Source organism: Salvelinus namaycush, chromosome 10 (assembly GCF_016432855.1).
Source record: "Salvelinus namaycush isolate Seneca chromosome 10, SaNama_1.0, whole genome shotgun sequence".
In the NCBI taxonomy this organism is placed as follows: domain Eukaryota; kingdom Metazoa; phylum Chordata; class Actinopteri; order Salmoniformes; family Salmonidae; genus Salvelinus; species Salvelinus namaycush.
Genome location: NC_052316.1, coordinates 17,370,831 through 17,442,919, shown reverse-complemented (window position 1 = coordinate 17,442,919; position 72,089 = coordinate 17,370,831). Strand labels below are relative to the sequence as shown.

Genomic DNA, 72,089 nt, shown 5'->3' with positions numbered 1-72,089 from the left:
GGCCCTGAACGAGGTCGTCATTGTGGTGAGTGATAGGCCCTGAACGAGGTCATCATTGTGGTGAGTGATAGAGACCTGAACGAGGTCATCATTGTGGTGAGTGATAGAGACCTGATCGAGGTCGTCATTGTGTTGAGTGATAGGCCCTGAACGAGGTCGTCTTTGTGGTGAGTGATAGAGACCTGAACGAGGTCGTGATTGTGGTGAGTGATAGAGACCTGAACGAGGTAGTCATTGTGTTGAGTGATAGAGACCTGAACGAGGTAGTCATTGTGTTGAGTGATAGAGACCTGAACGAGGTCGTCATTGTGGTGTGTGATAGGCTCTGAACGAGGTCGTCATTGTGGTGAGTGATAGGCCCTTAACGAGGTCGTAATTGTGGTGAGTGATAGAGACATTAACGAGGTCATCATTGTGGTGCGTGATAGGCCCTGAACAAAGTCGTCATTGTGGTGAATGATAGGCCCTGAACGAGGTCGTCATTGTGGTGAGTGATAAGCCCTGAACGAGGTCGTCATTGTGGTGAGTGATAGAGACCTGAACGAGGTCATCATTGTGGTGAGTGATAGAGACCTGATCGAGGTCGTCATTGTGGTGAGTGATAGGACCTGAACGAGGTCATCATTGTGGTGAGTGATAGGACCTGAACGAGGTCGTCATTGTGGTGAGTGATAGGCCCTGAATGAGGTCGTCATTGTGGTGAGTGATAGAGACCTGAACGAGGTCGTCATTGTGGTGAGTGATAGGACCTGAACGAGGTCATCATTGTGTTGAGTGATAGGACCTGAACGAGGTCGTCATTGTGGTGAGTGATAGGCCCTGAATGAGGTCGTCATTGTGGTGAGTGATAGAGACCTGAACGAGGTCGTCATTGTGGTGAGTGATAGGACCTGAACGAGGTCATCATTGTGGTGAGTGATAGGACCTGAACGAGGTCATCATTGTGGTGAGTGATAGAGACCTGAACGAGGTCGTCATTGTGGTGAGTGATAGGCTCTGAACGAGGTTGTCATTGTGGTGAGTGATAGAGACGTGAACGAGGTCATCATAGTGGTGAGTGATAGAGACCTGAACGAGGTCATCATTGTGGTGAGTGATAGAGACCTGAACGAGGTCATCATTGTGGTGAGTGATAGAGACCTGAACGAGGTCATCATAGTGGTGAGTGATAGAGACCTGAACGAGGTCATCATTGTGGTGAGTGATAGGACCTGAACGAGGGCATCATTGTGGTGAGTGATAGAGACCTGAACGAGGTCATCATTGTGGTGAGTGATAGAGACCTGAACGAGGTCATCATTGTGGTGTGTGATAGAGACCTGAACGAGGTCATCATTGTGGTGAGTGAAAGAGACGTGAACGAGGTCATCATAGTGGTGAGTGATAGAGACCTGAACGAGGTCATCATTGTGGTGAGTGATAGAGACCTGAACGAGGTCATCATTGTGGTGAGTGATAGAGACCTGAACGAGGTCATCATAGTGGTGAGTGATAGAGACCTGAACGAGGTCATCATTGTGGTGAGTGATAGGACCTGAACGAGGTCATCATTGTGGTGAGTGATAGAGACCTGAACGAGGTCATCATTGTGGTGAGTGATAGAGACCTGAACGAGGTCATCATTGTGGTGAGTGATAGAGACCTGAACGAGGTCATCATTGTGGTGAGTGAAAGAGACCTGAACGAGGTCATCATTGTGGTGAGTGATAGGACCTGAACGAGGTCATCATTGAGGTGAGTGATAGAGACCTGAACGAGGTCATCATTGTGGTGAGTGATAGAGACCTGAACGAGGTCGTCATTGTGGTGAGTGATAGAGACCTGAACGAGGTCGTCATTGAGGTGAGTGATAGGCCCTGAGCGAGGTCGTCATTGTGGTGAGTGATAGGCCCTGAACGAGGTCGTCATTGTGGTGAGTGATAGAGACCTGAACGAGGTCATCATTGTGGTGAGTGATATGCCCTGAGCGAGGTCGTCATTGAGGTGAGTGATAGGACCTGAACGAGGTCGTCATTGTGGTGTGTGATAGGCCCTGAGCGAGGTCGTCATTGTGGTGAGTGATAGGCCCTGAACGAGGTCGTCATTGTGGTAAGTGATAGGCCCTGAACGAGGTCGTGATTGTGGTGAGTGATAGAGACCTGAACGAGGTCATTATAGTGGTGAGTGATAGAGACCTGAACGAGGTCATCATTGTGGTGAGTGATAGGACCTGAATGAGGTCATCATTGTGTTGAGTGATAGAGACGTGAACGAGGTCATCATAGTGGTGAGTGATAGAGACCTGAACGAGGTCATCATTGTGGTGAGTGATAGAGACCTGGAGAGGATGATGAAGTAAAGCAGTGTGAGAGTAATGGAGATAGATGGTTTTATCTGTTGAGTTATATGCGCCTCTTGTCTTGTCTCACTAAACACACTAACATGTGTTTTATTCGTGTATTAAAAGTGTTTTTGTGTATTAGTGTGTGTTTAACTTCATGTACTATGTCTGTGATCTCAGATAGTGCTGCTCCTGCTGCTGGTGGCTCTACTGCTGGCTGTGTGGGGGGGGGGGGGGGGGGGGGGGGGGGGGGGGAATTGACTCCTCCAATCCTATATCACTGTATACACATACTTCATCTGAAATGTCTCTGTCTGTCACACATCTAGTACTATCTAGTACGGATGGCCTATGACCTGGAAGCAGCCTTCCTCTGTGTTAGATTTGGTTTCACCACTACTAGGGTCTGAAGTACCTTGTGTTATTGTGCAGAGGGTTCTCAGTTTGGTCCCTGGTTTGGAAAGACAGTGACTGAACTCACTTTTGTTTGCATCTGACCAATGACCCAGACCTACATATGTGAGTGTCAGACTCAGAGTTTGGGTTACAGGCTGACTGGAAGTTCTGGGCACTGTATGACAAATCAGGGCACCCTCGTAAATGTTTAAATATTCAAATAGACACGCCTGTAAGTGCTAAATATTTAATGATGGTCCAGCCCTCTAGAGTCAAGGTGTGATCTGAAATGTGGCTGGAATCACACTCCCCATCTGCCCACTGTCTACTACTACTCTTTGTCTGGTATTAGAATAGACAGCCCCCTATCCCACTCTATCTGCAAATGTCTTCATTTCTCTTTCTTCTATTTTTTCAGGAGATGCGTCAATCAGTGCAGAGGAATCACAGGTAATGATCCAGGTTTAGATGTTCCATATTATCGTTGAGAAAAACATACTATATACGTTATGAGGTTCAGTCCAGTATTATTTGCACATAGTCAGATCCGTCAGGAAGGAAGGGCTCCCGGGTGGCGCAGCAGTGTAAGGCACTGCATCTCAGTGCTGGAAGTGTCAGTACAGTACCTGGTTCCATTCCAGGCTGTATCACAACCGGCCATGATTGGGAGTCCCATAGGGCGGCGCACAATTGGCCCAGCGTCATCCGGGTTAGGGTTTGACCAGGGCAGGCCTTCATTGTAAATAAGATTTTGTTCTTAACTTACTTGCCTAGTTAAATAATGGTTAAATAAAGTAAAGTAAAGTAAACAAACAAACAAACCTTTGTCCCCTCTGCCCCACCTCTGGCTCCCCCAGACATTAGACCTGAGCTGGAACCTATTCTCCTGAGGGGGTCTGTATCTGTCTGACCAGCGGGGGAGGACAGGTTGAGGGGGCAGCAGTGCACACAGAGCAGAAAGTTCCTCACTGCACTGGCACTCTGCCAGAATGGAAGAAATGTGAAGGCAAACAAGTAATTGTTGTGTAGTTAGTTTAACTAGGTAAATCATTTCCCATACAGTAAAACAAAATTGTACTAAACTCTCTCAAGAAGTAGGAAACTGCATGTCATCCTGATACAGAAATACAGTTCTGTTTTATGGTGTTTGTTCCAGGCGCCCTGGTGTACCAGGCTGCATCCCCAGACGAAGAGGCCCTGGTGTGGGCAGGCAGGGAGCTGGGCTGGGTCTTCCTCTCCAGGACCAGGGACTCTCTGACAGTCAGTGAGCTGGGCCTCAAACGCCACTACCATCTCCCTCACCCTGCTCGACTTCACCAGACATGTCTGTACTGGGTGAGACTGACGTTACCATTTGACCATGCTAGAAGGATGAATATATAACCCTGAGCTTACCCCTAACAAATATACCCTAATTATGTACTTTCTCAAAAGATCTGACAGAATTGCCTCTTTTGTCCTTTCTAGCATGGCTATCTAGTGACTACCTGAGTGAGACTGAATGCATCTGCCCCACAGCTCCCATATCCTGGCACCTTTCCCTTTCTCTCCCTTCATCTCTCTATCCCCCAGTCTCTGGTCTTGATGTATTCTCCTGACATGTGTAGCTCTGTTCTATCCTCTGATGTATGTTGTTGTGTGTGCAGTGCGGGAGCCAGAGGGAGGGCTGAAGTTATACTGTAAAGGTGCTGACATAGTGATCTTGGAGAGACTACAAAAAGACTGTCCACATCTGGAGAGCACTGAGAAAGCCTTAGATGTAAAACACAAACGTACACGTGCACACACACGCACACGCACACGCACACGCACACGCACACGCACACACACACACACACACACACACACACACACACACACACACACACACACACACACACACACACTACATAGAGTTAGCAGAACAAACAGATCTCATGCAACATCTCGTCAGGTATATTCCTGCCCTCTTCTAGCTGTTCCCCTGTCCTGTCTGAGAGCCATGAACATACTGAACATACTGAACATACTGAACATACTGAACACACTGAACACACTGAACACACTGAACACACTGAACACACTGAACATACTGAACATACTGAACACACTGAACACACTGAACACACTGAACATACTGAACATACTGAACATACTGAACATACTGAACATACTGAACATACTGAACACACTGAACATACTAAACATACTGAACATACTGAACATACTGAACATACTGAACACACTGAACACACTGAACATACTGAACATACTAAACATACTGAACACACTGAACATACTGAACATACTGAACACACTGAACACACTGAACACACTGAACACACTGAACATACTGAACATACTAAACATACTGAACACACTGAACATACTGAACATACTGAACACACTGAACATACTGAACATACTGAACACACTGAACATACTGAACATACTGAACATACTGAACATACTGAACATACTGAACATACTGAACACACTGAACATACTGAACATACTAAACATACTGAACACACTGAACATACTGAACATACTGAACACACTGAACATACTGAACATACTAAACATACTGAACACACTGAACATACTGAACATACTGAACATACTGAACATACTGAACACACTGAACACACTGAACACACTGAACATACTGAACATACTGAACATACTGAACACACTGAACACACTGAACACACTGAACATACTGAACATACTGAACATACTGAACACACTGAACATACTGAACATACTAAACATACTGAACACACTGAACATACTGAACATACTGAACACACTGAACACACTGAACATACTAAACATACTGAACATACTGAACATACTGAACATACTAAACATACTGAACACACTGAACATACTGAACATACTGAACACACTGAACACACTGAACATACTAAACATACTGAACATACTGAACATACTGAACATACTGAACACACTGAACACACTGAACATACTGAACATACTAAACATACTGAACACACTGAACATACTGAACATACTGAACACACTGAACACACTGAACACACTGAACATACTGAACATACTGAACACACTGAACATACTGAACATACTGAACACACTGAACACACTGAACACACTGAACATACTGAACATACTGAACACACTGAACACACTGAACACACTGAACACACTGAACATACTGAACATACTGAACACACTGAACATACTGAACATACTGAACATACTGAACATACTGAACATACTGAACACACTGAACACACTGAACACACTGAACACACTGAACATACTGAACACACTAAACAAACTGAACATACTGAACATACTGAACATACTAAACACACTGAACACACTGAACACACTGAACACACTGAACATACTGAACACACTGAACACACTGAACATACTGAACATACTAAACACACTGAACACACTGAACACACTGAACACACTGAACACACTGAACACACTGAACATACTAAACATACTAAACATACTGAACACACTGAACACACTGAACACACTGAACACACTGAACATACTGAACATACTAAACATACTAAACACACTGAAAACACTGAACACACTGAACATACTGAACATACTAAACATACTGAACATACTGAACATACTGTACCTAGGCCTAATGGGAGGAGTGGAACTGCCTTGACAACCCGTAACCATGAGGACATGCTGGATCAGCTGTCTGACGACATGGAGAGAGATGTAAAGGAATCCTCATAATCAGGGCACTGCGTTACAGTATGTTCATACGATGGGATTTGATGAAAACCACTATGCTCCAACGGATGATGCCAATCAAGGAAACTCATGAAAGCTTTACATAATTGTAATGTGATCCACTATCATAGTGATAAACTCTCTGTATATCCTGGTTCCTGTTGTGCAGGTGCTAGGGGTGACGGCTACAGAGGACTGGCTGCAGGACGGGGTCCTTGAGACCATCTCCTTGCTCAGACAGGCTGGACTCCAAGTCTGGGTGCTGACCGGGGACAAGAAAGGTATGGAACCACACCATACTGAGTGGAGAAAACTCTCAATGTTCTGTTCTTCTCAGTCATCAATCCCTCTGTCTGTCTCTCTCTTTCTCTCTGAAGAGACAGCGGTGAACATATGATACTCCTGCAGACTTCTGGATCCTGATACCAGACTATTAGAAGGGGAGGAACTGAGGTCAGACATATGTACACACACACACACACACACACACACACACACACACACACACACACACACACACACACACACACACACACACACACACACACACACACACACACACACACACACACACACACACACACACACACACACAGCTACACTACACACACACAGCTACATGACACACACAGACACACACACGGCTACACAACATGCACGGACACACACACACATTGACTATACTTTTCCAATATGCTGTATCTATTAGTGTGTTTCCTCCCGCAGGCAGTCTTCTCCTGATCCAGAGAGGACTTTCTCCAAGGGCAAAGAGACATAACTATGGCGTGTGGACAGAAAGATGGCTGGAGAGAAATCAGCATTGGTCCTCACCGGCCCTGAACTGGTAAACATATGGATAAGGACTATTAGAGCTCGTCTTAAGACTACAAGATTGAATATCTTATAGCTTAGTGATGATCCGTATCATTTCTTTGCTCTGAGTCTAGTAAACACTCTCTTTATCTGAAGGCTGCCTTCTCTTGTTGCTTCTTCTCAAGAAAAGCATCACACAAAAGGCAGTGTCATGTTGATAGTGTTCAGGCAGAGTTTGACGCCAGGCCAGAGGGTGGGTGCCAGGTTCATGTCCCTGGCAGGGCTGTGCCAGTCAGTGCTGTGTTGTCGTGTCACTCCGGGCCAGAAGGCTGATGTGGTCATGCTCATTGGGAAACACACCACCTCCATCACCATGGCGATAGGCGATGATGCCAACAATGTGAACCTGATCAACGGTGAGTGTGATGGACAGAGAGGTTGGCAGTGAAATTATGTCTGTTCGAAGGCAGGTTGTATTTAACATGTTTTCTCTCTCTCTCTCTCGCTCCCTCTCCCCCTTCTCCTTCCTCTACCGGCTCATATAGGGGTAGGTTTGGCTGGTGTAGAGGGGGGTCAGGCAGTGCAGAATGCTGACTATGCCCTGCCCCAGTTCAGCTTCCTATAGAGACTCCTATTGGTCCACAGAAGCTGGTCGTACCGCAGCATCGCTGTCTTCCTGCGCTACTTCCTGTACAAATCAAATCAAACTTTATTTGTCACCTGCGCCGAATACAACCGTGAAATGCGTACTTACAAGCCCTTAACCAACAGTGCAGTTCAAGAAAGAGTTAAGAAAATATTGACCAAATAAAATAAAAAATAAAAAATGTAAATATCAATAACGAGGCTATATACAGAGGGTACCGGTACCGAGTCAATGCACTGGGGTACAGGTTAGTAGAGGTAATGTAGGTAGCGGCTTTGCTCTGGTACACATCTGGTTCAGCTTCTTCAATGACTTCAGTGCCCAGGTTAGATGGTCCAACTGGTCACATTGGTTTTGCATCATAAATGGAACTACAACCTTTTTTAACAGACCCCAATGTTTTTGCCTTTTTCTGGGCTGTTTTCTTCCAGTCTCTGTATGAGAATTGGTTCATCATCCTGTGCAACGTCTTCTACACCGACATGCCAGTAGAATGCCTGGGCTTTTTGAGAAGGTAAGAGATAAGAGAAAGGCCTCCCCCTAGGGTAGGGCCCTAGGGGCCCAGAGTTTATTTTACTCCATGTGGTCATGGAAACACTCCTGACCCTTACCATACTGTTGTTGATCTTCTCCCTGCTACAGGAGATGAGTGCAGAGGGCAGTCTGAGCTCCATAAGGTTGGCCAGTGACAGGAGCTGTTCAACCCCTGGCTGCTGACTGCCACCCTGTTCTATGCCCTCTACACCTCCCTGGTCCTCTTCTTCATGCCCCTGGGGTTTTTCTATAACTCTGCTCTGGACTACCAGACCATGGCCGTTACCGTCACCTTAGCATCAGTGTTCTCTGCCACCATTGTGGTTAGAATTCATGGAATGGACGTCAACAGAGGCCTGTGGAGTTTAGCAATCACTGTTGATTGTTGTCTAAGGCTGCAGATTGAATGTGATGATTATGATATGAATGTATGATATGATATTTAATATATATTGTATTTTGGTTTGTGTTCCTTAGATTATTCTCCTGACCAGACACAGGACTGTGGAGTGTGGCTGCGTAGAGCTAGCTATCTCTCTCTCTCTCTCTCTCTCTCGCTCTCTCTCTCGCTCTCTCTCTCGCTCTCTCTCTCGCTCTCTCTCTTGCTTCTCCTTAATTTTGGAAGAAATGAATTTGTTCAAAACTGTTCAACTATTGTCTTTCTCTCTCATTGAGTCAACTACTCACCACATTTTATGCACTGCAGTGCCAGCTAGCTGTAGCTTATGCTTTCAGTATTAGATTAATTCTCTGATCCTTTGATTGGGTGGACAACATGTCAGTTCATGCTGCAAGAGCTCTGATTTGTTGGAGGACGTACTCCGGAAGTTGTAAAAATTACTGTCTATGGAAGGGGGTGAGAACCATGAGCCTAGGTTTTTTTTTTTTTTTTAACTAGGCAAGTCAGTTAAGAACAAATTCTTATTTTCAGTGACAGCCTAAGAACAGTGGGTTAACTGCCAGGTCAGGGGCAGAATGACAGATTTGTATCTTGTCAGCTCAGGGATTAGAACTTGCAACCTTTCGGTTACTAGTCCAACACTCTAACCACTAGGCTACCCTGCCGCCCCAATTGAAGACAATGTACCAAGAGGACGGAAGCTAGCTCTCTTTCGGCTACACCATGGTGCTATCATACAGAGTGCTGCTGAGGCTACTGTAGACCTTCATTACAAAACAGTGTGTTTTAATCAATTATTTGGTGACGTGAATATATACTACATGACCAAAAGTATGTGGACGCCTCCTCATCGAACATCTCATTCCAAAATCATGGTCAATAATATGGAGTTGGTCCCCCTTTGCTGCTATAACAGCTTCCACTCTTCTGGGAAGGATTTGCACTAGATGTTGGAACATTGCTGCAGGGACTTGCTTCCATTCAGCAACAAGAGCATTAGTGAGGTCGGGCACTGATGTTCGGCAATTAGGCCTGGCTTGCAGTCGGCGCTCCAATTCATCCCAAAGATGTTTGATGGGGTTGAGATCAGGGCTCTGTTCAGGCCGGTCAAGTTCTTCCACACCAATCTGGACAAACCATTTCTATATGGACCTCGCTTTGTGCACGGGGGCATTGTCATGCTGAAACAGGAAAGGGCCTTCCCCAAACTGTTGCCACGAAGTTGGAAGCACAGAATGTCATTGTATGCTGTAGCGTTAAGATTTCCCTTCACTGGAACTAAGGGGCCTAGCCCGAAGCATGAAAAACAGCCCCAGATTCCTCCTCCACCAAACCTTACAGTTGGCACTATGCATTGGGGCCGGTAGAGTTCTCCTGGCATCCGCCAAACCAAGATTCATCTGTCGGACTGCCAGATTGTGAAGCGTGATTCATCACTCTAGAGAACGCGTTTCCACTGCTCCAGAGTTCAATAGCGGTGAGCTTTACACCACTCCAGTCGACGCTTGGTATTGCGCATAGTGATCTTAGGCTTGTGTGCGGCTGCTCGTCCATGGAAACACATTTCATGAAGCTCCCAACGAACAGTTCTTGTGCTGACGTTGCTTCCAGAGGCAGTTTGGAACTTGGTAGTGAGTGTTGCAAATGAGAACAGACGATTTTTACGCACTTCAGCACTCGCCGGTCCCGTTCTGTGAGCTTGTGTGGCCTACCACTTCTCGGCTGAGCCGTTGTTGTTCCTAGATGTTTCCACTTCACAATAACAGCACTTACAGTTGACCGGGGCAGCTCTAGCCTGGCAGAAATTTGATAAACTGATTTGTTGGAAAGGTGGCATCCTACGACAGTGCCATGTTGAAAGTCACTGAGCTCTTCAGTAAGGCCATTCTACTGCCAATGTTTGTCTATGGAGATTGCATTGCTGTGTGCATGATTTTATACACCTGTCAGCATGAAATAGCCAAATACACTAATTTGAAGGGGTATCCACATACTTTTGTATATATAGTGTATTTTATATAGTTTTTTTGAAAAGGATAACTTTTTTAATGTTTCACTATTATTCTTTTTATGAAATTAACTTTGATTTGAGGATGGTCCTCCCCTTCTTCCTCTGAGGGGCCTCCACTGATAGGATGTGTGCACCATGCTTTGGGATATATTTTTGTGTTTGCCCATAGAAGATTCCATCCTTTCAAAAGCAACAAACCAAACTGAGACAGCAAAGATGTTTATCCTTGTTTTATTTGTTAATTTATTTCAAAACACGCAATTTACCCATATTATCCTTTTAAGTTTTTATTTTCTGTAACAGTTAGCTATTACTCAGATTTTTTTCCCATCTCAAAAGTCTCCACTTGAGCTAAACAAAAAGTTATCCACAGGCTCTCCGGCTTCTGCAGTGGGAGGAGGGAAAAGAGGCTCTCAGACCAGAGGCTGGACGCACAGGTGTGTGTGTGTGTGTGTGTGTGTGTGTGAGAGAGAGTGTGAGAGAGAGTGAGTGAGTGAATGTTTACATGGCCAGTGTTAGAATCATTCACAGAATCAATAGAGCAGCTTTGAGAGCTGGCCATTGTCTTGGTTCAGTCGTCAGATTTTCATACCTCTGATTTCGTCTTTGGTTTTTAGCATACGCTCTCAAATGGCAGACTTTAATTCCATGTATGTGAGTGTGTGTGTCTGTATGAGTTTGTATGTGTTTACTGAAAGTCACCCTTGCCTTTTGATACTTTTGTAAATTATGGTCCATTTGGATGTCTGCATTGATTGACTGGGTCCTTCCTTGTCCCTAAACAGAGACTATCCAACATTGTAACATGTGACCATGTAGCAAAATGATTTAGGCTACCCGTGTATGGGCATGGACTCCATGTCATGTCAATGGCAGTTTGGGGCCGTTCTAAAATCTAGTAAAAACACAGTCTGGTACCCACTAGAGAGTCAGTGCTGTAGTGCCTCTCCTCTCCAGGCACTCTACAGTACCCTGAGTGTCTGGAGCTGCTAGACCCACTCTGGGGGAAACCGGGAGGGGGCAGGGGTCATGAAATGGAAAGGGTAGGTGGGGGATAGAAGGTTGTACACTCTGACCCAGCAGCAATGACTAGGATTGGGGGGTCAGGTGTTTGCATAGATTTCTGTGCAAAAGCCACCAGCCAGATCCTCTTATCTCTCACGGCTGGTTTTGTCAACATTAGATCAGAAGGAGAGGGGTTAGATGGGAAATGTAGTGATAGCTGTTTTGCACTGAATTGTGTAGTTTTTCTCCCACACAATGCAGTGCCAGTGAGTGAAGGCACGTGAGACCGACAGGTGAGAGGGAATGTTGTTGTGTCCTTCTTGAACAGAAATTGGTTATTATTATAGACAAGGGATGTCAGAGTAAGAGTTTCTCAAGGTAAGGGCTAAATGTTTGGGATGATTTTACATTTTAGTAATTTAGCAGACAGAGCAACATACAGGAGCAATTATGGTTAAGAGCCTTGTTGAAGGGCGCATTGACAGATTTTTCACCTAGTCAGCTCAGGATTTAACAGTCTAAACCACTAGGCTACTTGCCACCCTACTACATGTGTGGCTTGTGATGAGATTTATGATAGGGATCGTATTGGAGTGTGGGGTAGTGGGTTGTGGGCTTATTTTGGCAGTTGGGGCACTACAGCAGTAAACGACCCGGAGAGCATCTTTTCCCGATTTCTCCTCCCAATCCCCCCTACCGGCCTGTCCTCTCTCTACCTTTTCCTTGTTTTGAAACTGATTGTCTTCTACCATCACAAAGACACTTGGTTCTGATTGATTAACAGGTACCAGAAGAGGGAGAGCACAGTGTGACTGGGGGTGGTAACGGGGTCTGACTGCAGGCCGACTGGCAACTTTACATCCCAAGGGGAAATGATGCACATATGCTGTTTGACAGAAGATGAGAACATCTCTGGTTGGAGGGGTCAGTTGCCAACGTACTGGTTGGTTGGTAAATGTTTACATTTTGCATGAAAAAGATTAGAACCCACATAAATTCAAATGCACACGCACATACACACACAGATGAAAGAAAAGGATGAGACATACAGTACATATAGGCAGCTACACCCAGGCCTGTGGCTTAGTCCCTCTGATTAACTCCAAGGAAACAACCCGGCCTTGGAAAAGCAGGACAGCCACCAACAGGACCTTGTTAGTAGACAGGCTGAGGAATGAGATTGAATGAGATTGATTGGAGAGGAGGAGTGGAATCTCCCCAGCACACTGCCCCCTACTGTCAGGATGTATATACATTGGGGAGGGGGAAAGGGCTGAAACAACACATGCACACAACCAGTGAATCCAACAGTGACAAAAAGTCTAAAAACAAAGACCCCTCCAACGCCAAACCCCAACCCCACCCTTTTACCAAATACCCCCCCCCCCCCCCCCCCCCCCCCCACCCCCAGTCTTTCCTTCCTCCTCTCCCACAAAATCACAGGTAATTCCTGTAGGTTTCTATACAGTTATACAATATCCATGCAGAAAAAAAAGGTTGCACCCCCCTTTCAGTGAGAGGTGCTGTTTTTTATATTTTAATAACATCAGGAGTACTTGAACACACTCAGGAACCTTCAAAAGTAACTGTGAAATTGTTTTGGAGAAAAGAGAACAAAATGGCAGAAGAAAGCTTAGGATGAGTAAAAAAGGTCTGCCTTTGGTTGATATTCAAATGATACTTTTTTGAATTCGATCCAAATCTGGGGTTTTTTGTCTTTGAAAAAACACACCTCTCAAAGAGTTGAGCTAACTATGTGTTAAAGTAGCTCTTGTAGCACTCTTTCTCTCTTTCCTTCCTCTTATAGCCTTCTCTCCTGTCCCTTGTTCTTTTCCCATTTTAACTTCCACAGAAACATTCACAATGTCTTTCCTTTATGAAAACATTAAGTACATGCCGTAGCAAAACAAGCAGGAAACAGACAAGAAAATGAGCAAACAAATTCAAAAATGTAACAGTATAAAGCTTCAAGTTACAAGTTCCAAAACTAACTATCATAGTATCGTAGTATCATAATCATTGTTATCATTAGCATTACTATTTTAAGTTAAATTACATAAACTTTACATGAAAGGTTTGAGGTATTTCAGAATTAATTGTCAACACATGCCTACCAAGTCTTAGCTCTGGCCAGGGGGAGAGGTTGATGTGTGAGAAGAGTAGACAGGGTGGGGGTGGAGGGAGAGGGAAGTTGTGTCAGTCTATAATTGTCAATGACTGTTCCAGTGCCCAGTGCAGCATTAGTTCTGGCACCAGGTGTGGAGAGAGAGTGGCATGCAGTGGTGAGATATTACAACTACAACCTGGTCACTTCTGACTTTTGTCAAGCCCTTAACCTCCTCTCTTTCTGTTACATAAAAATATCTCTGTTGGGAGGGGTAAAGGGACAAAGAGCAGAAGAACACCAGGCTACAGAAACTAGGGCTCTGCGCTACTCCGACAGCAACTACTGTGCGGTAACAAAGCGATTGAAGGAATTCGAAGTAACATATTTTTTGTCTCAAATAAATAGTGAATAGAAAATGTTTTCTAGACTTCCTTCATGATAAAGTGCTTGGATTCTAGTGTATCAAGATGGAAAGTCAACATGAAAGAAGATGCTGACACAGCCCCCACGCCCTTTATTTGGCCCCCCTTTCTGTCCATCTAATACTGAATGTAATGTCTATGTATGAGTGTGTGCGTGTGCGTGTGCATGTGTGTGTCCAGAGCAGTCCCACCCGTGGTTGAAGGAAAAAGGCACTCAACTCAATCTGCATGGTAGCCACCTCCTCCTTTGTGGCACAATGCAGCCTGACTGCACTGTGTGTGTATGGAGCATGTCAGTGTGTCTAACTGTGTCATTGTGTCTGTCTGTAACAGCGTTGGGGCAGAGGGGGGCTCTTTTTGGTGTGTCCCCCAGGCAGCATTGGACTGGCAGGCTGGAGTAATCTTTGGTATTCGTGGCGGTTTCACAAACCACTCAGCTTAGTGAGGTAGCCACATTGGTTCTCACTACAAACAAAGGTCATTTTTTCAGCCACGGACATAGAGCTGAATCCTATCCTTGCTGAACTGTGTACCACAAATCAATTTTTCTCATCGTTCGAGACTTCAAACTCACTGCTTATAGCAAAGTGAGTTTACAGCCATTTTATCAAACCATTTACCATGACAATGTCTTATCTAATCTGCACAGTTAATCTAACTATATTGTTGGAAATGCTACAGTTGCATTTTAAGACCATTCAGATAGCATCCATGTCCCAACTCCCCTTTAACCTTCATCCCCTCCCCCCATACACACACATAACCAGAAAGGACGTATGGAGGTCATGCTGCTTCCCCTTTCCACAGCCAATTTTCAGGCTCAGATTAAAGGGGTGCTGATGTACGGACCGCAGCCCGACATGAAACGCCACGAAAGAATACATCCATCTCCCTGGTTTCTCCTTCTCCTGGGAGATGTCTCCTCCTCGTCAATATTCACATATAATGCAAAAAAAGATGTCCTTCATTGGTCTCGGTCCTTGCATCCATCTTTTTTTCTTTTAAAAAGTCCTTACATTTGTATTTTTTTGATTTATCAACAAGGTGCCTTACTTATGCACGACAGAGCACAAAAGTAACAAGAAATATAAACTTTGTGTCTATGGTACTAATTACCCGCATCAATATTATAGAGTGTAAGAAAGAAAGAGAGGGAAAAGAGGGGGTAGGGGAAGAGGAAGTAGATAACCAAAGATAGAATGAAAGCGAGAGAGATTTTCCTCTGTTTCAAAATGTGTCCAGTATGTGTCGGTCGATTTTCTTTGTAACATATTGTGGTATCTTTGTAGTTTTGAGGTTTGGTATTGTATGCCTTAATAAAATCGGGTACATTTTTTTTTCTTCTAAAAAAGCAGATTCTAATTCACTTAAAAGTTTATTGTGGGTTGCTATGGCACATACTGCCTCTCATTAGGAGTAGGGCACACTGTAGCTGTATGTGAATGCAATGCCATATTCTCTGATTATCATTAAGGCAGTTAGCATTGGCACTAGTTCTTGTCGCATTTGTGACTGTAGTATGTCGCGGCAAGCCACAGACAATAACCATTGGGTGGGAATATCAAGTGGAAGATTGGCTCTTATCCAAATCTGCTGATCCCTATTTTTGGTAAAAGACGGATGATGCATCTAAACTGTGTGTCATTCAGTTTCAAAACAGGAAGCCTCCCCACCATTTTTTGCGTAAACGATGATGTAATACTAAATCTCCGTAGCACCTCAAATGTTTCTGGATCCATCATTACCCCTCTGTCCAATAAATTAAACTGAGATATCCCTATATCAACTGTATGTGTTTCTGAGTGTATCTTTTCAATAACCTGACGTGTATGTTGTGACACAAGGTAATCTATTTGCTTGGTGAGTGTTATCAAGGTAACGTATTTGGAGTGTTTGCTAAAATCTGCCTCTTCTTTTTCCCAGTGTATAGGCTGCTGGCTGAACCATCCCCTCCTCCTACTTCACCAGTCCTTGTTGGATGAGGAACAACAATAGGATAATGGCTCTCTATTGATCTGCCTTCAGAGAGGTGCGAGGGCCTGAAAATGTTGTGCCATGGCCTCTCTCTCCTCAGCCCTGGAACACACTGAGAAGCTTCTCCTCTGAGGACTGCGGTCTGCAGCTTCTCCTATAACCAGCAGGGGGCACTAGGGCACCTTCAGTGCAGTAGACTGGACGCTGCCGCCGGGTGAGGCCATTGTGTCGCCACCTCCATTGAGTTCCCCATGTGCTCTTCTTACATTCTTCTCTGCAGCAGCTGTAATACAGTTGGCTGGACGCCTGCCTGGCCGTGTTGTCGCTTGGTTTCTGTATTGATCAGTGAAAAGCAGCTCCCTCCTGAACAAAGAGCATGTCCAGACATATCGCCTCCCCGATGGTCACAAACACAGACGCTTCTGCTTCTCCAAAGCAATGACAGTCTCCCTGCAGGCCTCCAACATCTGTGCAAAAATATAGACCTGGGCAGCCGGGCAGACCTGAGTATCTTTACTGCCAAGCGTCTTCTGTTTCACCTTCAGGAAGGGTCAAGGCCCTGCTCCCTCTCCCTGTCTGCATCGATTCATTTTTCAATTCATTAGTTTGCCGGCGTATGATCCGAGTGGCTCGCTGAAATGGCTGGCCATCAGGGAATACCTTTGGCGAAGAAGGAGTGGAGAGAGGGAGGAGAAGACCGGTCGAGCTTTTGTTTTTTCATGGGGTTGTGTTGTTTTCTCTAGGATGGTCTTGCGCACAGGACTGGGTTAGATAACAGGGCTGTGTGCTGTCAGGTTTATTGACGTTCTTTTGTCTTTGTTGAGAAATGTGAGTAGAGAATGGGGCTGAGCAGACTCATAGCAGACACAAAGGGGACAGCTGGGAGGGATTCAGCAGCAACTACCTGGATAGGGAGGCTGGCCGAGGCTTGATGTTGAGATCGTTTAAACATAGCAACATATCATGGTGCCTGTAGTGTAGATGGACTGACACCATCAACAGAAACCCAATTCAATCAAAAAAAAGATGATTGTCCTTGTGTGGACCTGACTACATGTTACCTTTACGTTTCACTTGCTTCATAACAGTCCAGTGGTGAGACTTTCAGATCGTTGTGGTTAAAGTTACGACTGACCAAGAGGTGGTTGCATGGAACGAATGAGGCATCAACATGGTTATTGGGAACGGAGTGGGCTACAGGAGGTATTACCTTCCCATCCCCATCCCACCCCGTGGCTCCCCCCGGGCCTCTCAGGCTTTGGAGAAGGTGGTGGCCGAGGTGCCCGGCTGGCCGGGGCTGGTGCCGTGCTCGTCGTGCCAGCGGTCCACGCAGCGGCGCCGGGCATTCATGAAGAAGTTGCTGACGGTGTTGAGCTCCAGGCCCAGCTGCTGGGAGATGGTGATCTGCATCTCTTTGGACGGGCGCTTGTTCTCCTTGAAGATGGCGATGAGCGTGCGGCGCTGCAGGTCTGTGAAGACCAGCCGCTGCTTTTTGGGCGCCATGTTGCAGTCTTTGTGCTGCTCCTGCTCTTTGCGCTTGCAGGCTGTAAGTGGTGGTAGAGTTGGGGTTGGGAAGACAAAAGGGAAGAGATAAACATAGCAGAAATGCAGTGTTATAGTTATAGTACTGTAATACTATATGAATATGAGTATTTCAGATAGAGTAAAATGGTGAGAGATGCAGAGGGAGAATTAGGGGAAGGTGTGGGAAATGAGCCATTAGCCAGAGATAAAAACAGGTTTCAACAGCAGCAAGATAGATTGAGCTCCCTTATATTGCCATGTATTAAACTTGGTGCCCAGTGGGAATATTCCTTCCATCCTGCAGAGTGCAGACAGGGAGCTAGCCTGCGGTGAGCTGCTCTGGCTGCCTGGTGGAGACACTGCTGTTTGATTCAATATTAATGCAGTTTGGGTCGCAATGGGAGACTGAGTGACTGTTACACAAAAGTGAGCGTTTGTGTGTGTGTTTGTGTGCCTGTGTGTACGTGTGTGTATGTGCGCGTGAGTGAGAGACAGAGAGTGAGAGACAGAGAGTGAGAGAAGGGAGTGAGAGACAGAGAGTGAGAGAAGGGAGAAAGAGAGCTTAGTGTGTGTGCATGTGTGTATGAGAGAGGGAGTGGTAGAGAGGGATATATTGACCCACATTGCTGTAGGAATTGGGGGGTTCTCTACAGGGACTGAGGCCAGAATCCCCTCCAGCAGGTCTGCCGTCTGCTACATCAAACAGAGAGCCACTGGAGCCCTATCCATTGAGCTCTGAGGTGGTATTTATAACTGCCTCCAACACAAAATGGAGTGTTGAGTGTGTACTGACTTCTATGAGGAGCAATTTGAAGAGAAAACATCTAGTAATACTTAGAGGCACTAAATAAAAATGTACAGAATATGTAATGTACAGTGAACTAAGTATGAACTATGTATAAAGGTGAAATGAACCGTGAAAACATGATGAGACAGGTATAGATGCGGAGGAGGTGCGCTTCGTCCCTGAGGATTCAAGGCAGTGGGTTATTTCCCCTGCTGTTGCCATAATTACCCTCTTTTCTACCTTTTTTTCACTCCAATATTCCTTTATTCCTTTATTCTTCACTTTCTCTGATGTGTGTGCGCCTGTGTGTGTGTGATTGTGCTGAAGTGGCTGGAGCCAGGCTTTGGCGCTGTGTGTCTAATTACAGTGGTCCAGAGCCCATTGATCAGCCATTGCATGTCAAATCTGTTTACTACAGCCGTCTAACCTCCACACCAGCACATCCATCATATTCATATTTCACATCAACACTACAGGCCTCTCCTACTGTACCCACATACACTATACACTGGGTCTGCACTATAGACACACTTGTACAGTGTTTAGCCTATCCTATTGACATAAATGTATAGATCATCAGTTAGTGCTGCTGATTTGGTTGTGGTGGTGATGTATGGTGGTGATGATGATAGTTTCATATAGTCTGGATGTATCATCATTGTAGTTAGCTTGAGCAACAGATGACATTAGATTCAACAGGCTATTGATGTGTGTAGTGTATAATTATTAACACAGCTATCCACTCTTATCCCTCTCTCCATCCAGCCCCTTCATCTCATTATGTTCGAGTTGTACACAGAGCTCTGTGGGAGACTTTTGGCCCCGTTGTTTTATCGTCTCTTAGTCAGTCAGAAGGTGTCACTAGCGCTGTGCCCTGGCCGTATGGGGCCCCATACTGGGCTGCCTTGCTACAGGCGCTGGATTTAGTAATCAATAGCGATCGATCGATGAGGAAGGGGGCCCTGATTACTGAACCAAGCGCGCCGTAGAGAAGAAGAAAATCGATCACTGCAGCTTTTAGAGCTACAGTAGGCACAGAGACAGACATAAACTCATGCACAAAGAACTACCCACATTGGACTCATAATAGAAATGTATTTGGCTTTTATTTTTGGCTTTCAAGTTGGTCTACTCTTTCCGGCCTCACACCCTGGCAATTATTCTACCCGTTCGTTACTTAGCTTTGGCTGCAGTGGAATCATCGTAGTAAAATGAATAAATATATAGGCTAAATATATACAATTATATATTTTTTGTTTATTCAATATTTTTCCGTCCTAAACTTGAGAATTGTATTGGATAATCGCCTATAGCCTACGTTTGGCATGTGTATAAGGTTAGGGGGAAGTTGCTATAAAAGCAACTCATTCCAACCAGTATTGTATTAAGATACAATACTGTGCCTCATGCTTTGGCAGAAACAAAATGTGCTCTGAAATGTGTTCATATAAGATTGAAGCTATATGTACCTACTCCTCTTATTAGTATTGACATATTGTGCAGAATACGAGCCTAAGTTCTCACATTTCTGTAAGATGCCATTTAACACATTTTAGCGATGGTAATCAGAATAGCCATCAGAGTATAGGCCTAGCCTACTCAATTAATCATCATAATTACCAATCGATACATTTGGGTCGGTATAGGGTTTACCATAATATAGCCTATGGGTGTCGGCTTTTGTCACGGTCACTCAAAACAATCTCACAATAGACGGGAGGATCCTGACTTGAACTCATTTGTATTGAACCACAATGTAAAGTCTAAATGTGAGTTAATATAAAGTTGAAAGTTGTGTAAAAACAAAAAAAATAGACTAACTTTCCTCTTTCTCTGGAAGTTATTACTGCTAGCATTACAGAGGTTACGGGAAAGGCCCTGGGTGTTCAATATCGGTTGGTAGATTTGTGAATAATTAATGTGTGAAAATCAGTTCGTCCAATTAAATATGCATCGGAAGGAGAATGGGAAGAGGTGGGGCAGGGACACAAAATACGCAGGGAAAGGAAACGGATGCTAAATAATCTACAGATACTAATCGTGTCGTGACGCGCCATGGAGCAAGCGTCTCTCGAGTTGGTTAATTGTAGGTTTTATTTGCTAAAATTTTGTAGAAACAATGGTTCTCATAAACCGCTATGTAATTGCACTTGCCTACGAAGCATGTTATTCCAAGGACTTCGCTTTACAGTTCCTGGGTTATCCAAAGGCCATTCAAAGGCCATGTTGCTAATTTTGTGCTGCCTTTCTATTTGTATGAGAAAAACAGAAACCTACTAGGTGTAAAATAAAGTTCGAGTCAAAAGATAGAAGTAGCCTAATCTTTAGACATTGAAATCACATTGGATCTATGGAATGAACGACATTTTGTAATGAGTTTTGGTTATTGTCCATGCAGAAAGAATATCCAGCCCGGTAGCGCTATGGTCATCTAGTCCTACAATATGGCTAATAATGTCTAATAGCGATGGCTAAATATTTAATGTCAACAGTCCTAAATGTAAAACAGATGTCCGTTTAGGACTTCTGGTTAAAGTGTATAGGGTGTATGATCTACTCTAGCACTAGACTACTGATGTAATTAATCTACCAATAAACATTTTTACTGGTTGCGGTTCAACATCATACACACTATAAAGCCACCTTCAAGTCCTGCTTCCATTGCCCTTACAGAAAAGAACCCGAGGCACTTATCTCTGCCTTATATGCACTGCCAGTTGGCATGTATCAATGTGTTATCTAAAACTCTATTATTTTCCCCTGCAGGATTCTAGATGCCACAGAATCGGATGCACCTTTTCTCCAGACCTTGAATAGTGCTGTAAGATGGGACGTGCACTATTATAAAGGAATGGTTTTTGTTTTTCACTTATGTTGTGTTGCACAAAGATTGATAGTATGTGTATCGACTGGGCTGCACTTTAAAGGCTAGTTTGTACAGTATTTATTCCATTCAGACCGCAGGGCAGTGCCAAGGTTTCCCAATGCAAAGTACTTCCAACTCAATACTCCTTAATGTAATGAGGCAGAGTTGATGCTAATATACTGATAACTTGATACAATGTGTTTGTTTACCTTGCACACTGCTCTGCTGCAAGGCATTCCCCCACAACTTTAATAACACTTTGAAAGTCACCCGGCTCAAATCACTTGATGGAAGATGAATGGTTCTAACTGCAGTTCAGGATAAATTCAGTGGTAGCGTACGTTTTCATTTGACTTTTTACATTTTTTAAAATATGATGTTATTGATAGTTCATATTTTACCAGTCATTAGGCTACCATTATATATGAGATCATCAGACAAAGAGATTTCTTTGTGTGCAACATTCACCAATCAAATGTTTTTTTTGTTTGCTTTAATATTTGCTCTTAAATAGAAGCCAAGTGAGCACTTCATTAATCACCTTAAGATAAATATTATGAAGTTCGCAGGCCCAGAACCTGATATAATACAATATCAAAATAATACAATATGTATGTACCTCATTACTTGTGATAACAACTGTGCCATTCACAGTTGGAGAATTCCTTTGAAAACAGTGTTCAAGTGTTCAGATTATCGATGGAAACGTTCAGATTATTACCGGTAATGTTTAACTGAAGTCAAATATGACTGAATTAGTGACTTGGCAAATGTTGTAGACGTCATGCTTAAATTGATTGATAAAGCGTATCATAATTGGCAACAAAAGTCAGTGAAAGTTGCACAATGAAATATGGTGGCATTTCTCAGTAAACATAGCAGTCAGACTGCAGGGGAAAAGTAGGAGTGCCCATCTATAGATTGCAATAGTGATGTAAACTCTACTTTTGTTTTATGATTAAACATTTAGAATTGAGTGACACCTCATTACTTTATATTATGCACTCTGTCATGTTTGTGTTTCCCTGAATTAAGAAAGGCAATAACCGACTGATTCTTCTTGTTAGAGAAATACAGTTCATGTGAAACAGCAATACAAGTACTAGTGCAACATGTTTGCAAGAGTGGGATCATGTTAGTACATTGACTAACTTCGGTGAGATTAGCTTGATCTATACTTAAGACTACATAATAATAATAATATAATGTTTACATCAAGAGGTCTGTCATGTCTGTGAGTTTCTTATCTAAATCCTAAATAACAACAGATGTATCTCAAATTTGGACGACATTGTCAGTTTATAAATCATTTGATATTATGGGATTCGTTGTAAATTAATTGTGAACTTATTTGATGTATATAATCATAACACATTTGATCTCATTGTTATTATTTTTAGGTTATACCTGAGTTACAAATCCCCAATTTTAGTAAAAGACACTTCATGCTTACAGATGACTTTTAAAAAAAATAAACAAACAGGTAGGCCTATATAAATAAATAAACACATTTCTGAAATAAATAAATATGTGAGCGTGTGAAAGCTGTCTCAGCAGCCAGGCTAGAGGTGTGTGCTCTGTCGGATTTGAAGTGGGAGAGCAGAGGGGGTGGGGTATGGTGGGGGAATCGATAACTAACCGCACCGTTCAGCCAACCGGTCTGCCTGGGATCGATGGCTTGAATGGGGCTGATCTGAAATTGGGTGCGGTGCGACTCTCTCCCGCAGAGGCCGGGCTACTGCGGGCGAGAAACAGTCACTATGTCAACCATGGACTCAACCTGTTGTTCATAATTACTTACTATGAATAACTGGCTTGTAACAAGTCATTGGGTCAATGTAAGAGGTGGACATGCAATATGCTTTTCAAATCATTAATATGGGCTGTTATTTTGTTTATTGCAATAGGGATTATTACAGCATCACCTCATCGTTTTCGATTATTTAATTGCAGTTATATTATGTTGATATTGTGAAGGTGGGCAGTCTGTTCTTGTGTGATCGTACTTATGCAATTTTTTTGCATAGCCTATCCTATTCTTAAGTTGTTTTATAGCAACAAATCTGTATAGATGGGTTGGTTAACAAAAATACACCATCAAGTGATATATATATGCCTACAGGCCACAACATCAAATAGACAATGAAAAACTCCAATAGACAATGAAAAACTCCAATACCCTGGCCCAGAGACTATGTTGAGGAATGTTGTTTTACGTTTTCAAATAAAATGAAGACAAAACAGTCAGGGTTATTTCATTGGCAGTATGGATGATTTACCACAGGAAACCATGCATATCGTTTTTGAGTGAGTTGTGTGGCCAACATTAACACTGCGTACCCGCCTATCAACATTGTAAGGGAATCTTGTTCAAATCAAATCAAATTGTGTTTGTCACATACACATGGTTAGCAGATGTTAATGCGAGTGTAGCGAAATGCTTGTTCAAACGTCACAGTGGTGTTTGTTCCTCCGTACTCATATAGGCCTACTGTTCCTGGCATGTTCAGAACTTTAATTTGCTCTGTAACGCCATAAAACATATTGCTTAGGCCTAGGGTACCAGTCCTACCTCTGTTTATTAAGTTAAACCTTAAGTTGATTTACTTTTCGTCACTCTTCGAGTATTTTTCTTATTTTTAGTGATTTATGGGAAGGTCTGAACATTTTTATCACTGAAGCAGCCTGCTAATCATCTCAAAGGTCAATTTTGATGGATTTAATTCTGCAGTCAGCTGAAAAAACAGTGCAGATGAGAACTTGTATGGAAAATGTTATTCAACCAACGAGGCAGCTCAAATGGCTGCAAATATGACTAAATAGTAGCCTATGCAATAAAAGCAGAATTGTAGTATCAATAAATACTACTACTACTACTAATAATAATAATTGTAATAATGATAATTATTATTATTATTAGAATTAACAAGTCAGAGTAAATTGAATGAAAATTAATCCAATATTTTATCAATTATATAACTATAGTCTATCGATCAAAAGTGGAGCATGGTAAAAAAGTTGGGCTTGAAGTCACATAATATGTGGGTGTGAGTTGCGTTAATGCAATTGGAGACAAGACCTGTATCATTAACAACTAAAACACTGCAAACGATGGCGTGAAAGTATCAAAAATGGCAACACTCGTGTGGCTAGTTTAGGTAACATAATTATCAGCATTGGACCCAAAACAAATAAGCTAAAGGAGCTTGCCTGCATTATATGATTGAGATATACACCGCGGTGTAATTATTGTGCCGTGTGAAAATCCTGAACGAATAGTAATAAACCGCAATTAATGCCATGCATGGGAATTATTTACCTACAAGCACACGTACACACACACATACATATATTAAGTGTGTTCATTTTGATATTGGATTATTGAATGTGATATATGCATTTTATGTAATTATGTATATATATAGCTTCTATAAGCAACAACATTTTTCATTTGTAGCCAATAGTAGAAAAGGGGTCTAAAGATTCCGGCTCAGTATAGGCCTGAATAATCAAAACGATAGCCTCACTGAATATATATTCAAACATCAATTCAAATTTTTATATTGGACTCCACTCCGTTTGTTTATTTCGCATGTAATATAGCATTGATTATTTCATCAATTGATTTCACGGTCGTTTTGTTCCTTTGTTGATTTGTGTGGGTTTGCCCAACTGGAGTTTCGGGTTGCATCTGTGGGTACTGTGTGTGTGTGACTGCGGTTTTTTCTGCGATCTGCTGGTGATCGACCCAGGTTACAGTCAGTGTATTTGAGCGCATGCAGGCTCGGCTCTCTCAGGTTAGGCCGTTTGGACATTCAAATATTTGTCCTTTTCAGGCTCTTTAATGATTTATGTATTCAATAATATGTCCGTAATATGATCAAATATTTGTTATTGTGAAATTATGGATAATAACAATAAGTGTTAACTTTCAGTTTTCCGTCTTCAATGAGTCAAGCTGCATGCTCTTCGGAATTACCTGTCTACCATTCAACTCTGAGTTAAATGAAAAGTTTCAATGTTGGAAAAAAATGTGTATGATGTAAAAAAAATTAAAAGGAGGCGTAACATCTCCCGTATTTTTGATTTGTTTTACTATTCATACCACTGTAAAATGTAGACACAACCATGTGTTATTGTGCAAATAATCTTGATACAAGCATGCACAACATTACGCCCCTCGACTGCTTATTTATCTCTTTGCTGTCCTCTTAAAAAGCATGATCCTCTTTCGACAATAATCGATTAAGCCAATTCTGTCTGCAGATGATTGTTGGCATGCAGAGCCCGAACACGTTTTATGGTAATAAGGGCCTAATGTGACCCTTTTCTGAAGTCAGTTTTAATCACAATTTTACAAAAGCATACTCATAAAACATATTATTTCTATCATCCGTGATACTGCCTTAGAATTTGTGTAGGCCTATTGTCTACAACCGAACCTGTAATATGCAAACAGGGTTGTGTTTATTAAATCACTATGAATTCAGTATTGGTCTATGCATAAGGCTGCTGTCATTGCATGTTGCCATTCAATTATCAGTGCAGCCTAATTTGTTGGCTATTGGCTAATGCTGCCCTACTATTAACCTATTCGTTCAGGCTTAAATGGGGATGTGTGCAATTTCTCTCCTTCAAAGAATTGCGTGGGTATTGTCTTTCCCTTGTTCTTTGAACGTTGCAGTATTCGCCTTAGATCGGGCATTAAACAAGCCATTATCGGACCTTTAATAACCAGTGTCCTGTCTGACGTCAGATAAGCGTCTACTGCTAACAGGAGAGAGAGAGCATTTCAGCACCACTGCTCAGCGATTTACTACCAGGCCCCGGTTACGCAGGGCGCACGGGAAGTGCTGTATTGGACAGTATACGCACCCATAGAAGTGGATGCAGTTGACTTGCATGAGCTCAGATTCCATCATCACATGCACGCGCATTGGCTTGGTTGATTGTTGTCACAAATGTTTCACACTACAAATACCCAATTTATGCTATACATTTTGTCTCGTTAGCTTGGCTATAATGTTGTCTCGTTAGCTACTCATTCCACTTCACCAAAATATTTTGGGAAATCGATTAAACCCAACAGCCTTTGTTTCAGCCATATGCCAATTCACGTGTTGATAATTGGAGTCATAGTTTACAGTACCAAAGTGATTTTGGATAGACTATGCAATGTGTCCGTAGAAAACATATGATAGGCCTACAAACAGAATACTTTTTATATTATCTGGCTGGGAAATGTTGCTGTGATTTCAGGCTACAACAATGATCCAGTAATTCAGCAAATGGCTTCTCTCACTGTTTTATGTTTGGAATCGGTGACGCAACGCCATTTAACCCTTAGATGCTAGCCTCGTGCGCACAGTTCAGTCTCCTAGCAATTTGATTTAAAGGTCATTCTCTCCTATCGATCCGGTTTGGCGAGGGGGCGACGGAAAAGCGGAGGAATTGATCATCTAAAATAGAATAGACGGTATTCTAAACTGTAGGCCTATTGAGGCAAACGGGTTAGATAGACCTATATGTGCTGCATTTATAATTGCATGCCCCGGTGTGAATTCTCTCTCTGCCTGACTGGGTGTGTGTGCGCGCGCGCGTGCTGTGTGTGTACTGTGTGTAGCCTGTGTGAGAATGTGCATACAGGATGAAAATCTGAACGATATTGGTCCCTTATAATATGCAGCAAGAGTACTGTACAGTGTGAGTAGGGCGCAGGCAGTTGCGACTGCCCACCTTTTCTTGTGTAAGGCACGGAACAGTCTTCTGTCTCAGAGATTTACTTTATCAGTTATTGATCACTTTGTCTAATGGTGACATTGTAATTTTCAGAGTAGGTCTGTCTGGGCATAGGCCTAATCTCATTTTAGGCTATTCCCTTATCCATAGAATACCGCTTCACCATTTTAGTGAAACGTCAACATAACATAGCCTATGATTAGCGGAATACTAGTTAGGATTTGGTCGTGTAAATGCAAGTGCCAATGAAAGCATGCGTTTAATAGTAATTCCGTTGTACGTTATGAAGGGTGGGCTGTTAATGGGGAAAATGGTGTTGCACATGAGCGGAGGGGGGAAGGGGTAGCGGGAGTAGGCCTATCCCTGCATGGCGTAGCTCCAGCGATGGAAGGGAGAGACCCGGGAATGGAAATCGATACAGATTCAGAGCTCGCCAGATCGGCCTTAACAATGTATGGCGCAGACGCACTCAGTATCCCGATCACATACACACATGCAGGCACATAGGCTACACTGGAAAAATGGGGAGCCGTGTCTGTGAGTGCACGTTCTCCATCACTATACTCAATTCGCCTCCTCAAACGCAGAAAAACAAATCAGAATTCGTCATCTGGCTGCATTGACAAACATTTGGAATGGATTTTAAGAATGTGAATAGCTTTTCATTAGTGCCCCGGAGAAAATGGCCCCCATTGTCCACAACAGTCACATGATTTCAGTGTGTGCGTGTGCGTGCATGCGTGTGCGCGTGTGTGTGTGAATCCCAGTAGACCTATTTACAGCACACATTGCTGTGCTTAACAAAATGCGTCTGTGAAACCGCAGCGGCATGATTCTCTCCCCTTCTGTTCCCCATGCCTATCAATTATTAAAGTTCGCATCGATCATTTCGCAGGCCTGCATCAACCCGTCTCTTCATGAAAAAGCCTGCTTTCGATTATTCTAAATCAATCACGCCTAAAGGCTCTATTCAATCAAAACCGCTAACCGGATTTCCGGGATAGAACATAAACAACATTCTTGCATCACAGCTTTGGATTAATATGTTGCTGAGTGTCTTTTGGTTAAACCTTTTGCTTTTATAAGTACCAGAAAAGGTGCATTCTTGAGAAGAATCTCCCAGAAAAGTGTTTTCCAGATTTGAGAATATGGACCTTATTCTATGGACTCTGAACTATGTGTCTTAACATAGCTCACACAGGATGGTGAGACAGATCTGATTGTGACATTGTGTGATATTATTGATCTTGACATGTTGATGGTGGGTGAAGGACATACAGTATGCTAGACGCAGGCTATATGAACATGTCAAAATAAAGAATTTGACTCATCTGGGATATTAACATACTGTATCTCCATAGCCTACCTCAACCATACATTGTTGTACAGCACCTTTATTACTACACAGCTCTATACACAATACACCCCACACATGGTTATGGGCTTTAAAAAGGAAGACACCGTACCATGTCAGATATATAGTTGAAATGTATTACATTTTGAGTTTGCATCCCAATATTACACTTTAAATACTTCACAGAAGACTGAAATAAAACAAAACCGTTTGACATAGACACACCGGATTTTCAGCGTAAAAAGTTTATTAATTATGAAATTATGACAAGTATTAATAAAATGTCACCCATTGGTTCACTAGGTCACTTGACTGCAGGAAAGGGCTACAGCAAAGCCAAAATTCATTACCACTAACATAGGCCAACAGTACCGTACATAAAGGCCTGAGATTTCAGCACCATGGACAGCGGTGATCCCAAATGAAAATGTTTTTTTGTCGGTGGGGGTGAACATTTCTGTAGCAAATACACTTGGAGGTGGATAGAAATGCTAGTGGTGTGTGGAACAGGCTGGGTTGGTCGATGCTTAGGTACAGTGATGGCATTGGGATTATGTCCCAAATGTTTAGAGGCAGGCAGCCATTATTCCGAGTATATGAAGGATGCATGCATGAAGATGACTGCTAGATGATAGATTCATAAAATACTCCTTTTACTTATATTAGCTTTTCATGAGTAGCATAGCCATCTTAAATATTGCTCCATCCAGAAATAGGAAAAGGTATGGGGACAGCAGAGGTTGACCTCCCTTGATGTGAATGTAGGCCTAGCCTGTGATGAAGTTGATTGAGCTATTCTCTCCCTATCCATAGTCTGCCTGTATTTTGGTAGAGAACAGAACAGAACAGAGAATAATCTCATCCCCAATTTCCCAATCGAATTTTTACTAACGATACAATTTTGATATTCCCCCTTTACATTTTGGATAAATGAGAATGATGCTCTTGCGAAATTTTTCATTGCGTCGTATTATACGACGGTGGTTTGGCAGGATCGAATAATTTTTGTTGTCTCTATTGTCTTCCTCTTGGCTCCCGAGTGTGTCTGGAACAATGCGTTGGTGAATACATGTTTACACAGATCCAGGCTGATTGTATAACCCAACCCCCAAAGGGTGTTTTGAGAGTGAGTTTGCCATCCAGTCTACAGATGTAACATGATTACAACAGAGAGAGAAAAAGGTGTGCAATGGGGGATTTTTCCAGTCTCTCCATCCCCTTTAGCTCCCCGACACCCCCCCACCGCTCTGGGAGAGTCCAATGGGAGAGAGTGCTGAGGCGGAATAATTGATAGATGCACTGGCTATCGTTATCGATCACTGCAATATTGACCCGACTAAATACATTGAGATGGAGTGTGGAATTCAACGCAGATGCAAATACGAATTGTTTTGATCGTAAATGCAATCTTTAAATGTCTCTCAGACCTCACTTTGCCGTGTCTTTCTCGACACAATCCAAGTTGTTGTTTTTACCTATAATGCATCCTTGTTTTCGTTGGTTCAACATTTCAACATATACACTTTGTGAGCTTGTTTTTGTAAATTAGCTGTCCTAAAAAGCCAATCATCTTGATACATGATCAACGTAATGCGTAACGAGGCACAGGTTGGACTTAATTGTAGGCCATACTATAGGTTTGCACTTTAATGAGATTCACCTTGCCCTCCACTCGCGGACAACGCAGCACACATTTGTAACCATGTGTTTTATGGTGTGCGAATAAAGGGCACGCAGCCCCCCTCATTTGACTACATCGTGCTCTGTTTTTAATTTTCTGGGGAAGATTGTTATGTGAGTGTGCAGACACGGGCATTTTCACATTAGCTAAGCAGGGAAGCGGCATTGATTTGTGGGACTATGATGAATTTGGAATAGTAATTTGAATGTATTGATTGATGTGGCCGACCGAGAATCCGCACCCTCCCTTTTAGAATCCTAACTCCCACTCCCAACCCACATGCGCACAGTGGATAATGGCGAATTGAAATGCAATAAGTAAAATGTAGCTCCCACCATTTACATACCACAGTCATTTGTCATTTTGCCTGCGAGCAACTGACAGCACAAGGTAGCTCACATGACAACAGACCTCACGTCAGGGCCAGAGGATAACCACTCACTCGCAAAGAGCGCAGCTATTAAACAATCATAGCCATAATCATAACCATAACAATCACGATAATATCACTACTACGAATGATATTGATTGATACTTGATAATAAATAATGATACTTGCACTATACCTATTAGGCCTATAGCCTGTAAACTAATGAAGTATGAAGAATAGCCATCGGGGTACAAATGGAGCATAGGCGTATCAATTCTAAAATGAATGCATACGAACGTGCATGCATGCTACACATACACAGGCATACTGTAGGACTACATGCATGCAGAAATACACATGTATGGGAAGTTATGTGCCATAGCTCTAGTACAGTGCATTCAGTCCATTCATTGAGAGGTTTGTATCATAGTGTGTGTGTGGGGTGGGTGGGGGGGGGGGGGGGGGGGCTTTAAAACCCCACTGCTCAATTAGGTTTAACAGCAAGGGCACTTAAAGAGACAATTGTAGAGTGTTTAAATCTTTATTTACCAGAACCCCACTAAATGCGGAACAATTTACATGCCATTAAGTGCTTTTCAATAGGGCATTGACTGGAACTAAAATATGCCACTATATCTGCTTAATTGAACTGTCCACTGAAATAAGACAGAGAAGTACTGATTGGCGTTTTGAAGCGCGTGCATGTCCAAACCGAGTCATTTGCAGAAACATCAATGAAAGTGGCCCTCACTTCCAACTCGTTAATTAGCTCCTAAGCTTTATAGCTTGTACAAGAACACAATTTTCGGTTGCTTTTTTTTTGCCTTCTTGGAGCTTTCACCGCAGGGGCTTGGGATAGCCCGGTGGTCATTGTTCCAAACTCTTACCTCTCACTGGCAAAATTAATAAATTAACTGATGAATGAATAAATGGTTATAACTTGTGAATTCAGAGGTAAATTTGGAAATAATGGATAAATAGTTCAATCGTAGCTATATAAACATCCCATCTCTCGAAATATATTTCTCAGTCTCAAAGTGGAGTGATTATAGCAACGATTGCCAATTAAATTGTACATTTCTGGTGCATTTCCAAACTTGAGACCAAGTATTGATTATGTTTGGGGTTCAACTAATACCAATAACATTATTGAAGTAAACGCCTTTAGCTTTTTTGCTTTGCCATCCTTAAGTAGGTTAGTGTAGGCCTTAATACTTTTTAGTTTTGTGCATTAGAGTTGCACAGACCTATGTAAAAACAACAACATTTTAGGCTGCTATACTAGGCTTATGTATTTTTTAGAGCCAGTACATGCTACAACACAATGTACAACTTCGGCTGTAGTGTTATTGCTGATGTTTTAGACTTGGTATGTTGTAGATTTAAGGAAAGTCATCGTTCACGGTTCATTCTGACATTAGGCCTATTTTTATTTCACCTCCATTCAGTTCTTATTTTCAGTTCTTCTTTTACTTTTACTTATTCATAATCACAATATATCACTATGAAGTCTCTATTCCACCCATAAAGGACTTGAAGACTTTATAAATAAAGTGTAAGCCGCAGAATGTTGAAAATCAAAGACAGGCGCATCTGTTTGTTGGGCTGTCTTTCAGATCCAAATCGATCATTTATCAGTGTTCTACTTTGAAAAGGGACGCGGGGACCCGAAGTATCGATTCGTAAGAGGTCACGCTCCCGACTCGCTGCTAGGCCCTAGCATCTCAGACGCGCCTTGTTTGCGCCTCGCGGAGTAGACAGGGGAAGGGAAAGCCCACGAGAATTCCAGGTCCATTTGATACATAATACGCTGACAAAACGATATTTAACATGAGGCTAATGGAACGACTCAACACCAGAAGAAGAGTGAATGTGTGCATGTTGAACTTCTGGTCAATAATCCCACCAGTGTAGGCCAACATGCGTTATTGTGGCCCAATGATACAGTTACAGAGAAGCACAATCAATTTGATGCAGGGCTTTCCCTGTGTGTGTGTGTTCCCCATTACGCGCGTGCTTAAAATTGATACAAGTATAACGTTGGAAGCATACTAGTGAGTATTCAAAAACTTCAAACAAGTTCATTTCTATTTGTTTTCTTCAAGTTTAACCGCGAATTAGAATATCACCTGCAGAGTAGACTACCACAGCATAGCTACTGTTTACTCTTTCATACTTTATTATATGAGCATGAAGCAGTCAATCCAATCTGGATTTATATATCTTTTCAAACAACCAATTCAACATGCTGGTTTAACAAAGTTTAAAGAATCATAGCCATGGTTAACTCCTCAAAGAATCCATGCTAACTTGTTACAGTGATATCTGTTTGAGTAGCGATTGATAGTCTCGCCACATTGACTTCTAAGATCCCTTCACATTTGGACGTCTCTTTACTCACCTGCTAGTCTGAGTGCCGACATTCTCTGGAACTCGGGTTCTTGCAGCCACTTCCACATCCTCCGGAAGGTTTCCCGGCCAGACTTGAGTTTACTCCAGGGCTTAGGGTTCCTCAGCAGGTCAGACAGGGTTCCTTGGGACCGACACAAGATCCGCTGGGCGAAGATGGCCTGGGGAATGCTGTAGCGCTTGAGTTCCGCCGTTATTCGCTGTGCCACCTCCTTGGTGTTTATTTCTTCCACCTGCCCGGACCCACCTCCCTGCCCGCCCCCCGCCGTCTGCCTCTCCCGGTCAGAGAGCATGGATCCGTTAGCCTGAGAGTGCGGATGGCTGTGATGGTGCATACCGTTCAGGGATGACATGATCCCGGCCCCGTGGCCCCCAAATCCCCGGGCCAGGTGTTCCTCGCTCCGGGACAGCATCGCTGCGTGAGACTCGAAGCCTCCCGACGAGAGCATCTTGTCGTTGGAGAGGTGGGCTCCCGGACCATAGGGGCCAAGAGTCTGCTGCGAGTTGTGCAAAGACCCGAGGCCGTTGGAGAGAGGGGACAGTGGCTGGCCCATGCCGGACATGTCTTTAGGGTAGTGGCCGTAGAGGTTGCTCATTGAGGCAAGGCTCCTGTCGTCCCGCATGAGCGTGAAGCTGCCGCTGACGTTACCGGCGGTGAGACGCTGATGGGCCGGATGGTGGTGAGCGTGCGGGTGAGGATGATGGTGAAATTTATCCGAGACGGTGGCTATGGGAGGCAGGTGCTGCAGCGGTGTTAGCGTAGTGTAAGTGCTGCTCATGGTCATCCCGGAGTCGCAGGACATAGTCATGGCGGGGTGCAAGGGACCGGACAATGCATGGTCTGTGCGATATTCCCCAGCTCCCTCTAATATTGAGGCCATACTGGACACCATGGCTGACCGTCCGTGCGACACCAAGTTCCGATGCGACGCCAAGGACTGCCGTGCGTGGTGCGGAGAGTTCATTAAGTCACCCGTTTGATGAGAATGAGATACGCCGTGCAGATTTCCAATGTTTTCCATTGTAAGTTCCATTGTTGAAATAATCTTTATTTACACCTCTCTCTCCCCTCTCTCACTCGTGCGCACTCTTTTGTTCCCTCGCTCTCCCTCTCCCTCTGTCTCACACACTCCTTTCCAATAAAACGTTAACGATTTCAAAGCCAAGCCATTGATTGTAGTAGCCTCTTCAGTCAATCCAGCATGATTTCAAGCGATCAGTTGCCCGCGACAGAGCTGTGCCACAAACCACTGATCACACTTCTGGTATGGTGCCTACTTGTTTGTAACCTATTCCATTCGCTGTAGCGCACCACTACTATCGAAAGCAAAGGCTGTGCTTCCAGCGTGTATGTTGACGTGCCCGCGCAAATGTTAAGACGTGACTGTGCATGTGTGCGCGCACTGTGTTACAGTGTTAGCATTCAGTCCAGAGGTGGACTGACCATCTGGCATTTCGGGCAAATGCCAGATGGGCTGTTCCATTTTTAGCCCAGTGGCCCTATCTGACTTGGGTTTTATGGGCAAAATAATCTTTATCTGGCTAATAATGGGGGTCTCAAGGAAAAAAATTGTCCGGTGTGGGTGTCTCGGGTGAAGAAAATGGCTAGTGTGGCCACAACAGAAAAATGGACAGTTGCGTTAGAACTCCCAGGTCCGATTTCTGGTCCCAGTCCGCCACTGATTCAGTCTGGGGCTGTCTGACATCATTAGCCCTTTGTCAGACAGAGGTTTGCTCATGTTGTAAACTAAACCTGGAATTCCTCAACAAGATTACATTAGACATTTAAAGAGATAAGAGACAGACATGTATCTTGAGCAAAACTGCAAGCCCTCGCCAAGCAACATTTACCTTGAGCTATTTGGGAGTCCTGGATAAGAGACTTTGGTTTAGCCTGATAAAGCTGCCTAACTTGGCACCAGGACGTGTGATTTCTCAATGGTTAAATATTAATTGACATGCTTAACATCATGCTACTGCCATGAATAAAAAGCTCTGTTCTTCTAAACAATCTTGCACTTCATAAAATTGCAAGGTAGCCTATACACCTTGGAGCTTTCAGTCAGGAGAGGACGCACACATTGTTTATTTCACACACCATGATATATGTTGTTTGTTTTTTAGAAATTTAGGGAGAAGTCATTGGAAAAAGGCTATGCATTTTGTTGTGTGAAAGACATACAGTGCCTCCACAAAGTATTCACCCCTTGACTTTTTCCACATTTTGTTGAGTTACAGCTGGAATTTAAAATAGATTAAATAGAGATGTTTTATATATTTTTAAACATTTTTACAAATTAATGAAAAATGAAAAGCTGAAATGTCTTGAGTCAATAAGAATTCAACTCCTTTGTTATGACAAACCTAAATAAGTTCAGGAGTAAAAATGTGCTTAACAAGTCAAATAATAAGTTGCATGGACTCACTCTGTGTGCAATAATAGTGTAGAACATGGTTTTGAATGACTACTTCATCTCTCTACCCCACACATACAATAATATGTAAGGTTCCTCAGTGGAGATGTGAATTTCAAACACAGATTCAACCACAAAAACCAGGGAGGTTTTCCAATGCCTCGCAAAGAAGGACACCTATTGATAGATGGGTCCAAATTAAAAAGCAGACATTGGATATCCCTTTGAACATGGTGAAGTTATTAATTACACTTTGGATGGTGTATCAATACACCCAGTCACTACAAAGATACAGGCATCCATCCTAACTCAGTTGCCAGAGAGGAAGGAAAGCGCTCAGGGATTTCACCATGAGGCTAATGGTAACTTTAAAACAGTTACAGAGTTTAAAGGCTGTGATAGGAGAAAACTGGGGGTGGATCAACAACATGTAGTTACTCCACAATACAAACCTAATTGACAGAGTGAAAAGAAGGAACGATGTACAGAATAAAAATATTCCAAAACATGCATACTGTTTGCAACAAGGCACTAAGTAATACTGGAAAAAATTAGGCAACGCAATTAACTTTTGTCCTGAATAGAAAGTGTTATGTTTGGGATAAATCCAATACAACACATTACTGAGTACCACTCTCCATATTGTCAAGCATAGTGGTGGCTGCGTCATGCTATGGATATGCTTGTAATCATTGTCTAGCAATGATCAACAACCAATTTAACAGAGATTGAAGAATTTTGAAAATAATAATTGACAAATATTGTACAATCCAGGTGTGCAAAACTCTTAGAGACTTACCCAGAAAGACTCACAGCTGTAATCGCTGCCAAATGTGATTCTAATATGTATTGACTCAGGGGTGTGAATATTTACAGTGCATTCGGGAAAGTATTCAGACCCCTTCACTTTTTCCATATTTTGTGATGTTACAGCCTTATTCTAAAATTGTTTAAAACGCTTCTTTCCCTCATCAATCTACACACAATACCATATAATGACAAAGCAAAAACTGTTTTTTAGAAATGTTTGCAAATAAAAACATACAAAAAACATACATTCCCTTGAAAGGTATAGGCAATAGGCCTATATTCTGCATGCACTGTGTATGCAGTGATTGTGGCAACAGTTGGACACTATACATTGAAAAAAACAAAGGTTCTTAAATGGTTCTTCCTCAGCTCTTAAGGTTCCTTCGAGAACTCTTGCCTGATAAAAAACCTTTGAGGTAAGTGTGGGGTTCTTGACATGGCATCTATGGTTCTTCAGAATTCTAAAAGGTTATTGAAATGTATGGAAGCCTGCAGATGTGTCTCTTTTATAGCACAGTGTTAACAAGTGTTGATTTTTCCATGTAACATTTCTAGTGTTGATTCAGGAGTTAAATTAACACTGTAAAAAGTTAAATTAACACTCAGTGGTAAAAAACCAACACTGGTGTTAATAAGCAGAGTTGTTTGTTTCAATATCTGTTTTTGCATGTACGTTGATTGATAAATAAATGTTACGCTAATCAAATACAGTATAAATAGCATACATTTTTCAAAACTATTCCAATCTGTTATTTGGACTTTTTGCACCCGTTACTGAAATGGTTGTTCCAGTTTAGATGTTTAAAGCTTGCTGCCTGCTGAAGTCAATCAATTCATTCGTGTCAATGGATCTATAAATCAGGGTGCGATTCATCAATAGTGCAGTAGTAAAATATACAGACGCCAAAGGTGCTTCTTCGGATCACGAGAAACATCAGATATGGGATTGTAGAAAAGGCTTTTTGGTTAGGCGGTCCAAATTTTGAGGATATTTTACTCGTAGCTCCACTTTAAAATGGGATTTAGCCTGTCAGGTGGTTACCTCAATACGTAAATAATTATTGTGGCCTATTTGTCTTGATTTTTTTAGCCTGGTTTGTACAGTACATGCCTAGCTCTATGTCAATTTTCAAAGAGCATCGGTTTCAAAATACATTATTAATAGTTCTCTTTTGCATGTGTAACTGTAGATTTGTGTATATATGTCACGACTTCCGCCGAAGTTGGCTCCCCTGCCTCTTCGGGCGGTGCTCGGCGGTCGTCGTCACCGGCCTACTAGCCGCCACCGTTCCCTTTTTCCGTTTTCTGTTTGTTTTGTCTTATTAGTTGCACCTGTGTCTATTTGTGTTTGCCTGATGGGCTTCCTTATTTAAATCTAGTTTTACCCGCCCTTGTTTTGTGCGGGATTATTCATGTGTTATGTGTTTGTGTTGTTGGGTGTGTTCGTGCTCCGGACCGGGGACCCTGTGTTTTGGGTTGGTCCATATTCTTCGCGCCCTGTGTTTTGGGCATTGCTTTTGGTGCCATATTAAAGTGCACTTCTCCCTATGGAACTCTCTGCTCTCTGCGCCTGATTCTTCCCTCACACACCTAGTATTCCGTGACAGAATCCCGCACCACCAAAATGGAATCAGCAGGAGCAGCCGCACCTCCTCTCCCGTCGATGGAGGAAAGGGTCCTCCATCACACCAGCATTCTCCACCGAATAGGATTGGCAATGGATCTGATGATGGAGAGGATGGACCGATGGGAGAGGAGTGGCCTTCCCACCTCATCTCCAGCACCCCCTCCACCAGCATCTCCTACCTCTGCTTCAGCATCCGGCTGCGGAGCTCTGCGTCTGGCGCTCCCTAGGGAGTATGATGGGACGGCGGCTGGGTGTCAGGGGTTCCTCCTCCAACTAGAACTATACCTGGCGACCGTCCGTCCTACTCCCTCAGGGGAGGAGAGTGTGAGCGTCCTCGTCTCCTGTCTGACGGGACGAACCCTGGAGTGGGCTAACGCAGTGTGGAATGGCCCAGACTCGGCGAGGGATCACTACCCCGAGTTCACCCGGCGATTCCGAGCTGTGTTCGATCACCCATCAGAGGGTCGGGCGGCGGGTGATTGGCTGTTCCACCTGCGACAGGAGACGAGGAGCGCGCAGGACTTTGCCCTGGAGTTCAGGACCTTGGCCGCAAGAGCAGGGTGGAACGACAGGGCTTTGATAGACCACTACCGATGTAGCCTCAGGGAGGACGTCCGCAGGGAGCTAGCGTGTCGGGACACTACCCTCACCTTGGATGAACTCATAGACATGTCCATTCGTCTGGACAACCTGCTGGCTGCCCGCGGGCGTCCGGAACAGGCCCTGTTGTTTCCACCCCCAGCCCCTCCTGCTCCCATCCCCATGGAGTTAGGGGGGGCTGCATCGAGGGGGACGAGAGGAGGAGTTTCCTCCTGCACCAGTTGTGGTCGGAGAGGACACACGGCCGACCGGTGCTGGAGGAGCTCGTCTGGGAGTCGGGAGGGCAGGCGGAGCACTACTCGGTCACCCCAGGTGAGTCAGCACCAGACTCACCCAGAGCTTCCTGTCGGTCATATGTTTGTGTTAACCTCTTTTCCTGGGTTTTCTCCCTCTCTACAGCATAAGGCGCTAGTCGATTCAGGCACAGCTGGGAACTTCATGGATCGTGGGCTCGCGTTAAGGCTAGGGATTCCCCTGGTGTCGTTAGACCTACCTTTCCCCATGCACTCCTTAGATAGCCGACCATTAGGGCCAGGAGTGGTCAGGGAGGCCACGGTGCCACTGGACATGGTAACGTAGGGGGGTCATAAGGAGCGGATTAATCTATTCCTTATCGATTCACCTGTGTTTCCAGTGGTGTTGGGAATTCCCTGGCTAGCTCATTACAACCCGGTGATTTCCTGGCGACAGGGGGCTCTTAGAGGGTGGTCAGAGGAGTGTTCAGGCAGGTGTATAGGAGTTTCCGTTGGTGCGACTACGGTGGAGAGTCCAGACCAGGTTTCCACCGTGCGCATTCCCTCTGAATATGCCGATTTGGCTATCGCCTTCAGTAAGAGGAAGGCGACCCAATTACCACCCCATCGTCGAGGGGACTGCGCGATAGACCTCCTGGAGAACGCTGCACTTCCTAGGAGTCACGTGTACCCATTGTCCCAGGAGGAGACAGTGGCTATGGAGACATATGTCACTGAATCGCTGGGACAGGGGTACATTCGGCCCTCCGCATCACCCGTCTCCTCGAGCTTCTTTTTTGTGAAGAAGAAGGAGTGAGGTCTGCGCCCGTGCATTGATTATCGAGGTCTAAATTCTATCACAGTGGGGTTTAGTTACCAACTACCTCTCATCGCTACGGCGGTGGAATCATTTCACAGGGCGCGCTTCTTCACAAAACTGGACCTGAGGAGTGCGTATAATCTGGTGCGTATCCGGGGAGGAGATGAGTGGAAAACCACATTTAGTACTACATCTGGCCATTATGAGTACCTCGTCATGCCATATGGGTTGAAGAATGCTCCAGCCGTCTTCCAATCCTTCATTGACGAGATTCTCCGACACCTGCCCGGGCAGGAAGTGGTAGTGTACATCGATGACATCCTGATCTATTCTGCCACACGCGCGGCGCACGTGTCTCTGGTGCGTAAGGTACTTGGGCGACTGCTGGAGCATGACCTGTATGTCAAGGCCGAGAAATGTGTGTTCTTCAAATAGGCCGTTTCCTTCCTGGGTTATCGTATTTCTACCTCCGGGGTGGTGATGGAGTGTGACCGCGTTACAGCCGTGCGTAATTGGCCGACTCCGACCACTGTGAAAGAGGTGCAGCGGTTTTTATGGTTTGCCAATTACTACCGGAGGTTTATCCGGGGTTTTGGTCAGGTGGCTGCTCCCATTACCTCACTGCTGAAGGGAGGACCGGTGCGCTTGCGTTGGTCAGCAGAGGCGGGCAGAGCTTTCAGTCGTCTGAAGGAGCTGTTCACCAATGCGCCCGTGTTGGCGCATCCGGACCCCTCTTTAGCGTTCATAGTGGAGGTGGACGCGTCCGAGGCTGGGGTAGGGGCCGTGCTGTCCCAGCGCTCGGGCGTGCCACAAAAGCTCCGCCCTTGTGCCTTCTTTTCGAGGAAGCTCGGTCCGGCGGAGCGAAACTATGACGTGGGGGACCGGGAGTTGTTAGCTGTAGTCAAGGCTCTGAAGGTGTGGAGACATTGGCTTGAGGGAGCTAAGCACCCTTTTCTCATCTGGACTGACCATCCTAATCTCGAGTATATCCGGGCAGCGAGGAGACTGAATCCGCGTCAGGCTAGATGGGCCATGTTCTTTACCCGGTTTCGCTTCACCATCTCGTACCGGCCAGGCTCCCAAAACACTAAAGCCGACGCGCTGTCCCGCCTCTATGATACCGAGGAGCGGTCCGTCGAGCCGACCCCCATCCTTCCACCTTCATGTCTCGTAGCACCGGTGGTATGGGAGGTGGACGCGGAGATACAGAGGGCATCACGGTTAGAGCCGGCCCCCCCTCAGTGTCCAGCAGGGGCTCAGTACGTGCCGAGGGGGGTCCATGATAAACTAATACATTGGGCTCATACTCTACCCTCCTCGGGTCATCCTGGCATCGAGAGGACACTGCGGAGTCTTAGGGGGAGATACTGGTGGCCCACGTTGGCTAAGGACGTGAGATTTTATGTCTCCTCCTGCTCGGTGTGCGCTCAGAGCAAGGCTCCTCGACACTTGCCTAGAGGGAAGTTACAGCCCCTCCCCATTCCACAACGGCCGTGATCACACTTATCGATGGACTTCCTCACCAACCTTCCCCCGTCCCAGGGAAGTACGACAATCCTGGTCGTTGTGGATCGGTTTTCTAAGTCCTGCCGTCTCATCCCGTTGCCAGGTCTCCCTACGGCCCTGCAGACTGCGGAGGCCCTGTTTACCCATGTCTTCCGGCACTACGGGGTGCCTGAGGATATCGTTTCTGATCGGGGCCCCCAATTCACGTTCAGAGTTTGGAGGGCGTTTATGGAGAGACTGGGGGTCTCGGTCAGCTTGACCTTGGGTTTCCACCCCGAGAGTAATGGGCAGGTGGAGTGAGTAAACCAGGATGTGGGCAGGTTTCTGCGGTCATATTGCCGGGACCGGCCAGGTGAGTGGGCGAGGTATGTTCCTTGGGCTGAGCTCGCTCAGAACTCCCTCCACCACTCCTCAACGAACATGTCCCCTTTTCAGTGTGTATTGGGCTATCAGCCGGTCCTGGCCCCATGGCATCAGAGCCAGACCGAGGCTCCTGCGGTAGAGGAATGGGTACAGCGCTCAAAGGACACCTGGAAAGCCGTCCAGGAATCGCTGAGACTGGCGGGGGGACGGCAGAAGAAGAGCGCTGACCAGCACCGCAGTGAGGCCCCCGTGTTCGCACCGGGGGACCGGGTCTAGCTCTCGACCCGAAACCTGCCCCTCTGCCTGCCCTGCCGAAAGTGTGTGGGGCCATTTAAAGTCCTGAGGGGGATAAACGAGGTGTGTTACAGGTTACAACTTCCTACGTATTATCGTATTAACCAGGCCGGTGGTGGCTGGTCCCCTTCAAGAAGGTGAGGTGCCTGAGGTCCCTCCGCCCCCTCTGGACATCGAGGGGTCCCCGGCGTACACAGTACGTGGCATTCTGGACTCGAGACGCCGGGTGAGGGGCCTACAGTACCTCGTGGACTGGGAGGGGTACGGTCTGGAGGAGAGGTGCTGGGTACCGGTGGGGGACATTTTGGACCCTTCACTCCTGAGAGACTTCCACCGCCTCCACCCGGATCGCCCGGCGCCTTGCCCTCCGGGTCGCCCTCGAGGCCGGTGGCGGCGCGCTGCGGGAGCCGCGCGTCAGGGGGGGGTACTGTCACGACTTCCGCCGAAGTTGGCTCCCCTGCCTGTTCGTCACCGGCCTACTAGCCGCCACCGTTCCCTTTTTCCGTTTTCTGTTTGTTTTGTCTTATTAGTTGCACCTGTGTCTATTTGTGTTTGCCTGATGGGCTTCCTTATTTAAAGCTAGTTTACCCGCCCTTGTTTTGTGCGGGATTATTCTTGTGTTTGTGTTGTTGGGTGTGTTCGTGCTCCGGACCGGGGACCCTGTGTTTTGGGTTGGTCCATATTTTTCGCGCCCTGTGTTTTGGGCATTGCTTTTGGTGCCATATTAAAGTGCACTTCTCCCTATGGAACTCTCTGCTCTCTGCGCCTGATTCTTCCCTCACACACCTAGTATTCCGTGACAATATAATCAAATATAGCTGTGTGCTTATGCAGAAGTTAATATGCAACAGTATTTTCAGAGACAAATGATTACTGCTAGATTGATGTTATTTTCAAGAATTCCAATAAACAGTAATCTCAAGTAAACAACTAAATACAAGCATTCAGAAATAAACCTATGGTCATAGGAAAGGAAAACCCAGAAATATAATGCCTATCTAAGCTGTAAAACTTTATGCACAATGGCTTTGAAGAGCAGGGATGTGACGGAAGTGGAACTATGTTGGACACGAGATGATCCCTCGCTGATCACGTGATGACTTCAGAACCAGTTCCACCTTTTAGCAACAGCAATGGTGTAGGATGTGCAGGTATCCATAATTCACCTAGTAACAGAGTTCCATATGACTAAAACAGTAGCTCCAAACACGTTCACAAAACATCCCACATGAATACTTCTGCGAGTAATACAGGACACGTCTGGATAAAGCAGCAGCCGTAGAATAATTAAGGACTCGCGCAAATTCTGGTTGAAAATTGAGGAACTTTAAAGGGGCAACGCACAATTTTACTATAGTGCTATACTGTTACTATCAACTGCACTGTGATATCCAAAAGTAACACAGTGTTACACTCTCCCCTGCTTAACATTGTTGTCCCGACAATCCAGTTACATGATTGTTCGTTTGAGCTAAGAGTTCTATTAGCTTTTTAATGACTTTACACGGATGCTGCATTAATTCACTTTGTTTTGTGACAAAATTGACCTCCCTAGGTCAGAGAGATCTTTGAGATCCTCACGGTCTGATACCATAGGTGTGATTTCCGCCAGCATCATAGGATAACTCAATCTGTTGTAAGGTCTGCGCTCCTGAGTCGAACTTCTTGGAGCAGTAGTGACCTCCTCCACTGTCTCCACAATGGACTCCACCCCATTGGGCAAAGATAACTCTTCAGCTTCTAGATCAAATTAATGATCAAGCCTTAATGGTGAGGATTGTGGTTCACCATTCGCAATATCATCTACCAGAACTTCGAAATCCACTGACACACCCTTTCCCATGTCATGACTCTCATGACCACTTGGGAAAGGCTCCAGGGTGTCTTCATCCACATCCTTATCTATCTCTCTAAAACATCACCTCCACGCTTCCGCATTCTCTGCCTGGTGTTAGGTGGAGTCAGGACGTTCACTTCTTCCTGCTGGTTATCATCAGGTGGGGACAGGAAGCCGCAGGGTCTTAGCATATCACAGTGGAGGGTTCTTTCTGGGCCGTCGGCTCTCTTGGACCTCACCTCAAACACTGTGATGTCATCTGATATCTTCCGTACCACAATGTGCACTTCAGACTCCCAGCGATCAGTAACTTGTGTTTCTCTCGAATGCACTTCTAGATGAGCACTCTGTCACCTTAAGTGATTGTAGATGCTATCACTTTTGAGTCACATCTGCATTTGTTGGACATCTGACTCTTCTCTGCAGATTTCACAGCCAACTCGTAAGTGTATTTCAGTCATCTCTTAGCTGTTTAGTGTAGTTCTGATGCATGGTTGCATTGTGGCCAGCAGGCCTCAGGCCAAAACAAAGGTCAATGCGTAACCAAGCTTGTGGCCCAAAGATGAGAAAGAATGGAGTCTCACCTGTTGTGTCAATGCGAGTGCAATTGTATGCATGCACTACGGGTTTCACATAATGTCTCCACTCTTCTTTTCTCTTGTCACTCAGTGTGCCTAACATGTCTAATAAAGTCCTATTTAAGCTCTCAACAGGATTACCACAAGGGTGGTAAGGGGTTGTTTGTGATTTCCAATAGAGCATATGTCCGCTATCAGCTCAAACTCAAAACTGGCTCCTTGGTCACTATGAATACTCTGAGGAAATCCATAATGTAAAATCAAACTCTCTCAAAGTGCTCTGGCTACTGTCTTGGTGGTTTGACCTTTAGTTGGGATAGCTAAAGAGTACTTTGTAAAATGATCTGACATTACTAATGTCACGCCCTGACCTTAGAGATCCTTTTTATGTCTCTATTTTGGTTTGGTCAGGGCGTGAGTTGGTGTGGGCATTCTATGTTTTGTGTTTCTATGATTTTCTATTTCTATGTTCAGGCCGGGTATGGTTCTCAATCAGGGACAGCTGTCTATCGTTGTCTCTGATTGGGAACCATACTTAGGTAGATTTTTTCCCCACCGTTCTTTGTGGGAAGTTGACTTTGTTTAGGGCACATAGCCTTTGAGCTTCACGGTTTGTTTTGTATTGTTTATTGTTTTGTCGGCGTCATTACTAAAATAAAGAGAAAATGTACGCTCACAACGCTGCACCTTGGTCCTCATCTTTCAACAGCCGTGACAGAACTTCCCACCACCAAAGGACCAAGCAGCATGGTAGAGAGGACTCCTGGACATGGAAGAGATCCTGGATGGTAAGGGACCCTGGAGGCAGGCTGGGGAGTATCGCCGTCCAAGGGAGGAACTGGAGGCAGCTAAGGCGGAGCGGCAGCGTTATGAGGGAACACGGCTGGCAAGGAAGCCCGAGAGGCAGCCCACCCCCCAAAAAATTTGGGGCACATGGGGAGTGTGGCTGAGTCAGGTTGGAGACCTGAGCCAACTCCCCGTGCTTACCGTGGCGAGCATGTGACTGGTCAGGCCCCGTGCTATGGTGTGATGCGCACTGTGTCTCGGTTGAGCATTCACAGGCCGGTGTGCTCGGTGCCAGCGTCCCGCATTTGCCGGGTGGAAGTGGGCATCCAGACAGAACGGGTTGTGCCAGCTCTGTGCTCGAGACCGCCAGTGCGCCTCCACGTCCCAGTGTATCCGGTGCCTCGGCCAAGGAAGAATCCTCCTGTATATCTCCCCAGCCTGGTGAGTCCTGTGCCTGCTCCCAGAGCCAGGCCTCCTGTGTGTCTCTCCACTCCAGAGACGGCCTCCAGCCCGGAACCTCCAGAGACGGCCTCCAGCCCGGAGCCTCCAGGGACGGCCTCCAGCCCGGAGCCTCCAGAGACGGCCTCCAGCCACCCGGAGCCTCCAGCGACGGCCTCCAGCCACCCGGAGCCTCCAGCGACGGTCTCCAGCCCGGAGCCTCCAGCGACGGCCTCCAGCCCGGAGTCTTCAGCGAGGGTGCCCAGTCCGGGGCCCGCAACGAGGGTGCCCAGTCCGGGACCCGCAACGAGGGTGCCCAGTCCGGGGCCCGCTACGAGGGTCCCCAGTCCGGGGTCGGCGGCGAGGGTCCCCGCACCAGAGGTGCCACCATAGTGAAGTGGGGTGAGCCAGCGGTAAAGAGGGGTCTGCGTCCCGCACCTGAGCCGCCGCCGCAGATAGATGCCCACCCAGACCCTCCCCTATAGGTTTAGGTTTTGCGGCCGGAGTCCGCACCTTTGGGGGGGGGGCTGGTACTGTCACGCCCTGAACTTAGAGATCCTTTTTATGTCTCTATTTTGGTTTGGTCAGGGCGTGAGTTGGGGTGGGCATTCTATGTTTTGTGTTTCTATGATTGTCTATTTCGTTGTCTCTGATTGGGAACCATACTTAGGTAGCGTTTTTCCCCACCATTCTTTGTGGGAAGTTGAGTTTATTTAGGGCACATAGCCTTTGAGCTTCACGGTTTGTTTTGTATTGTTTATTGTTTTGTCGGCGTCATTTCTAAAATAAAGAGAAAATGTACGCTCACAACGCTGCACCTTGGTCCTCATCTTTCAACAGCCATGACAACTAAGATGTTTCTGGTGTCTGAATTGTCAGGTTATTGTGAGAGAATCTATACAGACTAGTTCTAGTAACATATAGTGTCAAGAAAAAGTATGTGAACCTTTTGGAATGACCTGGATTTCTGCATAAATTGGTCATAAAATGTTATCTGATCTTCATCTAAGTCACAACAATAGACAAACACAGTCTGTTTAAACTAATAACACAACAACAATTACAAGTTTTCATGTCTTTATTGAACACACAAAACATTCACAGCGCAGGGTGGGAAAAGTATGTGGACCTTTGGATTTAATAACTGGTTCACCCTCCTTTGGCAGCAACAACCTCAACCAAATGTTTGTGTAATTGCGAATCAGACCTGAAGTCAGGAAGAATTTTGGACCATTCCTCTACACAAAACTGCTTCAGTTCAGCAATATTCTTGTGATGTTTGGTGTGAACCGCTCTCTTGAGGTCATGCCACAGCATCTCAATTGGGTTGAGGTCAGGACTCTGACTGGGCCACTCAGAAGGTGTATTTACTTCTGTGTTTTGGGTCATTGTCCTGTTGCGTCACCCAACTTCTGTTGAGCTTCAATTGGCAGACAGATAGCCTTTTATTCTCCTGCAAAATGTCTTGATAAAACTTGGTAATTCATTTTTCTGTCGATGATAACCAGCTGTCCAGGCCCTGAGGCAGCAAAGCAGCCCCAAATCATGATGCTCCCTCCACCATACTTTACAGTTGGGATGAGGTTTTGATGTTTTCTCCACACATAGTGTTGTGTGTTCCTTGTAAAAAAACTCAACTATAGTTTAATCTGTACACAGAATATTTTGCCAGTAGCGCTGGAAAATCCAGGTGCACTTTTGCAAACTTCAGACGTGCAGCAACGTTTTTTTTGGACAGCAGTGGCTTCTTCCGTGGTGTCCTCCTATGAACACCATTATTGTTTAGTGCTTTACGTATCGTAGACACGTCAACAGCGATGTTAACATGTTCCAGAGATTTCTGTAAGTCTTTAGCTGACACTCTAGGATTCTTCTTAACCTCATTTAGCATTCTGCGCTGTGCTCTTGCAGTCATCTTTCTCTTACGGCCACTCCTAGGGATAGTAGCAACAGTGCTGAACCTTCTCCATTCATAGACAATGTGTCTTACCGTGGACTGACATCAAGGCTTTTAGAGATACATGAGTAACCTTTTCCAGCTTTATGCAAGTCAACAATTCTTAGGTCTTCTGAGATCTCTTTTGATCGAAGCATGGTTCACATCAGGCAATGCTTCTTGTGAATAGCAAACTCAAATTTTGTGAGTGTTTTTATAGGGCTAGGCAGCTTTAACCAACATCTCCAATCTCGTCTCATTGATTGGACTCCAGGTTAGCTGACTCCTGACTCCAATTAGCTTTTGGAGAAGTCATTAGCCTAGGGGTTCACATACTTTTTCCAACCTAGACAGGGAGTGTTTAAATTATGTATTCAATACAGACAAAAAAATACAATAATTTGTGTGTTATTAGTTTAAGCACACTGTGTTTGTCTATTGTTGTGACTTAGATGAAGATCAGATCAAATTGTATGACCAATTTATGCAGAAATCCAGGTAATTCCAAAGGGTTCACATATTTTTTCTTGCCACTGTAGCTGTGCTTTGATATTCACTAGGTTTTGCCCTCAACCCTTGCGTAACACGCACCTCAGACATTCTTTATACTTCTTGTCGACTTTGAATGCCATTCTAGGCCAGTAGAAGCAAGCCTTTGCAAGATCAAGAGTTCGGTCAGTACTGAGGTGTCCAGCTTCATTATGGATACCTTCTAGTGCACGTTGCCTTAAGGGTATTACCATTTGGAAGAAAGGTTCTCCACGCTGCTCTTAAACTTTTCGAAACATCATGCCTTTTCTGACAACAAACTTATCCCATTCTCTGAGCATTATCCTGACTTCAGCAGGTTCTTGCATCCTTTGTTTCTCACAATGCTTCTCACCTACTTCAAAACAGCATATTACCACTGAGAGGTGTGGGTCTTCCAGCTGAAGCTTATACCAGTCTTCTGCTGTTAAGTCAGGCAAGGAGGGTTAACCTGGCCACTGCTCTAGTTCTTCAAAATCCATCAGGATGGCTTTTTCTCCAGATCCAAGACCCTCCACCATGGCAGTGTCATTGGCATTTACATCTTCTTCATCCATGTGTATTTGAAAGTAAGAGTAAGTCTTCTTGTTTGATTATTGATTGTCACCATGTGCACCTGTGAAACTATGTTCAGGACAGCCTTATCCACTATGGTACAGTATCTGCATCAGTCAACTCCATCACTCTTAACTTTAGTATCATTATTCTCCTCTCTTCTGCTGAGGACTCATCATCTTCAACTGGACATCCATTATGCGGTCGTCTGGACAACCTGTCAGCATCAGCATTTTGAGACCCTGAACGATACTGGATGTACAGTACCAGTCAATAGTTTGGACAAATCTACTCATTCAAGGGTCTTTCTTTATTTCTACTATTCTACATTGTAGAATAATAGTGAAGACATCAAAACTATAAAATAACACATATGGAATCATGCAGTAATCAAAAAAAGTGTTAAACAAATCAAAATATATTTTATATTTGTGTCCAAACTATTGACTGGTACTGTATGTTGAACAATGACAGTGCTGCCAGACAGCGATGTCCAGTGGAGTCCAGCTTGGCTGACGTGAGGACATAAGTCAATGGATGTTGTCAGTTATCACTCTAAATGTACAGACATAGAGGTAGTCCCGGAACTTATCAGTGACGGCCCTTTTGAGAGCAAGAAACTCCAGTTTATGGGCCGGATAGTTCTGTTCACTTCTGCTGAGTCATCTGCTGGCATATGCAACTACCCAGATCTGTCCATCTTGCATCTGATACAGGGCTGCACCAAGGCATCAGTATGTAGCACAAATGGTATCTTCCAATCTGCAAATGCAAGAACAGGCGCAGAGGTGAGCCTCTCAAAGACAGTCTCAAAGCTCTCTGGCAATGATCATCCCATCATCCTGCGAGTGGTGGGCTCTTCTTGGGACTCTTCAGTTGCCCTTTTTTCTTCACGGAGGGATCTCCAACTCGAAGATCATTCAGTGGGCTCACAATCCTTGAATAATTCTGAACAAACCTTCTGTAATATGCAGAAAAATCAAGGAGTAACCTGTCCTTTGTGATCCTTGCAACAGGCCAAGTCTTGAGTACAGACACTGTCTTCAGAAGGCTCAATTCCCCTCTCAGAATGCCCCAAGTACAACTTGCATTTGGAGAGGGAGGGCTTGAGTCCATGCTTTGAGACATGAGACAGAACCTTCATTAACCTCTCTTCATGCTCCTCCAGCATCTCAGAAAAGATGATGTCATTAAGGAAAAAAATTACTTCCTCCAGGTTTATCCCTGCCATTCCCTTCTCCATTGTCAACTGGAAAGTAGCAGGGGCATTGGTCAATCCCTGCGGCATCATCTTGAACTGTCTATTTCCAAAAGGAGTGGTAAAGGCCATCTTAGGCTTGTCACCCTCCTCTATCTCAAGCTGATAGTAGCCACTTTTCAAGTCCATTTGAACCATTTGAAACCGGTCTTCGATCAGTCTCTTAATCACACGTTTGCAGAATTCAGGTGCAGCTGGCGAATCTTCCAAATGAAAGTCAGACGACTGAAAAGCTGACTGTTCGACACAGATGGGACTCTCTGGGGGCTGGTCAGGACAACTTTGTACAGTTTCTCTTTCATTGATCAGTTTGACCCACTCCACTGCACATACATCTGAATTTGACTATTTTTGGGGCAAGTGTAATATTATGCTCTGTCCCATTCTTCATCAGAACACTGTAGTTCACAAGCTCTCCCTGGAAGGAGACGAGTTGATGAAACATAAGTAGCCCTCCTGGCAAGCATGGATCTGAAGGCTCCTCTGTCGAACTTCTCTGTTTGGATCAGCAACGGTTTCATTTTTGCACTGACCCAAGTGATGGCCATCCTCACCACAGTTGTAGCAGAAGCTCTACACCCTCCTATCTGCAGGAGAGTGGAGCTGTTGGCCCTCGGCAGCTGCAACAGGGTTGTTTCTTTCCCTCCCAACTTGTTTAGTTGGGCTAGTCTGCTCCATTGTCTTGGATTTCATTTGCATTTCTGCCAGTTTATATTCAAGTTGCTCAAATTTTAGCTTGAGTTGAGATGAATCATCCTCTGCAGTGCTACTGGTTTGTTCAGGCATCATTAAATGAGAGTTGCTGCTCACCTTTGTCTGTGGACATCCAAAGTAACATTTATTTTGTTCCTCTTTTCAGTTCACATGAATAGTACTTTCCCCACAAGTGATGTCACTGTCATTCTTGGTCCCAACAGCTTCTCAAAAACTGTTTGAGCAGCACTGGATCGTTTTCTGTCCTGCTACTCCGCCTCTTTCAATTACATCTTGCAGAAGTGCATTGAGACGTGTCAGATAATCTGATGATTTCTCCACTTTTGATTGAGGGGCTTCTAAGAACTGTATGCACAGCTCCTTACCATCAGCAACTGTTCCAAATGTCACGCCTGCTCCCACACTCCCTCTCTGGTGCCCGAGGGCGCCAGGCTGCCCTTCATTTCGCACACCTGTCACCATCATCACGTGCAGCCTCGCAATAATGGACTCACCTGGACTCCATTACTATGTTGATTAAACCCCTTTATCTGTCTGCTCCTCAATTTGTCCCCTGTCCAGACGCTGTCCCTGTTCTGTTTCATGTCTGTTGTTCACTCCCTGTTCTTGCTTCTCGTCTCTAGCGTTGATCCTCACAGAATGCTGACACCCCTAAAGGAAGGATCAGGTAGTTTTTGTTTGAGTTGGTGACGTCGGGTCGGTGCCGTCACCGATGGAACCAGGGGTGCCTCAGCTAGCTCGTCAAGCTTCCACACCTTTGCTGGTTCAAGAGGACTTCTTATTCCGGTTGGTTCGGCAGGTGCCCACCCCACATCATGCTTCAGCTGGCCCATCAGGCTCCCACGCCTCAGCGGGATCGTCAGGCTCCCATGCCTCTGACGGCTCGTCGTGCTTCTACGCCTCAGCCAGCTTGTCTAGCGCCCATGCCTCGGCCGGCCCATCAGGCTCGCCCAGGTGGGACATCGGGTGACGCCCCTAGAGGGCGGGGTACTGTCACGCCTGCTCCCACTCTCCCTCTCTGGCACTTGAGGGCGCCAGGCTGCTCTTCATTATGCACACCTGTCACCAGCATTACATGCAGCTGCGCAATATTGGACTAACCTGGACTCCATTACTTTGTTGATTACCCCCCCTCTTTATCTGTCTGCTCCTCAGTTTGTTCCCTGTGTCAGCATTGCTGTTGTTATTTTTCCCCTGTCCAGATGCTGTTCCTGTTCTGTATCATGTCCGTTGTTTATTAAATGTTCACTCCCTGTACTTGCTTCTCGTCTCTAGTGTTGATGCTCACACCAAAGGCTCTCCAATTCTTCAAAATACACTACAGCACAGGACATGCAGGGCTGTGTTCAGGGCAGGAGGCAACAGGCTGTCTAGTCTTCTTCTCTTTGCATTATCTGAGAGATTGTATTTTAGATTTGATGCACCTGCACACACCACACAGCATGTGTCACTTCATTGACAGGTTTAGGTGAAACACCAGAGAAGACCTTGAGGTGGGGCTGGCTAGATGATGTACAGTTGAAGTCGGAAGTTTACATACACCTTAGCCAAATACATTTAAACTCAGTTTTTCACAATTACTGACATTGAATCCTGGTAAAAATTGCCTATCTTAGGTCAGTGAGGATCACCACTTTATTTTAAGAATGTGAAATGTCAGAATAATAGTAGAGAGAATTATTTAATTCAGCTATTATTTCTTTCATCACATTCCCAGTGGGTCAGAAGTTTACATACACTCAATTAGTATTTGGTAGCATTGCCTTTAAATTGTTTAACTTGAGTCAAACGTTTCAGGTAGCCTTCCACAAGCTTCCCACAATAAGTTGGGTGAAGTTTGGCCCATTCCTCCTGACAGAGCTGGTGTAACTGAGTCAGGTTTGTAGGCCTCCTTGCTCGCACACGCTTTTTCAGTTCTGCCCAAAAATGTTATATGGGATTTAAGGTCAGGGCTTTGTGATGGCCACTCCAATACCTTGACTTTGTTGTCCTTAAGCCATTTTGCCACAACTTTGGAAGTATGCTTGGGGTTATTGTCCATTTGGAAGACCCATTTGCGACCAAGCTTTAACTTCCTGACTGATGTCTTGAGATGTTGCTTCAATATATCCACATAATTTTCCTCCCTCATGATGCCATCTATTTTGTGAAGGGCACAAGTCCCTCCTGCAGCAAAGCACCCCCACAACATGATGATGCCACCCCCGTGCTTCACGGTTGGGATGGTATTCTTCGGCTTGCAAACCTCCCCCTTTTTCCTCCAAACATAACAATGGTCATCATGGCCAAACAGTTCTATTTTTGTTTCATCAGACTTCCTGAGCGGTATAACGGTTGCATGGTGTTTATACTTGCGTACTATTGTTTGTACAGATGAACGTGGTACCTTCAGACGTTTGGAAATTGCTCCCACGCCTCAGCCGGTTCGTCAGGCTCCCACGCCTCAATTTTTTTTCTTTGGATCTTTCCCATGATGTCAAGCAAAGGGGCACTGAGTTTGAAGGTAGGCCTTGAAATACATCCACAGGTACACCTCCAATTGACTCAAATTATGTCAATTAGCCTATCAGAAGCTTCTAAAGCCATGACATAATTTTCTGGAATTTTCCAAGCTGTTTAAAGGCACAGTCAATTCAGTGTATGTAAACTTCTGACACACTGGAATTGTGATACAGTAAATTTTAGTGAAATAGACTGTCTGTAAACAATTGTTGTAAAAATTACTTGTGTCATGCACATAACCGACTTGCCAAAACTATAGTTTGTTATTAACAAGACATTTGTGGAGTGGTTGAAAAACAAGTTTTAATGACTCCAACCTAAGTGTATGCAAACTTCCGACTTCAACTGTATCCCTCACAACATGCTCAACAGCCATCTTCTAAACATTAGCAGGAATGGAAAGAGGTGGATGTATGTGATGACCTACCTGATATATTATGGGAGGATTTACTTTGGTGTGTGAGTCTTTGGGGAACATCGCAGTTAAGCTGCCTCGTTCTGGGGTGCCTGACACACTTAGCTTCATGATTGCATGTTCCCTCAATGCATTTTCCTCCACCGCGTTTGCTGCAGCAAGACAGGCTAGTTGCACCTGAAAATGTTCAGTGAGATCCTGTACTGTCTTCAAGCAGCTCCTCTGACGACCTGACCCCAGCACTAGCTTCTTGCTGTGAATCACGCGGGGGACCCTGCTCTTCTTCAATGAGAATGACTTTCCATGATCCGTCCTGATGATCCTGCCTTTCATCAAGACGTTTGACTGTGATTGTGTTTGAGAATTCACACAACATTTCAACTTGGCCCAAATACTTGCCTGTGGGATTTCACCAGATAAATGAAATACCCTTTGTACCTGTTAATTGTTGGTTGCTGGTCTCACCTCACCTAACAGGACTGAACAATCAGGTTTGAACTGGTACTGACAGCAATAATCCATTGCTATGGTGAAAGCAATAATGGAAATATTGAGAGAATATTTATGATGTACTCAATTGTACATTTTAATTTCTGAAAAAGGACCCAGCCCTGCGTTGGGCTCCATTTATGTAACTGTAGATTCATGTAAATAATCAAATATAGTTGGGTGCTTATCCAGAAATGAAATTAATATGCAACAGTATTTTCAGAGACAAATGTATTACTGCTAATCTCAAGTAAACAATTATATACAGTATTCAGAAATAAACCTATGGCCATAGGAAAAGAAAACCCCAAAATAAAACCCCAAAATAAAATGCCTATCTAAGATTAATCAGATTAATACCAGATTAATCAGTGAACTAGGTCTAGGCCAGACAGAGAGCAAAGTCCTATAGGACTGAGCTCAGGGCAGTCATAGTTGCTGTGTGTCCCTCTGTCCACACTCACCACACTCAGGGAAGTGTGGACACACACATCTAAGTAAAGGAATGGAATAAGAATGTATAAATATATAGATGAGCAATGTCAGAGCGGCATAGGGAATGGAGTCCAGAAAACAGGCAAGGGTCAAAACCGGGAGGACTAGCAAAAGAGAAGTAGAACGCAGGAGCACGGGAAAACACGCTGGTTGACTTGAAAACATACAAGACGAACTGGCACAGAGAGACAGGAAACACAGGGATAAATACACTGGGGAAAATAAGCGACACCTGGAGGGGGTGTAGACAAACACAAGAAACAGGTGAAACAGATCAGGGCGTGACAAGTTGAGTATCTGTAGCATCAGCATTTGTGGGTTCGATTACAGGCTCAAAATGTACAACGCGTTGTACTTTTCGCAGAACAGAACAATGCAAACTGGCTCTAACCAGAATAGAAAGAGGAGTGGGAGGGCTCGGTGCACAACTAAGCAAGAGGACAAGTACATTAGAGTGTATAGTTTGAGAAATTGACGCCCCACAAGTCCTCAACTGGCAGCTTCATTAAATAGTACCCGCAAAACACCCGTCTCAACATCAACAGTGAAGAGGCGACTCCGGGATCCTGGCCTTCTGGGCAGAGTTGCAAAGAAAAAGCCATATCTCAGACTGGCCAATAAAAAGAAAAGGTTAAGATGGGTAAAATAACACAGACATTGGACAGAGGAACTCTGCCTAGAAGGCCAGCATCCCGGAGTCGCCTCTTCATTGTTGACGTTGAGACTGCTGTTTTGCGAGTACTATTTAATAAAGCTGCCAGTTTAGGCATCTGTTTCTCAAACTAGACACTCTAATGTTCAGTTGTGCACCGGGACCTCCCACTCCTCTTTCTATTCTGGTTAGAGCCAGTTTGCGCTGTTCTGTGAAGGGAGTAGTAAACAGCATTGTATGAGATCTTCAGTTTTTTGGCAATTTCTCGCATGGAATAGCCTGACGAGTTTCAGAAGAAAGTTATTTGTTTCTGGACATTTTGAGCCTGTAATCGAACCCACAAATGCTGATGCTACAGATACTCAACTAGTCTAAAGAAGGCTAGTTTTATTGCTTATTTAATCAGAACAGCAGTTTTCAGCTGTGCTAACATAATTGCGAAAGGGTCTTCTAATGATCAATTAGCCTTTTAAAATTATAAACTTGGATTAGCTAACACAACGTGCCATTGAAACACAGAAGTGATGGTTGCTGATAATGGGCCTCTGTATGCCGATGTAGATATTCCATAAAAAATCTGCCGTTTCCAGCTACAATAGTAATTTACAACATTAACATTGTCTACACTTTATTTCTGATCAATTTGATGTTATTTTAATGGACAAAAGTGTGCTTTTCTTTCAAAAACAATGACATATCTAAGTGACCCCAAACTTTTTAACGGTGTAATTCAGAACCATTCAGTCAACCAGGGTTTCAACACTAGCAAACCCTGAGACATTAATGGAGCCAGAACAATATCAGTTGCAGGCCTCGGAATTGGTGTTCGTAACCTTCCCTCACTATATTCAGTACCCGGCGGCCAGCACATCAAGACGACTGCTGAGTGCCACCCTTCTTAGACTCAGTCCGCTGCCTGTGGGCAGGAACCCCTTGCATTTCTCAAGGCAAAACGCCATACTGGATATGGTAGTTTCGCTCTGTGGAAAGAAGAGAATGGTAGTGTATATTCTGCAGTGTAACAGAAACAAATGGCAACACCAGTTACACACTATCTAATAGCAGCTGTGTAATCTAGCTGTTATGTGAGTTTCTAAGGGAAACTAGGATAGTTACTGTCTGTACTGCAAAGTACTGTAACAGAACTATAGTAAACCCGGCTATACACTGAAAACCTCTGTGTAATAGAGCAAAGCTGTGAGTTTCCAAGGGAAACTAGCTAGGATAGTTACTGTATGCAGTGGCGATTTTAGCATGTAAATCTTGCTGGGGGGAAAAAAACGTGGGATGCATGCCAGCAAAGCCACTACACAACACAACACTAAACAATATATTAATTGCACTATACCACTGCTACTCCTGGCTATCAGCGAAGCCTTTTCTTGCAGCTAAACAGTTAATTCAGCCTCATTTACTGCCTTTAAAAAAAACATTGCTGATATGGCTGACTTGCTTAAACAAATGTGGTTTTTACAGACAATTGAGATGTACAAACTATGGCATAAGAGGACGACAAGCGGATAAGAGGCAATCCGTAATTTCGATTAAGACTTTAATGAGCGACCTAGGACGGACGTAGTCAATATAACTACTTGTTCAGCACTTTTGAAATGTACAGCGACAGAATTCAGAACATGGGCCGTTCTTACAGTGTTCTCCCTGTACACCAAGTCAGAACCGTAGGATAAATAACGGGGGCATATAAGCAGACAATGAAAGCTCTTACAATTAGGGAAGAACGATATATAGGTGAACATGTCGGAATCGGACGATATTAGCTAAAAATCCCAACATCGGTATCGGCCCGATGTCTAGTTTAGCGCCGATGTGCAAAACCGATGTCAAAGCTGACGTGCATACCTATATAACGTAGATACATGACGTAATGACGCCACATAAAATGTTGTGCTACACGTGCAACACAGCATTCCTAACCTAGCCCACAATGTCTGCTGTGTGGATCGAGCAGTCAACAAGTTGAGCAGTCATTTTAAAGAGAAAGAACATTTCAGTGAGACAACTCAAAGGCGAAATCCATTAATGCCAAAATAATGGAATTCATTGCCCTTTGACAATCAACCATTCTCTGTCGTGGGTGATGTTGGCTTTCGCGACTTTTCGAGCACCGGTACACACTACCAAGCATGCTATTTTTCAGATGTTGCCCTACTGGAGTTACACAGTAATAGCGTCACTGCTATTAGCCTCACGACATACCATAGATACACGTCAATAACACTATTTGACAATAACACTATTTGACGGGTTAAATACGTTTTTAATTTGACAGGTCAAATAACACAGTTCTATTATAGAATGTTGTGTGTTCTGAATTTGCACGTGCAAGCAATGCGCCACTAATGCTATCAGTAGCATTGTCAAAGCTGTACAAAAAAGTCTGCAAACAAGCAAACACTGGCCACGAAGGTACCACGTTCATCTGTACAAACAATAGTACGCAACTATAAACACCATGGGACCACACAGCCGTCATACCTCTCAGGAAGGAGAAGCGTTCTGTCTCATAGAGATGAACGTACTTTGGTGCGAAAAGTGCAAATCTATCCCAGAACATCAGCAAAGGACCTTGTGGAGATGCTGGAGGAAACAGGTACAAAAGTATCTATATCCACAGTAAAATGAGTCCTATATCGACATAACCTGAAAGGCCGCTCAGCAAGGAAGAAGCCACTGCTCCAAAACCGCCATAAAAAAAGGCAGACTACGGTTTGCAACTGCACATGGGGACAAATATTGTACTCCTCTGGTCTGATGGAACAAAAATAGAACTGTTTGGCCATAATGACCATCGTTATGTATGGAGGAAAAAGGGGGAGGCTTGCAAGCCGAAGAACGCCATCCCAACCGGGAAGCACGGGGGTGGCAGCATCATGTTGTGGGGGTGCTTTGCTGCAGGAGGGCCTGGTGCACTTCACAAAATAGATGGCATCATGAGGAAAGAAAATAATGTGGATATATTGAAGCAACATCTCAAGACATTTGTCAGGAAGTTAAAGCTTGGTCGCAAATGGGTCTTCCAAATGGACGATGACCCCAAGCATACTTCCAAAGTTGTTGCAAAATGGCTTAAGGACAACAAAATCAAGGTATCACAAAGCCCTGACCTCAATCCTATAGAACATTTGTGGGCAATTTGTGGGCACAACTGAAAAAGCGTTTGTGAGCAAGGAGGCCTACAAAGCTGACTCAGTTACACAAGCTCTGTCAGAAGGAATGGGTCAAAATTTACCCAACTTATTGTGGGAAGCTGTTGGAAGGCTACCCGAAACGTTGAAGTTAAACAATTTAAAGCCAATGCTACCAAATACTAATTGAGTGTATGTAAACTTCTGACCCACTGGGAATGTGATGAAAGGAATAAAAGTTGAAATAAATCCTTCTCTCCACTATTATTCTGACATTTCACATTCTTAAAATTAAGTGGTGATCCTAACTAACCTAAAACAGGGCATCTTTACTAGGATTAAATGTCAGGAATTGTGAAAAATGATTAGGCACAATAGTGGAATTTGTGGTTTGCTTTCAAAACAGAAGTACCTATTTGAAAGTGATGCAGAAGGTTACAATTGGTGGAATCATGCCATTTTTAGACTAGATAATGTTAGATAATGTTGGAACGTGAAGCAATGAAATGGGGTATCAGTTTACTCAGTGAACACAACAGTGAAGAGTTTACACAAATGTTAGCGTTGTAGCTCTTATCGCGGGACTATGACTGTGTGAAATCAAACCAAATCAAACCAAATGTTATTTGTGACATGCGCCGAATACAACAGGTGTAGACTTTACAGTGAAATGCTTACTCACAAGCCCTTAACCAACAATACAGTTTTAAGAAAATACCTTTAAAAAAGTAAGAGATAAGAATAACAAATGATTAAAGAGCAGCAGTAAATAACAATAGCGGGGCTATAGACAGGGGGTACGGGTACAGAGTCAATGTGCGGGGGTACCGGTGTCGAGGTAATTGAGGTAATAAGAACATATAGGTAGAGTTATTGATGTGACTATGCATAGATAATAACAGAGAGTAACAGCAGCGTTCCAGAGGTGAAGTGGTGGTGGTGGGGGGGGGGGGCTATGCAATTAGTCTGGGTAGCCATTTGATTAGCTGTTCAGGAGTCTTACGGCTTGGGGGTAGAAGCTATTTAGGAGCCTCTTGGACCTAGACTTGGAGCTCCAGTATAGCTTGCTGTGCGGTAGCAGAGAGAACCGTCTATGACTAGGGTGGCTGCAGTCTTTGACAATGTTTAGGGCCTTCCTCTGACACCACCTGATATAGAGGTCCTGGATGGGAGGAAGCTTGGCCCCAGTGATGTACTGGACTGTACACACTACCCTCTGTAATGCCTTGCGGTCGGAGGCTGAGCAGTTGCCATACCAGGCAGTGATGCAACCAGTCAGGATCATCTCGATGGTGCAGCTGTAAAACCTTTTGAAAATCTGAGGACCCATACCAAATCTTTTCAGTCTCCTGAGGGGGAATAGTTTTTCTTGTGCCCTCTTCACGGCTGTCTTGGTGTGCTTGGACCATATTAGTTTGTTGGTGATGTGAACGCCAAGGAACTTGAAGCGCTCAACCTGCTCCACTACAGCCCCGTCGATGAGAATGGGGGCATGCTCGGTCCTCCTTTTCCTGTAGACCACAATCATCTCCTTGGTCTTCATCACGTTGAGGGAGAGGTTGTTGTCCTTGCACCCCACGGTCAGGTCTCTGACCTCCTCCCTATAAGCTGTCTTATCGTTGTCGGTGATCAGGCCTACCACTGTTGTGTCATCGGCAAACTTGATGATGGTGTTGGAGTCGTGCCTGGCCGTGCAGTCATGGGTGAACAGGGAGCACAGGAGGGGACTGTGTTTTTACCTACCCTTACCACCTGGGGGCAGCCCGTCAGGAAGTCCAGGATCCAGTTGCAGAGGGAGGTGTTTAGTCCCAGGGTCTAAATGAGCTTTGAGGGCACTATGGTGTTGAACACTGAGCTGTAGTCAATGAATAGCATTCTCACATAGGTGCTCCTTTTGTCCAGGTATGAAATGGCAGTGTGGAGAGCAATAGCGATTGCATCATCGGTAGATCTGTTGGTGCGGTATGCACATTTTAGTGGGTCTAGGGTTTCTGGGATAATGGTGTTGATGTGAGCCATGACCAGCCTTTCAAAGCATGTCATGGCTACAGACGTGAGTGCTATGGGTCGGTAGTCATTTAGGCAGGTTACCTTAGTGTTCTTGGGCACAGGGACTATGGTGGGCTGCTTGAAACATGTTGGTATTACAGACTCAGACAGGGAGAGGTTGAAAATGTCAGTGAAGACACTTGCCACTTGCCTCATGCTCAGAGTACACGTCTTTTGCGGACAGTCTGAGCCCTGATGGAGGGATTGTGCGTTCCTGGTGTAACTCGGGCAGTTGTTGTCACCTTGTTGTGCTGTGCTCACTTGAACAGGAAGGTGGCGCGGCGGTCCTTTGTGGGCAAATTTGGTCATCAAACTCTGTCATCAAAGTCTGGCATTCTCTGGATTTTTGTTGCTTGCAAGACAACTGCGAACTCTGAAAAAAAAGATTGATCTTCAGGTCGTAGCCGATTTACAATAGCAAATTGGATGAAAGTTCAAAACGTATTTTCCCAGTAGTAGCTCGTTTTTCCCTTGTTCCAGGTTGTCTAGAACTCACTAAAGTCAGATTTTGCAGTTCCGAGTTAAATTGGTTTGAGCGCGTCACAAACATGCTTCATTGACAGCATGGCCAAAAGAGACCCTAAAAGAGACCCTAAAAACCTCTTAAGGATCGGACCCTTTTTTAAATTTTCGCCTAAAATGACATTTTTTTTTATAACCCTTGAAATGCAAGAGAAAGGCAATATAATCAGGTAGGAGTTTAGGCGCAATTTAGATTTTGGCCACCAGATGGCAGCAGTGTGTGTGCAAGGTTTCAGAGTGATTCAGTGAAGTATTACATTACTACACTATATTTTGTATAAAGTCTGTTAGAAGTTTGCCCAACTGTGCCAAATTGGTCAATTGACACATTTCAAGTACATAACTATAGAGAACATACAAAAATGCTATGGTAATAAAAAAATCTAGTTTACACACTCCAAGAAATGTCATACATGATGGATCATTAGCTTATACACTAATTTTCACACATCTAGATGGCCGGGCGGGGTGGGTGGGGAGCCAGAGACAGCGGTGGGGTCAAACTGTAGACCCCAGTTCCTACATTTGAATATAAAAATTGATTTTATCAAACAAAACTATGCTACATTTTATCTCTGGGACCCTCAGGAAGACAATCAGAGCAAGATTACTGATTGTAAGTACGTTATTATTGTAACGTTCGTCGTTAAGGGTAGACCAAGGCGCAGCGTGATTTGGGTTCATCATACTTTATTTAAATGTGAACCAGCGAAAAAACAAAACAATAAACAACACAACGAACGAAAAGCTTCGTTGTGCAAAATACATGCAACCAAACAAAGACAAGATCCCACAACTGAAGGTGGGAAAAAGGACTGCCTAAGTATGATCCCCAATCAGAGACAACGATAGACAGCTGCCTCTGATTGGGAACCATACTAGGCCAACAAAGAAAAAGAAAACATGGATATACAAAAACTAGAGTACCCACCCTAGTCACACCCTGACCTAACCAAAATATAGAGAATAAAAAGGGATCTCTAAGGTCAGGGCGTAACAATTATACCTTCAGAGGTGAATGTATCAAACCAGTTGCTGTGATAAAAATGTTCTGTTGTTGTGCACTGTCCTCAAACAATAGCATGGTATTTTTTTCACTGTATAGCTACTGTAAATTGGACAATGCAGTTAGATTAACAAGAATTTAAGCTTTCTGACAATATAAGACATGTCTATGTCCTGGAAAGTTGGCTTTTACTTACAACATCATTCTAGTCACATTAGCGCACGTTAGCAACAACCGTCCCGCTTTAGGGACACTGATCCCGTAGATGTTTTAATTAATCTTAGACTTGGGACCACCCAGCCACAGCCATTCCACTGAATAGCAGGCTAATGATTACTTTGCATTGCTTGCAGTTAGCCACTAATTCCTTCCAAACCACTCATTGTTGAATTTGCAATTTCCAACTTGTTGTGTAATGTTTATGTCCAATGGCCTATGAGCACTGATACGTTTTATCTATAATTTCTCTCCATTATTTCTCTTCATATGACAAGGATTAAAAAGGATTTGCCAGTAAATTGTCGGACTTGACTCATGATGATGACTGCTAGATAAGATTTTGAAAGTATGATGTTGACATGATCCGTCCAATCTAAGCTACTGTAGATGTAACGTGATTTGAAGTCATTTTATCTGTGGCCAATGACCTTGAGCCTTCTTGGATGGGCACTTCTAATGTAACTCTATGGCAGCACCCAAGGGGCTACAATTTTCGAGGTCTACCCTTAGACTTGGCGGTGACGTAGTGTCCCCATGAGTGACAGAACACTGAGCCAATAACCTCGCAACGCTCCGTATTTTCTGCTGGCTTGCCCCACCACCACAAAGCGCTGAACTAGGCTGAAACACCTGCATTTTGGAGCTGCCCTACTCAAGAAAACAAAAAAGAGACCATGTTTGTATGCGGCTTTATTAACTCAATGATATATATAATTCGGGTACATTGTTTGCAAACTGATATGTGACACGTACTAATGCCAAAATAACATGCAAAATAGGCAAGCCCCCTTCCAAAAAGCCACTGACTGTATGTATGTAAAGTAGTGTAACAGAAAAACTATTGAGCACCAATTCTGCTACTCACTGTGTGTAAAACAGCAGCGTAATAGATTTGTAATGTGAGTTTCCAATGGAAACTGAACAAAAATATAAATGCAACATGTACAGTGTTTCATGAGTTGCTATTAAAAGATCCCAGAAATGTTCCATACGCACAAAAAGCTTGTTTCTTTAAAATGTTGTGCACAAATTTGTTTAAATCCCTGTAAGTGAGAATGTATTCTTTGCCAAGACAATCCATCCACCTGAGAGGTGTGGCACATCAAGAAGCTGATTAAACAGCATGATCATTACACAGGTGCACCTTGTACTTGGGACAATAAACGGCCACTCTAAAATGTGCAGTTTTGTCACACAACACAATGCCAGAGCCGTCTCAAGTTTTGAGGGAGCGTGCAATTGCCATGCTGACTTTAGGAATGTCCACCAGAGTTGAAATGTTCATTTCTTTACCATAAGCCGCCTCCAACATCGTTTTAGAGAATTTGTCAGTACGTCCAACCGACCTCACAACCGCAGACCACGTTTATGGCATCGTGTGTGTGAGCAGTTTGCTGATGTCACCGTTGTGAACAGAGTGCCCCTTGGTGGAGGTGGGGTAATAGTATGGGCAGGCATAAGCTACGGACAACGAACACAACTGCATTTAATCTATGGCCATTTGAATGTACAGAGATAACGTGATGAGATCCTGAGGCACATATTTGTAAAGGTATCTGTGACCAACAGATGCATATCTGTATTCTCAGTCATGTGAAATCCATAGATTAGGGCCTAATATATTTATTTCAATTGACTGATTTTCTTATATAAGTCATAAAATATTTGAAATTGCTGTATGTTGCGTTTATATTGTTGGTCAGTATAATATAGGTACTATCTGTACTGTAAAGTAGTGCAACAGAAAATCTATAGTAAACACAGATGCACACTGTGCAATTCCGCAGAGTAATATAGCTGAAAAGTATGTTTCCAAGGAAAACTAGGAGCAACTGGAAACCAGAATAGTTACTGTCCTTACTGTAAAGTAGTCCAACAGAACTATAGTAAACCCAGCGACACACTGAAACTCTCAGTGTAACAGAGCTGAGATGTGTTTCCAAAGGAAACTAATATAGTTACTGTCTGTACTGTAAAATAATGTAACAGAGAACGAAACACTGCGTAATACTGTACAGTAGTCAAGTTACTACTGACCTACAGTATCAGCCTTTGTCTCATACACTGTCTGAAGGAGATGTAAATGGTATGTGTACTGCCTGACCGCGAAGGGGAATTGCACTCTAACTCTGTTAAATATAAGCTATGTGTTAAAATAGCTTATGTCTTGCTTTGTACATGTAGGTCGCCTGTAACTCATGCCACGTTCATAGCTATTTCTTGCTTCATACGTGGGGGTTCAGGTAGGCAGGACTTAAGGAGAAAGTGTGCTCATAACTTTGCGCTTAGTCCTGCAATGGTCACCTCTCACTTTGCATAGGTCGTTCACTGTGGAACATACAAGAGTCTAGGCAAGATTGCTGTGCCCTGTGAGAGATGAAAGCGTGGTGCGCCTTGCGTGGTCACCTAGCTTGCTCTCAGGAAAGAACTGCAAGTCCGCTAGAACGAAACATACACAGAACTACACAGTCTCCCGATCTTGTGGGGTAGGCGCGGTCCCTGAGCCCGAAGGCAAAATAACAGTTCTGGTGGACAGACAAGTCACACAGACAACTATGACAAACCCTCAGCGCCACAATACTGGTCGACCAAACCGAGTACAACCCAGGTTAGTACACTATCACAAATAATTAAAACAGGGACAAAACCCAAACCAGATAGATCAGGCCAACCCGAATGGGGGACAGCATTGCACGCAGATGGGGAGGCTAGCTAGCTGCCAAGCTATTAAATAGTTGCGGGTATACTTATGGGTACACTCTAACATAGAGCTCTTACCAACCGAAAACTCTCTGGAATGAGCCGAGAACAGAAAGATGTGGAAGTAGTGCGTGGTGTATATTTAAGGGGGTCAGTCTCAGCCGCAGCACTACCAAGTACGGGACTAATCTGAAATCATTACTCGGAATGTACTCTGCTGCGCGGAAGGATACAATTTTGGAGTAATCCAATATAGTGCTATATAACAGCAATGGTGTATGATGTGCAGGTATCCACAATTCACCTAGTAACAGAGTTCCATATGACTAAAACAGTAGCTCCAAACACGTTCACAAAACATTCCACGTGAATACTTCTGCGAGTAATACAGGACACGTCTGGATAAAGCAGCAGCCATATAATAATTAAGGACTCGCTCAAATGCTGGTTGAAAACAGAGAAACCTTAAAGGGGCAGCGCACAATTTTACTATAGTGCTATGCTGTTATTATCAACTCCACTATGATATTACAAAAGTAACACAGGGTTACACATGCGTAAAATGTGTGCGAGTCCATTCTAGTTTGTAGGTCCTATATGCCTTTCCTGTACACATGGCTGCGTTCACACAGGCCGCCCAATTCTGATCTTTTTTTCAGTAAGTGGTCTTTGACCAATTAGATCAGCTCTGAAAATATCTGATGTAAAAAGAACTGATGTGACTAGTGAAAATACCAATTAGTGGAACAAACATCAGAATTGGGCTGCCTGTGTAAACGCAGCATGTGTAGGCCTATATTTATAATAGTAGTTTGGGCTGTCGAGGACAGCATCATGAGATGGCATCTCTGCATATACACAACACATGGAAATGTGAAGTCGTGTGTAATAGGCTTTATAAAATAAAAACCTATGGTCTACAGCACACAGAAAATCCCCACCAAATTTAAGAAATTCGTTTATATGACCCGAAATGTGTGTGTGTGTGTGTGTGTGTGTGTGTGTGTGTGTGTGTGTGTGTGTGTGTGTGTGTGTGTGTGTGTGTGTGTGTGTGTGTGTGTGTGTGTGTGTGTGTGTGTGTGTGTGTTATAATAAGTAGGTCTATTGGCCCGCCTAAACCTTTTAGACTTGTTTTGCAGATATTACGCCTGCTGTATGAGGATATTATGTATTTATTTTGCATACACTTCAGGACGGACAAAATGTTGTGAAAAATTATAGTTCTACCCAAGTTAGGCCTGTACTTTAATTAAGGTAAATTATGATTAGGTGCTAGGTAGGCCTAGCCCTAGCTAACCCCACTTTATGAGTCCCCTGATTGTAAAATAGTGCCTTGCTGTTCGACAGTCGATGATGCTACCGGTGGCATCAGGGAAACAACAGTGTGCGCGTGGGTTAATGTCCCTCTATTGATCCCTGCAACCACTTTTATCGAAAATGAATTACTCGACCCTGCAGCGAATCCGTCAGCTCCGCGCAGTGAACCTTATTGGTCGGCTCTGTGATATATGTTAACTTTCGTCCTCCTTCGCTGGTAATTCACACGGGTGTAATACACATCGAAACTCAAGATTAAAAGTTTTTATAGTGTATAGTTTTATAGTTTTTATATCACCAAAATGTGATGTTAGGCTAATGGTCGAAATAACACAATCCCGTTTCTTGTTCGTTATACCCTCTCGTTTCAAATCGACGTTAAACTTAGTTGTTACTGTAGTTTTATTTTCAAAAGCTGTTAAAAACACTGTGTTCTGGGCCATCAATAGTAGCTTATTTAACATAATATAATCGAATGATCTTTTGGACACACATGCACACTTGGTTTTATTAAGGACATGTCCATCTATTTTGCTTTGGTTAAATAATATTAAATAATGTTGGCCAAGTTATTTCATGCACCTGCAGCTTGTGTGCACAGTTCATATTTGCATGCAAACGATGCCTCGCCCCCCTCATTCTTCAAAATCTATATGTATTGGCCTAGAGCTTGGTTTTAATTTGTATTTTAATCTACGGTTTTCGAATGTCCAAATAAGCATATCCTATGGCAAATACCATATGAAATATTAACGTTGTCGATATATGCGGTGTGAGAGGGGCGATGCGCGGAGCCCAGACATTTATTTCACATTATTAACAGCGGGTAGGTCGGTGGCTTCAGCACCACACTGGCATCGACTTTACTAAGCCACGCTGGTGCTGCTACCGCCTACATACTCCGGTTAATAACAGACTTACAGACGCAGACTGGTAGGAAATAAACAACTTTTATGCCCTTCTGTGAGATATGCAGGGTGCCTTACACTGTTCTTTTTTTGTAGCACCTGTTGTTAAGTAGAACAGCCTTACCAAACGAGTTTAGTCATCAAAAAATATAAGGACTTATTCTCTGGCTCTCTGTTAGACCTTCACAAATATGATAAATATTAGTCTATATTATCTAAAGAACGTTGTATGTGACCTTTGAATTGACTATAATGTGTCGAGGTTTTCGTTGTTAACATCTCCACCAGTTTTTATTTTTGGAATAGACTAATACACTAATGCTAATATGAACACTTTTTAACGGATTTTATCGTCCTATTATTATTATTATTATATTAAGGACTAGGGATGGTTGATTTCTGTATTCACAAACGATCAATTTAGCGTACCTGTTTTTGTAATACCATGTTAAAATAATTAGTTTACAAAGTCTGCATGTCGTTTGGAAAAATATTGGAATATAGTGTTTTTATACACAATTAAATAGTACGAAAATTAATATTAAAATAGGTTTTTGTTCTTGTTTCCTCAAAGAGATTTGAACATTTGTTTTATTGCTTGTACTGTATTAGGCCTACATAAAATTCCTGACCACATTAGCTGTTTGAAACCAATGAAAGAGAATTCGTACAAGTCCTCACACAAACTCTATTTTTCGGGTCTTTAAAAAAATCACTCGATATAGAGACAGACTAATCTTTTCATGGCTTCTTGAAAGACTCCATCGCTGATTGATCACACTAATGTATTCTAAAGTATATTTACTTGAATCTGGCTATTGGCAATAGTTAAGTACCGGTGTTTAGTAATGTCGCATTGATCAGGCCTCTGAGCAAGTCAGCGGGATGGAGCACTCTGCAATGCCACAGAGCCTCAGACGCTTGGTGGCCTTGGGTGTGAGAAACTCAGAAACTCGGTTGTTTGACTAGCTCTACTTTAAGTAAGTCTGTGTGTGTGTGTGTGTGTGTGTGTGTGTGTGTGTGTGTGTGTGTGTGTGTGTGTGTGTGTGTGTGTGTGTGTGTGTGTGTGTGTGTGTGTGTGTGTGTGTGTGTGTGTGTATCACTACCATCAATATGTGTCACATATCAATGATCTCGTATACACTGAACATTAGGAACACCGTTTAGTTTCACCCCCCCCCCTTCAGAACAGTCTCAATCGGTCGGTACATGGACTCTACAAGGTGTCGAAAGCGTTCCACTGGGATTCTGGCCAATGTTAACTCCAATCCTTCCCACAGTTGTGTCAAGTTGGCTGGATATCCTTCAGATGGTGGACCATTCTTGATACAAACACAGCAGCGTTGCAGTTCTTGACACAAACCGGTGCGCCTGGCCAGGGCCGGATTAAGAAATCATAGGCCCCAGGGCTTTGTTTTTTTATATATATTTCCACACATGAAAATATAGGATTTCCACACATGTGGAACATTTGTTAGCAGGATCAGGAAAACAATTGCCTTTTAAAAAACGGATTTCATGCATTTCAACGTCAATTACATGCTATATGACATTAGCTGAATCTTTTTTTTAATACCACACAAATTACAGAAATGAGTGGCTACTCTGACACTGACAAACTGAGATCAATCTGGTCTTGAATTCAAACAAACAATAGCCAGGTCAATGAAGCGACACACAGATTGTACAATATTAGTAGGCAATGTATACAGTACCAGTCACAACTTTGGACCCACCTACTCATTCCAGGGTTTTTATTTTTTAAACTATTTTCTGCATTGTAGAATAATAGTGAAGACATCAAAACTATGAAATAACACATATGGATTCATGTAGTAACCAAAAAAGTGTTAAACAAATAAAAATATATTTTATATTTGAGATTCTTCAAAGTAGCCACCCTTTGCCTTGATGACAGCTTTGCACACTCTTGGTATTATCTCAACCAGCTTCATGAGGTAGTCGCCTGGAATACATTTCAATTAACAGGCGTGCCTTGTTAAAAGTTCATTTGTGAAATTTCTTTCCTTCTTAATACATTTGAGCCAATCAGTGTTGTTGTGACAAGGTAGTGGTGGTATACAGAAGATAGCCTTACTGGGTAAAATACCAAGTCCATATTATGGCAAGAACTGCTCAAATAAGCAAAGAGAAACAACAGTCCATCATTACCTTAAGACATGACTGTCAGTCAATCCGGAACATTTCAAGAACTTTGAAAGTTTCTTCAAGTGCAGTCGTAAAAACCATCAAGCGCTATGATGAAACTGGCTCTCATGAGTACCACCACAGGAAAGGAAGACCCAGAGTTACCTCTGCTGCAGAGGATAAGTTCATTAGAGTTACCAGTCTCAGAAATTGCAGCCCAAATAAATGCTTCACAGAGTTCAAGTAACAGACACATCTCAACATCAACTGTTCAGAGGAGACTGCATGAATCAGGCCTTCATGGTCAAATTGCTGCAAGGAAACCAGCACTAAAGGACACCAATAACAAGAAGAGACTTGCTTGGGCCAAGAAACATGAGCAATATTATTTAACCTTAATTTAACTAGGTAAGTCAGTTAAGAACAAATTCTTATTTACAATGACTGCCTACCAGGGAACAGTGGATTAACTGCCTTGTTCAGGGGCAGAACAGCTGATTTTTATGTTGTCAGCTTGGGGATTCAATCCTGCAACCTTTCAGTTACTGGCCCAATGCTCTACACATTAGGCTACCTGCCACCCTGTGGAAATCTGTCCTTTGGTCTGATGAGTCCAAATTTGAGATTTTTGGTTCCAACTGCCTTGTCTTTGTGAGACACAGAGTAGGTGAACGGATGATCTTCGAAAGTGTGGCTCCCACCGTGAAGCATGGAGGAGGAGGTGTGATGGTGTGTGGGTGCTTTGCTGGTGACACTGTCTGTGATTTATTTAGAATTCAAGACACACTTCATTTTAACCAGCATGGCTACCACATCATTCTGCAGCAATACTCCATCCAATCTGGTTTGGACTTAGTGGGACTATCATTTGTTTTTCAACAGGACAATGACAAAACACACATATTATATATATACTACAGTCGGCTACTAAATACAATTTCCAATGCCACACTGACTCACCTAATGATGAAGATGAAGCCATAGGCTACTCATGGTGATGGCAGATGTGCCCGTCTTGGCAATAACCTATCTCAAGATGAGGTACTTTGAAAAACAGTGTTTCTGTTCTAAAATAAATGGGAGTTAAGATTTTTTTTTAAATATTGGTTCTTCAGACAGATTAGTCTTCTCTTTTCAGCTGTAGGCATTTGTTTTGCAAACAGTATGTTTTTCCCATGATTGTATTTTGAAATTTGCAAAAGACAAGCCCACAACTAACCACAGAAATGTAAGCCTAATCCATAGATGGCAGTTTCCATTCATATCAGGACTGACAGACATGGCTAGTTTTCCCATGAGTTTAATAGTGAAATTGCCAGGGCAAGAGGTTCCAAAACCCTTCTATGGATTATATGTATATGGCCACAATGCAACAAGCTGTATATTTGGCTCGCATGCTGGCCAAATTGTGGACTTCCCCACCGTAAGCAACCGGTAACTGCCAAAACAAAGGAAACATTTGAGTAAATGAGGGATACAAGTAATATGTTAGGGTGTGCGGTGCATTTTCCTGGCATGGTTTAGGTCCACTTGTAGAATCTATGCCAAGGCGCATTGAAGCTGTTCTGGCAGCTCATGGTGCTCAAGCACACTTTAAGACACTATGTTGGTGTTTCCTTTATTTTGTCAGTTACCTGTATGCGCTTGTGATAAAATGCTATTCACAGTTATTTTGGGGGGTATCTATTGACCCTCTGTGGCTCACTTATGCTCTCTGGTGTATTTAGAACATTGAGAGCAGAATCCTGTTGCTTCTGTGGTTAGATAAAACATTTTATTTATATTTGTTTTGCCTCTTGGTCCCCTTATGGGCTTGAGCCCAGCCCCCAACTCACACAATTGACCAGTCACATGTATTTATTAGGCAGTTTATTTTATTTTTTATTTTTTATTAATAGTTACCCAATCAAGGCAGTTACCCATGTGTGTACCCTATCTCTTCTACTCTCCCCATCTGGCAGTTAGCAGAGCATCAGCAGGCAGCAGCAGGAGAGCGGGATCCTGAATCATCCTGTCATTGGTGGTTGCAGTAAAAAAAAAATATATATATACAGTTGAAGTCGGAAGTTTACATACACTTATGTTGGAGTCATTAAAACTCGTTTTTCAACAAACTATAGTTTTGGCAAGTCGGTAAGGACATCTACTTCGTGCATGACACAAGTAATTTGTCCAACAATTATTTACAGACAGATTATTTCACTTATAATTCACTGCATCACAATTCCAGTCGGTCAGAAGTTTACATACACTAAGTTGACTGTGCCTTTAAACAGCTTGGAAAATTCCAGAAAATGCTTCTGATAGGCGAATTGACATAATTTGAGTCAATTGGAGGTGTACCTGTGGATGTATTTGAAGGCCTACCTTCAAACTCAGTGCCTCTGCTTGAAATCATTGGAAAATCAAAAGAAATCAGCCAAGACCTCAGAAAAAAATTTGTAGACCTCCACAAGTTTGGTTCATCCTTGGGAGCAATTTCCAAACGCCTGAAGGTACCACGTTCATCTGTACAAACAATAGTACGCAAGTTTAAACACCATCGGACCACGCAGCCATCATACCTCTCAGGAAGGAGACACCTTCTGTCTCCTAGAGATGAACATATTTTGGTGCGAACGTGCAAATCAATCCCAGAACAACAGCAAAGGACCTTGTGAAGATGCTGGAGGAAACAGGTACAAAAGTATCTATATCCACAGTCAAACAAGTCCTATATCGACATAACATGAAAGGCCTCTCAGCAAGGAAGAAGCCACTGCTCGAAAACCGCCATTAAAAAGCCAGACTACGGTTTGCACCTGCACATGGGGACAAAGATCGTACATTTTGGAGAAATGTCCTCTGGTCTGATGAAACAAAAATAGAACTGTTTGGCCATAATGACCATCATTATGTATGGAGGGAAAAGGGGGATGCTTGCATGCCGAAGAACACCATCCCAACCGTGAAGCACGGGGGTGGCAGCATCATGTTGTGTTGGTGCTTGCTATAGGAGGGCCTGGTGCACTTCACAAAATAGATGGCATCACAAGGAAAGAAAATGATTTGGATATATTGCAGCAACATCTCAAGACATCAATCAGGAAGTTAAAGCTTGGTCGCAAATGGGTCTTCCAAATGGACAA

At 43.9% G+C, this 72,089-nt stretch overlaps 1 protein-coding gene across 1 annotated transcript; it reads right to left on the bottom strand.

Annotated features, from left to right (window-relative positions):
- Nucleotides 1-17,617: 17,617 nt before the first annotated feature.
- Nucleotides 17,618-34,130, bottom strand: onecut3a (one cut homeobox 3a). Its single transcript, XM_039001882.1, has 2 exons — nt 33,089-34,130; nt 17,618-17,910 (listed from the first exon to the last, which is right to left on the bottom strand). The coding sequence occupies exons 1-2, from the start codon at nt 34,128-34,130 to the stop codon at nt 17,618-17,620; spliced, it is 1,335 nt and encodes a 444-aa protein (XP_038857810.1).
- Nucleotides 34,131-72,089: the final 37,959 nt, after the last annotated feature.

What these genes read in the sequence shown, in the direction of transcription:
- onecut3a (XM_039001882.1), bottom strand. Translation starts at nt 34,130, where the DNA reads ATGGAACTTACAATGGAAAACATTGGAAATCTGCACGGCGTATCTCAT. An exon ending in GTCGGCACTCAGACTAGCAG is followed by an intron (nt 17,911 to 33,088) that starts GTGAGTAAAGAG and finishes CACCACTTACAG; the next exon opens with CCTGCAAGCGCAAAGAGCAG.